Source organism: Anomaloglossus baeobatrachus, chromosome 9 (assembly GCF_048569485.1).
Source record: "Anomaloglossus baeobatrachus isolate aAnoBae1 chromosome 9, aAnoBae1.hap1, whole genome shotgun sequence".
NCBI classification, from domain to species: domain Eukaryota; kingdom Metazoa; phylum Chordata; class Amphibia; order Anura; family Aromobatidae; genus Anomaloglossus; species Anomaloglossus baeobatrachus.
The window spans coordinates 77679917-77752005 of NC_134361.1; positions in this window are offsets into that span (position 1 = coordinate 77679917).

The following is a 72089-nucleotide window of genomic DNA, read 5'->3' on the forward strand; positions in this document are numbered from 1 at the left end:
ACACAGACATGTACACATACATTAGGCAGACATGCACACACACACACACACACACACACACACACATACACAGACATGCACACATACATTAGGCAGACATGCACACACACACACACACACATACACAGACATGCACACATACATTAGGCAGACATGCACACACACACACACACACACACATACACAGACATGTACACATACATTAGGCAGACATGCACACACACACACACATACACAGACATGCACACATACATTAGGCAGACATGCATACACACACATACACAGACATGCACATATACATGCACACATACATTAGGCAGACATGCGCACACACACACATACACAGACATGCGCACATACATTAGGCAAACATGCGCACACACACACACATACAGACATGCACACATACATTAGGCAGACATGCACACACACACACACACACACAGATACACAGACATGCACACATACATTAGGCAGACATGCGCACACACACACACACATACACAGACATGCACACATACATTAGGCAGACATGCACACACACACACACACACACACATACACAGACATGTACACATACATTAGGCAGACATGCACACACACACACACATACACAGACATGTACACATACATTAGGCAGACATGCACACACACACACACATACACAGACATGCACACATACATTAGGCAGACATGCATACACACACACATACACAGACATGCACACATACATTAGGCAGACATGTGCACACACACACATACACAGACATGCACACATAAATTAGGCAGACATGCGCACACACACACATACACAGACATGCACACATACATTAGGCAGACATGCACACACACATACACAGACATGCACACATACATTAGGCAGACATGCACACACACACACACACACACACACACATACACAGACATGCACACATACATTAGGCAGACATGCACACACACACACACACACACACACACATACACAGACATGCACACATACATTAGGCAGACATGCACACACACACACACACACACACACACACATACACAGACATGCACACATACATTAGGCAGACATGCACACGCATACACAAATTAGCTAATCAAATCTAGCCAGGTCAGTAAGAGAAGGGAAAGAATCAGCGGCAGAATCCTGATAAAGGGGTTGAACCAAAAGCAAAGCAGACAAGCTAAGATCAGATCTGGGGGGTCACAGGGACAGATGTAGGAAGGTCAGAAGACAAGGTCAAAAGGTCAGAGGACAGGGTCAAAAACAGGATAGTCTGTCCTGACATTTTGTTTATTGGAATAGGCCCAGTATCCTGTTATTATTCTATGGGTATATTCATGTCCGAATTCACTGAAGAAAATTGCCTGCTCATGTCATCACAAATGAGATATAGTCTATTTCCATGCTTCCCAGGAGATACGCAGTATCAGTATTAGGTTCATTGGCCCACTATAACATCCAGGGCTATAAACAGCTGGATAACCAAGTATAAGCGATCAGACAACCACAAAATAGAATGTATTAAACAGATAAGTTAAACAGTTTGTATATCAGTCGTTTTCTTCAAAGGTTATCTGTCAGCAGGATTTTCCTACTTCATCTGAAATAAGCATGACGTATCTATAGGGATAAGCGGGTCTCCAATGACAAACTTCCCCTTACCACTATACTTAAAAATAACGACAAAGACAACGGCTTTATTGCCGAATGGCCACAGCTTTATTAAACAGTATATATGTACCAAACTCGTGGCTCAACATGCCACCCCATTAACAACTGAACCTGTACATATATACATATTCTCCACAAAATGACACCTGATAGGTCCATCCGAGAGGGCAACCATCATTCCTATCCCCCGGCCGTAACCTCCAACCGGCCCAGGGGACCACCTCGGCCGTGACCAACCGACCCGAGGTGTGAAGTAAGTAATGTTTCATCGTTAATTATCCCTCCCCAGAACCTGCAGGACCTCCGCCCACAAGTTCACATCCAAATCAAAGCCACTCCCCCTGAGTGGCTTCATACCAACCAACCTACGGTCGGTACACCAAACCTCTCTGAACGGACCTATCACCCCGCCACAGACCGGCCAAGTGACCCCTTACTTGGCCCGGGCCCTCCACACCCCCAATGCTTGTTCCAATCCATCCCTCAAACCCAACATCCACAAATCCAAACCTATATCCGTGAGATGGACCCCATCTCGCCTCTAATACTGCTCGGTGGACTCCTCCAACTCCCTATGACGAACCCACAAACCTCCGTTCCACGCTACGAACCTGCCAATCGCTCGATTTAATTTTACCCGGGCCCTGTTGATCCGATCCACCGACCTCGCGAAACGCCACTGCGTACGGGCTATGATATCGGACCACACAATCACGATGCCAGGGAACACCCTCCACAAATGAAGCAAGTCCAACTTAATATCCCTTTTTAATTCTCTTGCCGCCCTCACTCCAAGGTCATTCCCTCCCACATGCAGAATTAGAACATCAGGTTCCCGGTCAATACGGCTATAATACGCGACTTCAGGGCGAACTCTACTCCAAGTCATGCCCCGGATTCCGAGCCATTTCACACGGGCTTCCGACATCGCCACTCCGAGCTGCCGACCGTCCTGAAGAACATCCGCCCGCAAAGCTCCCCAAAACACAAAGGAGTGCCCGAGAATCCACACGAGGCATGGACCTACAAAATATAAAGACCATGAATACAACAACAATTGCACAAGAAAAAACTGCCCACCAAACACTAACTCAATCAAGTAACCCTGTCACCAACCATCACCTAACCAGGTGTGGTCTAATATACAAACGAAACCTGGAAGATTCCCATCTCCCAATCCGCCGGATCCAATCCTCACTCAGCCCCCACCTAGCCGCTTCGGTCGCTGCCCCAATCCTAAAGGAGTGGCACCCGTAATCCCTTGGTTCCTCCCCCGCCCGTACTAAAGCCAACTTCAGCACTGCGATAAACTGGAATCGCGATAAACCGGATCCATCCACATGCCTAAGGAAAACACCGGGGTAGCCACCCCGCACCTTCAAAAACTCCGCCACCTGAACCACTGGGCATAGGTGATGCCATGGCAATTCAAATAATACAACCAGACGTCCGCGACCTATTTGATCCATCTTTGAAAACCGCAGCCGGCACTCAACTCTATCCCTCCCAAGCGTAACATCCTCCAACAACAGTCCGCCTACTGCATGCCTGGCTGGGCTAACCAATTCTCCAATGCGAAAAGCCCCAAAGAATGCCAATACAAAGGCAACCGTAAACAAGGCTCGCTCATAAGCGGACCAGCATATATCCCCCAAACACCCCGCCAAACGAACCAACAAAGGAAACGCTATTGTCCGTCTCCTGTCTCGCGACCGCGCCCCCTTCTGAAAGCCCTTCATCGCCTGCCGCACCAGAAAATCCTTCGTCGCGTTCCGAACCCCTTGCAGTTTAAACAAGAAGGCCAACACTGCCAACTTATAACCTATCACCGAAACAGACCGACCTGCTGAAAAATCCCCGCTAATCAATGTCAAAACCCCCAGCACTCGGCCTGTATAACCAGGCTCCATAAAATCCACTTTCTCCAATTCCTCCCATTCCTGCCACACAGCCTGGTATCGGCACCATGTAGCCTCAGCCACCGATCTCCTGATGCCCTCAAATGCTACACCGACGCCAGGTCCCACAGCCATTCCGGGCATAGTTCTCCATCCTCGTCCGCTCCTGGCACCAGACTCCTGAACCTGCGGAACTGAAACCGAGACAGTGCATCAGCCACCTCATTCTGCACCCCGGGCACATGCCGCGCCACCACACAAATGTTTAGTCCTAAGCAACGCAACACCAAATGTCTCAAATACCCCACTACTGGGGGCGATTTTGCCGACAAGGAATTGATAGAATGCACCACCGCCATGTTATCACAATGCAGGCACAGCTTCTTGCCTGCAAATTCGGGGCCCCACAACTCCACTGCCACTATGATGGGAAAAAGTTCCAGCAGCGCCAAATTCTTTACCAACCTCATTTCCACCCAATGCCGTGGCCATTTGCCCACACACCAGTGCGTCTGAAAGATTGCCTCAAAACCTGAGGCCCCCGCCGCGTCCGTAAACAATTCCAGCTGGCTATTTGACAAAGCCTTGATCATCCATAACGTCCATCCATTGTAACGGTCGAGAAACGCATCCCACACCAGCAAATCTCCTTTCATCACCTTTGTCACTCTGACAAAATGATTCGGAGCTGTCTCCCCCGCCGTTGCGCTCGCCAATCGCCTATTAAATATTCGCCCCATCGGCATAATGCGACAGGCGAAATTCAATTTTCCGAGCACTGACTGCAAATCCCGTAACCGTACCTTCTTAGCCCGGTACAACAACTGCACTGCCGCCTTCAAATCCCGCAGCTTGCCCTCTGGCAATCGGCATTCCATAGCCACCGTGTCAATTTCAATGCCCAGGAAACACAGAGACGTCACCGGCCCTTCAGTTTTTTCCTGAGCCAGCGGAATACCCAGGCTTCCCGCTATCCGCTCTAACGTAAATAACAACAAGGAACAAACCGAGGAGCCCGCCGGGCCAACACAAAAGAAATCATCCAAATAGTGTATCACTGAGTGAACACCCGCCACATCTCTGACTACCCATTCCACAAAAGAACTAAACGCTTCAAAATAAGCGCACGAAATGGAACAACCCATGGGCAGGCACCGATCCACATAGTATTCACCATCCCACATGCACCCTAGAAGATGAAGACTCTCTGGGTGCACAGGAAGTAAACGAAAAGCTGCTTCCACGTCCGCCTTCGCCATCAGGGCCCCTTGTTCAGCTACGCGCACTAACTCTAATGCCTTGTCAAACGATACATAACAGACCGCTGACAACTCAGGTGAGATCCCATCATTCACTGACAACCCTGCTGGATAAGACAAATGATGAATGAGCCGAAATTTATTCGGCTCCTTCTTGGGTACCACCCCCAGTGGTAAAATCCTTAAATTGGAGAACGGCGGGTCCTTAAACGGGCCGGCCATCCTCCCCAACTCTACCTCCTTTTGCAGCTTTTCCCTCACCACCCCTGGATGTTCTTTTGCGGACCTCAAGTTACCAGGGCGAAACACCGGCGCCTCAGATTCAAACGGAATCCGAAAACCCTCAGTAAAACCTTTCGCCAACAGCTCCGCCTCCTGAACATCCGGATATCTATTTAAATAGGGAAGCATCACCTCTACCCTCACTGGCGTCCTCCCTTTTACCAGACCCCTCTCCTGCCTTTCCTTTCCCTTTTTTGAAACACCTGGCGACACGACGCCCCAAACTTACATTGCCCTTCATTAAATTGCCAACAGGCACCTTTTCTCTGGCAAGCCGGGGACCCGCCACTCGCACCCGGGCTCCCGGCACCCCCACGAAAGGGCGGAGCCGGAGCCATCATTAATCGCATCCACAAGGAAATGTCCTTGTGGTCCCACCGGATGCCAGGCCGCAGAGCCTTCCGTTGCCGGAACTGCTCGTCATATCTCAGCCACCCTAAACCACCGTACACTCTGTACGCCTCCCCTATGGAATCCATGTAGCCGAAAAGGGTGGAGCAATGCTCCGGCTCCTTTTCCCCAATCACGCTGGCTAAGATCGCAAACGCCTGTAGCCAGTTAGTAAAAGTTCTTGGTATCAGCCTATACCTCCTCTTCTCCTCATCTTCCTTTTCCTTCTTGGAGTCACTTGGCTTCACTTTGTCCAAGTTAAACTTTTCCAAGGGGAGCAGGGAAAAAATTTCTATATACTCCCCTTTCCATATCTTTTCCCTCACTTCCTTTTTCAAATGGACCCCTAACGGACTTTCAAAACACACATAAACTTCACTCCGTGCCCTATCGTTCAACCGCACAACCTCGTCCTCTTTTTCCTTCTCCTTTTCCACGTCCTTATTCGCCTCCGCCCCAGGCGCTACGCCGTCCGCCTGTCCCACTACAACAGCCGACGCAGCTCCCTGTACTTCCATCTCGCGCGCCGGCACCACCGGCGGAACACCAACCAGGGGGCCCACTCAAGCCCCCGCCGGAGACCCAGGCCCGCTCCGACCTACCCTCTCAGCCGACAACCCCTGCAACACCCTTAACAATTGACCCCAAAATTCCGATCCAGGTAACCCCAACTGCCCGACCGCACTCGCGCCCAGCATACTGCCCCCCGCGGAGGAACTCCCACCCCCGCCCCCACTACCCGCAACATTAAAACTATCAGTCGTCCTCTCACCGAGCTGCCTCTGAACCGAAGCCGGAGCAGCCATACCGCAAACGTCCCTCAGCCGATCAATCCATCCTGCCGCCTCCTCCGGTCCTTCTTCCTCTCCTGAGTCCGAAATGCTGCTGAGGTCCTCAGGGGGGACCAGCGAGGGGACAGCCTGCACCTGGCGGCCGTCAACCCCCACGGTCACCGCACCCTGCGCCTCCGGGCGTCTCCTGCTGGGCCTTCTGCTCTTGCTGCGACGTGGCGTCCTGCCGCCATCCTTCCTGGCCGGTCTCACGCCTGCCTGCTGCGCTGTCATAGTCTCACTTGGTGCTCCTGTGATTAACCCTCCCTGTCGATTGCAGGAAGGCCGTGCCGCTCTCGCCGCATGTAGGGAACTCCCCCCAGCCCGTTCCTCGCTGGGGGGGACCGTAATCACCGACTGCAGCACAGGGCCCTGCGCACTGCCGGACCTTGCCTCCAGTCTCCGATCCCCTCTTGCTGCTGTCCCGCTCTGCGCCGCCGCTCTGTCCGCTCCCTCTCCCCTGCCGCCTGCAGGGAGTCTCCACCTCCGATCTGCGATGCTGGGCACCACCCCCAGCCCGCACTTCACTGGGGGCTGCTGCCGCTCCGGTCCGGGGCCGTGCAGGCCGCAAACCGGAAGTAGGCCTTGCCGATGCTCCGCCCACTTCCGGCCCACGGATCTCCGGCGAGGATTCCTCCCGGCGGCCAGAGACACTCCCGAAGGTGGGTAAGGAGGGCTCCGCTGCCCCGGAGGGTCCCCGAGGGGGCTCCTAGATCTTGTTCTCCCCACGCTGGGGGAGTAGCACTCCGGTGGTCGCGCCCGCCAAGCGCGCGTCACAGGTCCGGGTGTAAGAGCAGGAGCCATAACCGCTCCAGCCCCACAGACTGCCTCCAGCTGTTCACACAGCGCGTCCACTCCGATGGCCTCAGAGGCCCCCCGCACAAGTTCTACCAGTGCAGCTAAGTCAGCCATAACCGGTCAGGGATGCAGCAGCACAGATGGACACGCTGTCTGTAGGACAAAAGGGGCAGTGACCTCTGCACTGACCCCTTTATACCCAGCACAACACCCCTCCCATAACATATCCCTCACCCAATCCCTTTTCCGACTCCCCCACCAATCAGGTAGCCCCCACGTACACCTCTGAACTAAAGGCCCCGTCACACACAGAGATAAATCTTTGGCAGGTCTGTGGTTGCAGTGAAATCATGGACATATTGTTCCATTTGTACACAGCCACAAACCTGGCTCTGATTGTCCCCAATTTCACTGCAACCACAGATCTGCCGCAGATTTATCTCTGTGTGTGACAGGGCCTTAACACTTAACTCTTTCCTACCCTAACCCCCCCGATCGTCATGGGGCCTATTCGCCCCTATGGGGCTCACTGCCCATCTTGATGTAGGAAAAGAGACCCTGAATCCAGAATGTGTCACTTTTATTACTGGGTGAGGCCGTTCTTACACAATCAATGTTTTTTGATTTAGCCATGTAGCAGAGGTGAGAGAGGTGACCCCGACACACCAGGCTCTCAATAGAGATTGTACATTGACAGTGAGGGGCCAATCAGAGGAGTGGGTGTGTCGTAAAATATGGCACGAGCCAGCAATAATAAGATCCTACTGCTAAAACAAACATAGTAAATAAACAACACTACAGACCTTGACAAGAGAGGAATCGCTGAATTCTCTTTGTTAACCCCTACAGCATGCTGTCTTTTGATTGCATAGCTGACAGACTGTCTTTTAGGCCCCCTTCACACGTCCGTGAAAAAACACGCACGTGTGTTACGTCCGTTTTTCGGGTCCGTTTTCCGTTTTTGTGTCCGTTTTTATGGTCCGTGTGGCATCTGTGTGAACTGCGTATGCTAGCCGTGTGTGCGTGTGGAATGGCCGTGTGTGCACGTGAAACTTAACTGACGTGTGTGTGTTGTCCGTGTGAAATGTCCGTGTGTGATGTAAAATGTCGTTGATACATGCCGGCTGACAGCAGACAGAGTCGCGCGCTGAGAATGAACTCGGGTGAACTTCACCCGACTTCATCCTCATACCGCGGCTCTCTCTGTGCCGCGTCCTGATTAGCGGTCACCTGTGACGGACTCACCGGTGACCGCTAATCCCCTGAGTGACTGAATGGAGTACCCCTCTCTCATACTCACCGTTCCCCGATCTCCGGTGTGGCGCTGCACGGCTGTTCTCTAAACTCCGGCGGCTTTTCCTCTTTTGAAAAAGCTGGCTGCTCATTAAACAATCTCGTATTCCCTGCTTTCCCCGCCCACCGGCAAATATGATTGGTTGCAGTGAGACACGCCCACACGCTGAGTGACAGCTGTCTAACTGCAACCAATCACAGCCGCCAGTGGGCGTGTCACTATGGAGCAGAGAAATAAATAAATAAATAATTAAAAAAAACGGCGTGCGGTCCCCCCCAATTTTAATACCAGCCAGATAAAGCCATACGACTGAAGGCTGGTATTCTCAGGATGGGGAGCTCCACGTTATGGGGAGCCCCCCAGCCTAACAATATCAGTCAGCAGCCACCCAGAATTGCCGCATACATTAGATGCGACAGTTCTGGAACTGTACCCGGCTCTTCCCGATTTGCCCTGGTGCGTTGGCAAATCGGGGTAATAAGGAGTTATTGGCAGCCCATAGCTGCCAATAAGTCCTAGATTAATCATGTCAGGCGTCTCCACGAGATACCTTCCATGATTAATCTGTAAATTACAGTAAATAAACACACACACACCTGAAAAAATCATTTATTAGAAATAAAAAACACTAACAAATTCCCTGGTTCAACAATTTAAGAAGCCCCAAAAGCCCCCCATGTCTGGCGTAATTCAGGATGGTCCAGCGTCGCTTCCAGCTCTGCTGCATGGAGGTGACCGGAGCTGCAGAATACACCGCTGCTCCTGTCACCTCTACGCAGCAAATGAGGTGAGTAATGCGATCAGCTGAGCTGTCACTGAGGTTACCTGCGGCCACCGCTGGATCCAGGTAACCTCAGTGACACCTCAGCAGATCGCGCTACTCACCTCAGTTGCTGAGTGGAGCTGTCAGGAGCGGCGGTGTCTGCTGCAGCTCCGGTCACCTCCATGCAGCAGAGCTGGAAGCGACGCTGCAGCATCCTGGATTACGCCGGACATGGAGAGCTTTTTGGGGCTGATTAAATTGTTGAACCAGGGAATTTGTTAGTGTTTTTTATTTCTAATAAATGATTTTTTCAGGTGTGTGTGTTTATTTACTGTAATTTACAGATTAATCATGGAAGGTATCTCGTGGAGACGCCTGACATGATTAATCTAGGACAGGGGTGGGGAACCTCCGGCCCGCGAGCCGTATGCGGCCCGCGACGACTTTTTCTGCGGCCCCCGGGCTGATTCCCGGGGACTGCAGTGCTGGGGCGGCAGCCGCATCTTACTTGCTGCAGGCCCTTTAAAACCCCACACAGCGCGTTCAGTGCTGATTGCTGCATTTCCTATACCTGAAAGACTACGTCCCCACGCTGGCACTGCCTACGTGAGGACATACTTTGTAGGTGGGGTCGGCGTGAGGAGCGCTAAAATCAAAAGGAGAGGATTGACTGCCAATCATCCCCCAGGTCTTACTGTGCCAGGCAGTGCTCTGTGCCCAGCAGCGGCGGCTCCCTGTGCCCGGCGGTTGCGGCAGCGGCTCCCTGTGCCCAGTGGTTGCGGCGGCGGCTCCCTGTGCCCGGCGGTTGCGGCGGCGGCTCCCTGTGCCCGGCGGTTGCGGCGGCGGCTCCGTGCCCGGCGGTGGCTGCTCCTCTCTGTGCCCGGCGGCTCCCTGTGCCCAGCGGTGAAGGCGGCTGCTTCTCTCTGTGCCCGGCGGCAGAGCTCTCCGTGCCCGCAGCCACCTCCAGCGCTCAGTGATCCCAGCCTCCCCCAGTTCTCTAACTACCTCCAAGCTCATCCGGGTCTGCCTGTGCCCCCAGCGCTCTGTACCTCCAGTGCTCTGTGCCCCTCTTTCTCTCCAGTGATCTATGCCCACACAGTCTCCCCAGTGATCTGTGCCCCACAGTCTCCCCAGTGATCTGTGCCCCCCAGTCTCCCCAGTGATCTGTGCCCCCCCAGTGTTCTGTGCCCCCCAGTCTTCCCAGTGATCTGTGCCCCCTAGTCTCCCCAGTGATCTGTGCCCCCCCAGTGTTCTGTGCCCCCCCAGTGTTCTGTGCCCCCCCAATCTCCCCAGTGATTTGTGCCCCCCCAGTGTTCTGTGCCTCCCCCCAGTCTCCCCAGTGATCTGTGCCCCCTCCCAGTGTTCTGTGCCCCCCCAGTCTCCCCAGTGATCTGTGCCCCCCAGTCTCCCCAGTGATCTGTGCCCCCCCAGTGATCTGTGCCCCCCAGTCTCCCCAGTGATCTGTGCTCCCCAGTGATCTGTGCCCCCCCCAGTGATCTGTGCCCCCCAGTCTCCCCAGTAATCTGTGCCCCCCCAGTGTTCTGTGCCTCCCCCCAGTCTCCCCAGTGACCTGTGCCCCCCACTCTCCCCACTGATCTGTGCCCCCCCAGTGTTCTGTGCCCCCCCAGTCTCCCCAGTATTTGTGCCCCCCCAGTGTTCTGTGCCTCCCCCCAGTCTCCCCAGTGATCTGTGCCCCCTCTCAGTGTTCTGTGCCCCCCCAGTCTCCCCAGTGATCTGTGCCCCCCAGTCTCCCCAGTGATCTGTGCTCCCCAGTGATCTGTGCCCCCCCCAGTGATCTGTGCCCCCCAGTCTCCCCAGTGATCTGTGCTCCCCAGTGATCTGTGCCCCCCAGTGATCTGTGCCCCCAGTCTCCCCAGTAATCTGTGCCCCCCCAGTGTTCTGTGCCTCCCCCCCAGTCTCCCCAGTGACCTGTGCCCCCCAGTCTCCCCAGTGATCTGTGCCCCCCCCAGTGTTCTGTGCCCCCCCAGTCTCCCCAGTGATCTATGCCCCCCTAATGATCCGTGCCCCCCTAGTATCCCCAGTAATCTGTGCCCCACAGTCTCCCCAGTGATCTGTGCCCCCCAGTCTCCCCAGTGATCAGTGCCCCCCCAGTGTTCTGTGCCCCCCAGTCTCCCCAGTGATCTGTGCCCCCCAGTGTTCTGTGCCCCCCCCAGTCTCCCCAGTGATTTGTGCCCCCCCAGTGTTCTGTACCTCCCCCCAGTCTCCCCAGTGATCTGTGCCCCCTCCCAGTGTTCTGTGCCCCCCCAGTCTTCCCAGTGATCCGTGCCCCCCAGTCTCCCCAGTGACCTGTGCTCCCCAGTGATCTGTGCCCCCCCCGTGATCTGTGCCCCCCAGTCTCCCCAGTGATCTGTGCTCCCCAGTGATCTGTGGCCCCCCCCAGTGATCTGTGCCCCTCAGTCTCCCCAGTAATCTGTGCCCCCCCAGTGTTCTGTGCCTCCCCCCAGTCTCCCCAGTGACCTGTGCCCCCCAGTCTCGCAAGTGATATGTGCCCCCCCAGTGTTCTGTGCCCCCCCAGTCTCCCCAGTGATCTATGCCCCCCTAATGATCTGTGCCCCCCTAGTCTCCCCAGTGATCTGTGCCCCCCTAGTCTCCCCAGTGATCTGTGCCCCCCCAGTCTCCCCAGTGATATTTGTGCCCGGAGCCTCTCCCAGTTCTGTCTGTGCCTCCAGCCTCTCCCATCATTCTCTGTGCCCCCAGGGCTGTCTGTGTCCCTCCGGCATCCCCCAGGGCTGTTTGCCCCCGGCTATTTATATAACCCCAGCAATGTTTGTGCCCCCCAGCTATGTCTGTGTAACCCAGTGATGTGTATATACCCCCAGTGACGTCTATGCCCTGCTGCTTCCCTAGTGATGTATATTCCGCCCAGCCCTGCCCAGCAATGTTTATGCCCCCCAGCTATATTTGTCTTCACCATCATTGATGTATGTATCCCCCAGTGATGTATGTACCCCCCAGTGATGTCTATGCCCCCAGCCTCCCCAGTGATCTATATTCCTCCCAACCCTCCCCGGTGATGTATATACAGCAGTCCCAGCCAACTCAAACCTAGAAAAGCAGTTGTGAAAAGCAACAAGATCAATATCGCCTAATATTACAGCTGCACCAAAGAGTACAAGCTCCAGCCCCACAGTGAGTTAATTGTTTGACCAAATATATTAGGGTAATTTTCAAGTTGATAATTTTGTGCGGCCCCCGAAGGTTGGTAGAAATTTCCAAAAATGGTTCCCCACCCCTGATCTAGGACTTATTGGCAGCTATGGGCTGCCATTAACTCCTTATTACCCCGATTTGCCAACGCACCAGGGCAAATCGGGAAGAGCCAGGTACAGTTCCAGAACTGTCGCATCTAATGAATGCTGCAATTCTGGGCGGCTGCTGACTGATATTGTTAGGCTGGGGGGCTCCCCATAACGTGGGGCTCCCCATCCTGAGAATACCAGCCTACAGCCGTATGGCTTTATCTGGCTGGTATTAAAATTGGGGGGGACCACACGCCGTTTTTTCTAATTATTTATTTATTTCTCTGCTCCATAGTGACACGCCCACCAGCGGCTGTGATTGGTTGCAGTTAGACAGCTGTCACTCAGCGTGTGGGCGTGTCTCACTGCAACCAATCATATTTGCCGGTGGGCGGGGAAAGCAGGGAATACGAGATTGTTTAATGAGCGGCCGGCTTTTTCAAAAGAGGAAAAGCCACCTGAGTTTAGAGAACAGCCGTGCAGCGCCGCGCTGGAGATCGGGGAACGGTGAGTATTAGAGAGGGGGGGAACTGACCGAAAGACAGCGAGAGGGACAGATAAGACAGAGAGACCGACCGACAGACATAGAGAGAGACCGACCGACCGATGGACTGAGGGAGAGAACGAAACAGAAAAAGAAAAAAGACCGACATCACATGAAAAAAGCAAAAAACTTACAGGGAGCAAACAGAGATGCGTCCGTGTCACTCGGACGTGCGCACAGACCCATTGACTTTCATTGGGTCCGTGCTGCGTGTTGCGTGCTGAAAACGGACATGCATCCGTGCAAAACGGAGACACAAACGTAGCACGCACACGGACCCACGGACCTTAACCCCTTAACGACCGCGGGCCGTAAAATTACGTCCTAAATGACATAATGTTACTGCCCGCGGTCCTCCGGCGGCAGCATGCCGCGATCGGCACACATCTCAGCTGATTTTCACAGCTGAGATGTGTGCCTGCTAGGCACGAGCAGAATCGTTATCTGCTCGTGCCGATTAACCCCTTATATGGCGCTGTCAATACATGACAGCGCCATTATAAACGCGATTGCGGTAATATTTACCTTACCGCCCGATACCGGAAGTCACGTGACGCAATCACGTGACTCCCGATAGTTGTCATGGTAGCACAGGGTCATGTGATGACTCCTGTACTACACCTGACTTGGTTTCACTTTCGCTGTGCCCGGGGCACAGCAAAAGAGAAAGACAGCGTATCTGCTGTTTACAGCCTTCCAGCTGTGATCAGCAGATACTGCAGAGCGATCGGAATGCTGATCGCAATAGCCCCCTAGGGGGACTAGTAAAATAAAAAAAAAAAGTTAAAAAATAAGTTTTAAAAAATTAAAAAAAAACAAAAAAACCTAAAAGTTCAAATCACCCCCCATTCGCCCCATTGAAAATTAAAGGGTTAAAAAAATAAAAAATATACACACATTTGGTATCGCCGCGTTCAGAAACGCCCGATCTATCAAAATATAAAATCAATTAATCTGATCAGTAAACGGCGTAGCGGCAAAAAAATTCCAAATGCCAAAACGACGTTTTTTTGTCGCCACAACTTTTGCGCAAAATGCAATAAGAGGCGATCAAAACGTAGCATCTGCGCAAAAATGGTACCGTTAAAAACGTCAGCTCGAGACGCAAAAAATAAGCCGTCATTGAGCCTAAGATCCCGAAAAATGAGAACGCTACGGGTCACGGAATATGGCGTAAAACGTGCACCACTTTTTTCGGACAAACTTCCGATTTTTTTTAACCCCTTATATAAAAGTAAACCTATACATGTTATGTGTCTACGAACTCGCACTGACCTGAGGCATCACACCCACACATCAGTTTTACCATATAGTGAACACAGTGAATAAAATATCTCAAAAACCATAGTGCTATCGCACTTTTTTTGCAATTTTTCAGCATTTGGAATTTTTTTGCCATTTTCTAGTACACAATATGGTAAAACTGATGGTTTCATTTAAAAGTACAGCTCGTTCCGCAAAAAATGAGCCCTCACATGACCATATTGACTGAAAAATAAAAAAGTTACGTCTCTCAGAAAAAGAATGGCGAAAAAAAAAAACGGAAAGCGAAAAATCGGCCGGTCGTGAAGGGGTTAATGAAAAACGCACATGTGTCCTCAAACATTAAATAACATTGGTGCACGTTTGGCCGTGTCTCCGGTATATACGGAAACGGACCAAACACGCACGTGTATCACGGACGTGTGAAGGGGGCCTAAGGCTGTGTGCGCACGTTGCGTTTTTTCATGCGTTTCCGCAGCATTTTGAACTGCAGCGTTTTAATGCAAAAATGCATGCGTTTTGATTTTCAGGCAAAGTCTGAGGGAAATAGGGATTTCTTGTGCGCACTATGCAGTTAAAAACGCAGCGTTTTAGTTGCGTATAATTTGTCAAAATCTCTGCGTTTAAAGAAGCAGCATGTCAATTGTTTTTGCCATTTTGGCAGCGTTTTGCTATCATTGAAGTCAATGAGAATGATCAAAACGCATCCTAATCAAATATCTAGCGTTTTACATGCATTTTTGACAAAAACCAAAGCATGCGTTTTTGATATTATAATGAGGTCTTGACGTCTCATTTCACACACATATCTAGCCCGACTATAAAAAAATAGTAAAACTAAAATTTAACGTTATTTTATACATAAATATTAAATCACATTAATATTTTTAATAAAATTAGCTATTTTGTGTATGATTTAAAGTATTGAAATGTATAGTTTTTTTTTTTCATTTTTTCCATAGTGTTTGAATGTTTAAACTTTATTTAGCTGTGTATTTGTGTTGAAAACGCATTTGTCTTTAAGCACTGAAAATGCATGTAAAATGCGGCAAAAACGCTATAAAAACAGATGCATAATTCCTGCGTTTTTTATGGTCAAAACCAAATTTGAGATTGACAAATTCTGGCAGAGGATGCGTTTACAACTGCAAGTAACTGATCGCAAAGTGTGCACATGGCCTAAAGGAGTTGTTCACCTTTTGGAAAAACTTATTTTAACCCCTTCAGCCCCCGAGCACTTTCCGTTTTTGCGTTTTTGTTTTTTGCTCCCCTTCTTCCGAAAGCCGTAACTTTTTTATTTTTCCGTCAATCTTGCTATTTGAGGGCTTGTTTTTTGCGGGACAAGTTGTACTTTTAAATGAAACCATACGTTTTACCATATGGTGTACTGGAAAATAGCAAAAAAATTCCAAGTGTGGAAAAACTGCAAAAAAAGTGTGATGGCATAATAGTTTTTGGGATGTTTTATTCATCTTGTTCAATATATGGTAAAACTGATGTGTGCATGTGATGCCTGAGGTCGGTATGAGTTTGTAGACACCAAACATGTATAGGTTTACTTGTATCTAAGGGGTTAAAAAAATTCACAAGCTTGTCCAATAAAAGTGTTGTACGTTTTGCGCCATTTTCCGAAACCCGTAGCGTTCTCATTTTTCGGGATATGAGGCTCAGTGATGGCTTATTTTTTGCGCCTCGAGCTGATGTTTTTAATGGTACCATTTTTGCGCAGATGCTACGTTTTGATCGCCTATTATTGCATTTTGCATAAAACTTGCGGCGACCAAAAAACGTAATTTTGGCATTTGGAATTTTTTTTTCCACTACGCCGTTTACCAATCAGATTGATTGATTTTATATTTTGATAGATCGGGCATTTCTGATCGTGGCGATACCAAATATGTGTATATATATCTTTTTTTTAATCCTTTAATTTTCAATGGGGTGAAAAGGGGGTGATTTGAACTTTTAGGTTTTTTTTTAGTTTCTTTATTTTTTAAAACTTTTTTTTACATTTTTTTTTCTATTTTACTAGTCCCCCTAGGGCAGGGGTCAGGAACCTTTTTGGCTAAGAGAGCCGTAAACGCCACATATTTTGAAATATAATTCCGCGAGAGCCGTACAATATGTTTAAAGGGCCATTGACAGATCAATCGCTCCAATGTTCACTTAGTACAGCAAGGAATGCTCCTCCCTGCTGTATAAAGCCAAGTCTGGCTTCTTCTTTTTCCTGCGCATGACTGGAAGCTGGCATTCTTCCCACCTGATGTTGAGAGAATGCCAGCTTTGAGGCATTCGCAGAAGAAAGAAGCTGGAATATTGGACATGTCACACAACGCATTGTCAATGTCAATGGGAGCCCACAGGACTCGCAGAACCATTTCTGCACTCAAATTGGGCAGTATACACAGCCGATGTTCATCGCGCCAACACTGAAGAATGAAGTACAATTTTCAGTGCTTCATTCTTCAGTGTGAATAGGAGCCTAAGTGTGCCAAAAATCTAGTTTCTCTGAGAATAAGACAGTCTTATATTACTGTCACCCAAAAACGTGGGGTGTCTTTGAAAACACCTGGTGGAAGCGGTGGGCTTCTAACAGTAGAGGACCACCACTGATGTCACAGTCCCATCACTGCTATCCGCTGCCTGTATACCGCTGCCTGGAATAGTGGAGGCTGCAGCGCTGGCTGTGATAGGATGTGACATCTTGCACAATCCTATCACCTCCACCGCAATCCTGGAAAGCACAGGGGTGTCACTGCCTTAAGTGCTGTATACAGGCATCAGTTAGCGGTGATTGGCCTGTGACACTATTAGGCTGCTTTCACACTGCAGATTTTTTTTTAAATATGCGCTGATTTTATCTGCTATCCATAGAAGTCTATGGAGACTTGTGGATTCTGCATCCATGCCACAGTTGCAGAATCTGCTGCGATTCAACCTATTGCAGTGTCCTATATTTGGCGGAACTCCCATAGACTTCTACGGGGCTGCAGATTGCATTCCCGTAAATATAAATAAGCATCAGCATAATGCAGTGAAATCTGCATAGAGAAAATTTTGATTACGGCAGATGTTATCTGCCGCTGATTCAGCGACAGATAAAATCTGTTCTACAGTGTGAACATAGCCATTTCCCCAACTAAAACCTCTCCCTCAGGACTCCCCTAGAATTAAAGGACTTCTGCCACCTATATTTCATGCTTGGGGGCTTTTAGTGATGTGGTGCTCTCACTCCATTCATTATCTATGGAACTACCGGGGACCAGCCAGATGCCGCTGTTTGGACAGGAAGGACCCCTGAGAATAAAGCCGCAGACACACCGCCTGCCCCCCATAGTCATAAAACTAATGGAAGAGACAGGCAGCTGACAGCAACCAATCAGATTCCAGCTCTCATCTCTCAGCGGTCCTTTGGAAGGTGAGAGCTGCATCCTGATTGGTCATTGCGGATAATTCTCATGCACTTGCTCATATCAAGCTGCTGCAATTCATAGCAGCCAGTGCGGATCCCAGCCCCGTGCACCGGCTCCGTTCTGCAGTATGCGCCCATCCTGACAGCGGGGAATAGTTGCTACATGCCAGGCTGAAGCTACGGACAACTCGGGGTAGAAGGGCAGTGATGCGCCCGGGAACGCCGGGATCCCACCCGCCCTGCACCATGCCGCCACTTACAGATGTCATCATCGCACAGCAGAGCAATCTCCATTCCACTGCCGCCTCAGCTCAGCCTCATCCCGCCGGCCGTCCCCGCCAGCCCTTCCCCGGGCAGCCTGTGCCCTCCTGGGGGAAGATGTGCAGTCAGTGCACAGGAGCTGCCGGCCGGTGACGTCACGGGAGGGGCACGGGCGGGGGAGTTATGGGAAATGTAGTCCATGCTCCCCAACTACCAATATCAGCGTGCACCGTGGCCTGATGGAGCGCGGTGCATGCATCCTTCCCATAGACAGGTAGGAGCCCTGTCTGCGAGCCAGATACGGCCATCAAAAGAGCCATATCTGGCTCGCGAGCTATAGGTTCCCGACCCCTGCCCTAGGGGGCTGTAGTGATCAGCAATCCGATCGCTCTGTCCTATCTGCTGATCACACCTATACCGCTGTAAACAGCAGATATGATCACTTCCTGATTCATTCGGCTCCGGGCCGAGTGAAAACGAAAGTGACTCGTCATAGCTACAGGCGTCATCACATGACCCTGTGATACCATGGCAACCACTGAAAGTCACGTGATCACTCACGTGATTTCTGGTGGGGGCGGCGGTAAGTGAAAATCATGGCCGCGCATATATACATCTCGCTGCCAGACTGTGGCAGCGAGATGTAAGGGGTTAATGTTACGGGTGGAATGCGATTCCACTCGTAACATGCAGGCACACATGTCAGCTGTTGAAAACAGCTGATATGTGCGCGGATCGCCGCATCCTGCCAGCGGCAGGGGGCGGGGCTTAACGTCACACGCTCCATGACGGATATATCCGTCAAAGGTCGTGAAGGGGTTTAAATGCATGTATTTTGGGCTAAAAAAAATTTTTTGCAATATAGTTTTATTAAGAATTGTGCACCATTTTGTTCTCACAGGCTCTTTACAGGTCTGTAATTATAAATCAGTTAAATCAGCTGAGAGGAGCTCAAAAAAAGACAGATAAAGGAGTTACAAAATTCCTCCTCAGACTGTCATAGTGGACTGACTGACAGTTTCTTAATTAACGCATTCTGCAGCCAGGAATAGAAGCCGCAACACAAAGGCTATAAAAAGAAATTAGTCTACAAATATTTATAAAATCCAATTCAATTGCAAAAATATATTTTAGCTTCAATTGTTCGTTAGAAAAAAGTCTCAAAAGTTGGACAAATGCTTTACGTTTGCGTGAAAATGAAACATATCAACGGTATAAGGACAAGTCGTATAAGGACAAAGCTCCACCTGATGTGAGTGCTCATTGCAACTTATATTTATGGTAATTGTCCTGCAGTTTACGAGCATTAGGCGATTTGTAATAATACAACTATTGCATTTAATCTTTTGGGTTATTAGAAATGAATGCTGTTGAATAAGAAATGAAAGTAAAGAAACACTGTATTTATTATTCATATACATGGTAAAAGCAAGATACACTATAATATGAGGGTTATGGGCTTCCGAAATGAGTCATGTCCACTGGAAGACCGGGCGCGTTGTTGCAAGGTGCTAATGAGATTGCATCTTTTATATAAATAGGACTACTGGGTAAGAGAGAACATTGTATGATAAATGAGTGTGCTCCAAGATTATGAAAGCCATCATTAGAATGGGAAGGTGCAGCATTTCTTTACCATTGTTTGCTATATACAATAATTGCAATAGCTGCATCTAAGGACATTCCTCCGATGAGCTCTGCTTTATGCTGAACCTGCAATCTACCTTTATGTTGACAATGTTCCACAATATCTTAAAGGGAACCTGTCACCAGGTTTTTTCCATATGAGCTGCAGCCACCACCATTGAGCTCTTATATACAGTATTCTAGAATACTGTATATAAGAGCCCAAGTCGTTGGGTATAATGTAAAAAAACACCTTTATTATACTCACCTAGGGGTGGACTAGTCCAATGGGTGTCACTGGTCTCGGGCCGGCTCCTCCTCTCTGCGGTGATCTCCGTCCTCCTTCTTCTGAGGCCCCTGTCCTACATCATCCACACTAGCCGGCATTGAAGTCCTGCGCATGCGCAATTTGATCTGTCTCGCTCAGGGCAGATCAAAGTATTCCAGTGCACATCTGTGGGCAGTCTTTAACCTTTCCACAGACCTGCGCACTGCAGTGCTTTGATCTGCTCTCAGCAGGCCAGAGAGAACTGCGGCTGCGCAGAAGCACAATGCCGGCCTGTGCTGGATAGTGAGAGGACGGAGACTGCAGCAGAGGGGAGCTGCCGGACTAGAGAGCAGCGACACCCATCAGACTGGACCACCCCTTAGGTGCGTATTATAAAAGTGTTTTTTACGTTATACAGAGCGGCCTGGGCTCTTATATATTAAATCTAGAATCCTGTATATAAGAGCTCACTGGTGGTGGCCGCAGCTTTTAGGGGACAAATCTGCCGACAGGTTCCCTTTAAAGGAGTTTATTGGCTTTAGACAACTCTCACTTATAAAAGAGTCACTTGACAATAAGCAAATGTGTTCCCCAGCAATCACCTGTTAGTAAAGATGAACAAACCTGACCAAAATTGAATTGAGTCAGATTTGCTTAAATTTGACATCAACATTTTCAAATTTGATGTAAAACGAATTGTTGAAAAAAATTGTTTATTGTACTGAGGTCCGTCCAGACCCCAGAAAGTAACAAACAGAAGGGTTAAAAAATGTAAATAATTTATACTGACTTTGGCCATGACTGCCTTCCTCCTTCAAACTCTTCTTCCTCTTGTCTTCAGTCTTCTCCACTCTTTGGTTCCTTTGGTGTTCACTATGCATCATGTGACATAGTTAAATAAGTTGAAAAAAGACCTAGGTCCATCTAGTTCAACCTTCCTCCACCAATTATACATTTTGTCATTAAGTCATATATAACTGACAATGTTGTGTACTGAGGAAATCATCCAGCCCTTTTTTAAAAGCTGTTATAGTATCTGCCATTACTACCTCTTGTGGTAGGGCATTCCACAGTCTGACTGCTCTAACTGTAAAGAACCCTTTCCTATTTAGCTGTCGGAATCACTTTTCTTCCACTCGCAGTGAGTGCCCCCTGGTCCTTAGTATTGTCTTTGGAAGAAATAAGTCATGTGCCAGTCCTTTATATTGACCACACATGTATTTATACATATAAATGAGATCTCCTCTGAGACGTCTTTTTTCTAAGCTAAACAAATCTAACTTTTTCAACCTGTCATCATATGGGAGGCCTCCATTCCTTGTAGTAGTCTAGTTACTTTGAACTGACTCATGACATCACTTGAGGCATAGTCAGCACCAGAGGCACCAAAGAGTAGAAGACTGAAGACTGGAGCAAGACTGAGAACCGGTGTGTTGAGCTGTGGTGCCAGGACAGGTGAAGGGCAAAGTGAATATAAATTATTATTATTATTATTATTATTATTATTATTATTATTTTAAACCCTTTCCTGGCTGTAACAAAAACACTCAAATTGTTGGCCAACATGCCGTCATTTTTGCTTGATTTGAACAAACTGAATTGCAAAAAATTGTCACTAACTAAACTTATGGGGACATTCAAAGCCATTTGATTCGCCTTAAATTGATTCTCTCCTCCTATACTTGTTCGCCTTAGTGAAGGTAACAGTTAGTGTATGGTTTCCCAGCAGGGCCAATACAGGAGAAATAAAGAATTACAGTGTGCTCATTCATATGAATATGTTATCTGTGCAATGCAGGACAGGACAGGTCCTCCAGAGTAATGTCATATTCACTCGTCCATGTGTCACAGTAGGATGCGTACGAGTACAGGTCGTGATTCATGGTCCCCTGACCACAACGTGACCTGTAGTCAGTCAATGAATCATGGTTCGTAGTCGGCATATCGGACAGTCTTTGTACAGTAATTGCTCTCTACTGTATAAAAAAGTAAAGATGAGCAGACCTCCTATAATACGTTTTGAAGAGATTTGCTTGAATCAAATGGCAGGTTCATTTTCATCAGAATAAAATCAGTCTGGATCAAATTGGGACAAAAAGACTGCACACATCAGAGCTTAAAGCCGTTACAGCTCCCTCTCCGGTGCTCCGCACACTTTAGACTGGTCCTTGGCTTAGTCTTTTCTGTAGTCCAGATCTTCTGGAGCTAACTAGACCACACATCTCTGTTTTCAATTATGTGCATTGCATCTTATTTGATGGTGAGAATACAAAATATTTTTCTATATGCTTTTTACTGTGAGAAATATATATATGTAATATATATATATATACGGTATATATATATATATATATATATATATATATATATATATATATATATATATATATATATATATACAGTCATACGAAAAAGTTTGGGCACCCCTATTAATGTTAACCTTTTTTCTTCATAACAATTTGGGTTTTTGCAACAGCTATTTCAGTTTCATATATCTAATAACTGATGGACTGAGTAATATTTCTGGATTGAAATGAGGTTTATTATACTAACAGAAAATGTGCAATCCGCATTTAAACAAAATTTGACCGGTGCAAAAGTATGGGCACCTCAACATAAAAGTGATATTAATATTTTGTAGATCCTCCTTTTGCAAAAATAACATCTGTAGTCACTTCCTGTAGCTTTTAATGAGTTCCTGGATCCTGGATGAAGGTATATTTGACCATTCCTGTTTACAAAACAATTCCAGTTCAGTTAAGTTTGATGGTCGCCGAGCATGGACAGCCCGCTTCAAATCATCCCACAGATTTTCAATGATATTCAGGTCTGCGGACTGGGATGGCCAATCCAGAACATTGTAATTGTTCCTCTGTATGAATGCCTGAGTAGATTTGGAGCTGTGTTTTGGATCATTGTCTTGCTGAAATATCCATTCCCTGCGTAACTTCAACTTTGTCACTGATTCTTGCACATTATTGTCAAGAATCTGCTGATACTGAGTTGAATCCATGCGACCCTCAACTTTAACAAGATTTCCAGAGCCGGCATTAGCCACACAGCCCCAAAGCATGATGGAACCTCCACCAAATTTTACTGTGGGTAGCAAGTGCTTTTCTTGGAATGCCGTGGTTTTTTGCCTCCATCTATAACGCCTTTTTGTGTGACCAAACAACTCAACCTTTGTTTCATCAGTCCACAGGACCTTTTTCCAAAATGTAACTGGCTTGTCCAAATGTGCTTTTGCATACCTCAGGCGACTCTGTTTGTGGCGTGCTTGCAGAAACGGCTTCTTTCTCATCACTCTCCCATACAGCTTCTCCTTGTGCAAAGTGCGCTGTATTGTTGACCGATGCACATTGACACCATCTGCGGCAAGATGATGCTGCAGGTCTTTGGAGGTGGTCTGTGGATTGTCCTTGACTGTTCTCACCATTCTTCTTCTCTGCCTTTCTGATATTTTTCTTGACCTGCCACTTCTGGGCTTAACAAAAACTGTACCTGTGTTCTTCCATTTCCTTACTATGTTCCTCACAGTGGAAACTGACAGTTTAAATCTCTGAGACAACTTTTTGTATCCTTCCCCTGAACAACTATTGTAATACTATTGTATGTACTGAGGATTTCGATTGCGTTAGGGCAATGACAACCAGAGACGAGTTCTTGGTGCAAAAGACGTTTTATAATATGTAACCGCAATATGTACACAGAACAGAATATACACAATAATATGTACCCGCAATATGTACACAGAACAGAATATACACAATAATATGTAACCGCAATATGTGCACAGAACAGAATATACACAGTGGAACATAAACACAGTAAATACCTGCCGGGTTCTGAGCAAAGGGGAATTCCCGGGGCCGCGCACTGGACTCCCCCAGGGAGACCGCCAGAAGCGAACCTCTATACAGGGGCTGTCCGGCAATCACCCCAGAAGGCCCAAATGCACAGCAGCCGGGACACGAAAGGGCAACAGGTATAGTCCAAAAAATGTCCGTACGTGATGTGAGTCCTAGGGTGGATATGAACGGAAGGGACCGGGCAGAAGTGCCGACCAGAGACGGCAGACAGAGTCCGAGCACAGTTGGATGAGATGTGAAGTCCAGAGCTGGTGTCGGGTGTTTCAACCGGATCCAAACAGCAATCAGGAGATGAGAGCAGCAGGGCAGGAGTAGACAGGAAGCAGTATATTCAGGCAACTAGACTAAGCTTAGGGGCGGGCTTTTAAACAGATGAACAGGAAGTAGGGCAACAGAACAGAAAACTCCATGTTAACAAAGGGCAAGATCCTTCAGAAGAAAACTGGAAATCCCGGAACTCTGACAACTATGTTGAATAATCTTTGTTTTCAGATCATTTGAGAGTTGTTTTGAGGAGCCCATGATGCCACTCTTCATAGGAGATTCAAATAGGAGAACAACTTGCAAGTGGCCACCTTAAATACCTTTTCTCATGATTGGATACACCTGCCTATGAAGTTCAAAGCTCAATGAGGTTACAAAACCAATTCAGTGCTTTAGTAAGTCAGTGAAAAGTAGTTAGGAGTGTTCAAATCAAGAAATTGATAAGGGTGCCCATACTTTTGGACTGGTCAAATTTTGTTTAAATGCGGGTTGCACATTTTCTGTTAGTACAATAAACCTCATTTCAATCCAGAAATATTACTCAGTCCATCAGTTATTAGATATATGAAACTGAAATAGCTGTTGCAAAAACCCAAATTGTTATGAAGAAAAAAAGGTTAACATTAACCCCTTCAGCCCCAAGCCTATTTTGACCCTAAAGACCAGGACATTTTTGACCAGTGTCACTTTATGAGGTTATAATTCTGAATTACTTCAACGGATCCCTGTGATTCTGAGATTGTTTTTTCGTGACATATTGGGCTTCATGTTAGTGGTAAATTTAGGCCGATATTTGTTGCGTTTCTTTGTGAAAAAAACGTAAATTTCGCGAAAATGTTGAAAATTTTGTAATTTTCAAACTTTTAATTTTTATGCTCTAAAACCAACGAGACATATGACACAAAATAAATTAATAAATAACATTTCCCACATGTTTACTTTACAACAGAACAATTTTGGGGAAAAGAAAAAATGTAAGGAAGTTATAGGGGTTCAAAGTTTATGAGCAATTTCTCATTTTTACAACAAAATTTACAAAGCCACTTTTTTTAGGGACCACATCACATTTGAAGCGATTTTAAAAGGTCTACGTGAGACAAAACACCCAAAAGTGACACCATTCCAAAAACGGCACCCCTCAGGCTACTCAAAACCACATTCAAGAAGGTTATTAACCCTTCAGGTGCTTCACAGGAACTAAAGCAATGTGGAAGGAAAAAATGAACATTTTACTTTTTGCAACAAAAATGTTAATTTAGCCTCAAATATTGCATATTTACAATGGTAGCAGGAATAAATGAACCCCCAAAATTTGTTGGGCAATTTCTTCTGAACACGCAGATACCTCATATGTGGCAAAAAAACAATGTTTGGGCGCACGGCAGGTCTCGGAAGGGAAGGAGCATCATTTGACTTTTTGAACGGAAAATTAGCTGGAAACGTTAGCCGCACCATGTTGCGTTTGGAGACCCCCTGAGGTGCCGAAACAGTGGAGCTCCCCCAAATGTGACCCCATTTTGGAAACCAGACCCCCATGGCATAGAAAAAAAAATCAGGGCGCACGCATGGATGTTCTGCAAAAAGGGGAGGGGGACTAGGTGGGATGGAAAAAAGAAGTCCTGTCCAAAGTCGAGTATGACTGCAGGACGATTGATGATCAGGTACCTAATTGTTCAAGTTTTGTCTTTTTTTTATTTGGGGTGCACAAAAAAAAGCAAAAACTAGAGCAACAATTACGTACCTGATCAGCCAATCACATAGCTGATCAGCACTTGGCGGCAAGCAGGTGGGGGAGGAGGGAGAGGGAGATGCGATTGGGGATAGTTAGAAAAGAGTCACGAACAATACTTACAGGATGGATCAGAATAGCGGCAGATGGGGGGGCACATAAAGGGAGCATCTGTGAATGTGAGACGGCGGCGGCTGGGATATGGTGGGGGCGGATGGGAGAGGGCGCAGTGGATGCAGGAGCGGCAGAGGATGGGGGAAGGGGGGATAGGGGGAATGGGGGGGATGGGAGGGAAGGGGAGTGGGAGGTGAGATTGGGGATAGTTACCTTACAGGATGGATCTAGGCAGCAGGATCACAGGAGATGAAGGAGCTAGCAGATCGGGGAGGGTTAGAGGTTCGAGAGGGAGCGGAGATCACGGGGGAGACAGGTGAGCAGAGCACAGATCACGGGGGTGAGAGGTGGAGGAAGAGCGGACAGCAGATCATGGGGGTGACAGGTGAGGGAGCACAGATCACGGGGTTACAGGTGAGGGAGCACACATCACGGGGTTGACAGGTGAGAGAGCACAGATTACGGGGGTGACAGCTGAGGGAGCACAGATCACCGGGGTGACAGGTGAGGGAGCACAGATCACGGGGGTGACAGGTGAGGGAGCACAGATCACGGGGGTGACAGGTGAGGGAGCACAGATCACGGGGGTGACAGGTGAGGGAGCACAGATCACGGGGGTGAGAGGTGGAGGAAGAGCGGACAGCAGATCATGGGGGTGACAGGTGAGGGAGCACAGATCACGGGGTTACAGGTGAGGGAGCACACATCACGGGGTTGACAGGTGAGAGAGCACAGATTACGGGGGTGACAGCTGAGGGAGCACAGATCACCGGGGTGACAGGTGAGGGAGCACAGATCACGGGGGTGACAGGTGAGGGAGCACAGATCACGGGGGTGACAGGTGAGGGAGCACAGATCACGGGGGTGACAGGTGAGGGAGCACAGATCACGGGGGTGACAGGTGAGGGAGCACAGATCGCGGGGGTGACACGTGATGGAGCACAGATCACGGGGGTGACAGGTGAGGGAGCACAGATCACGGGGGTGACAGGTGAGGGAGCACAGATCACGGGGGTGACAGGTGAGGGAGCACAGATCACGGGGGTGACAGGTGATGGAGCACAGATCACGGGGGTGACAGGTGAGGGAGCACAGATCACGGGGGTGACAGGTGAGGGAGCACAGATCACGGGGGTGACAGGTGAGGGAGCACAGATCACGGGGGTGACAGGTGAGGGAGCACAGATCACGGCGGTGACAGGTGAGGGAGCACATATCACGGGGGTGAAAGGTGAGGTAGCGCACATCACAGGGGTGAAAGACGAGGGAGCGCACATCCCCTGGGTGACAGGTGAGGGAGCGCACATCACGGTGGTGACAGGGGAGGGAGCGCACATCACGGGGGTGACAGGTGAGGGAGCGCACAACACGGGGGTGAAAGGGGAGGGAGCGCACATCACGGGGGTGACGGGAGGGAGCGCACATCACGGGGGGTGACAGGGGAGGGAGCGCACATCACGGGGGTGCCAGGGGAGGGAGCGCACATCACGGGGGTGACAGGGGAGGGAGTGCACATCACGGGAGTGACAAGGGAGGGAGCGCACATCACGGGGGTGACAGGTGAGGGAGCGCACATCGCGGGGGTGAAAGGGGAGGGAGCGCACATCACGGGGGTGACAGGTGAGGGAGCACAGATCATGGGGGTGACAGGTGAGGGAGCACAGACCACGGGGGTGACAGGTGAGGTAGCACAGATCACGGGGGTGACAGGTGAGGGAGCACAGATCACAGGGGTGACAGGTGAGGGAGCACAGATCACGGGGGTGACAGGTGAGGGAGCACAGATCACGGGGGTGAAAGGCGAGGGAGCGCACATCACGGGGGTGAAAGGGGAGGGAGCGCACATCACGGGGGTGACAGGTGAGGGAGCGCACATCACGGAGGTGACAGGGGAGGGAGCGCACATCATGGGGGTGGCAGGGGAGGGAGCGCACATCACGGGGGTGACAGGGGAGGGAGCGCACATCACGGGGGTGACAGGGGAGGGAGCGCACATCACGGGGGTGGCAGGTGAGGGAGCACACATCACGGGGGTGACAGGGGAGGGAGCACACATCACGGGAGTGACAAGGGAGGGGGCGGGTAGCAGATCATGGGGGTGAGAGGTGGGGGGGAGTGGGCAGCCCATGACGGAGGGTACTGGCGGCCAGCCGATCACGAGGGAAAGGGGCGGGCAGCACATAACGGAGGAGAGGGGGCAGGCAGCACATAAGAGAGGAGAGGGGGCGGGCAGCACATAACGGAGGAGAGGGGGCGGGCAGCACATAACAGAGGGGAGGGGGCGGGCTGCACATTACGGAGGGGAGGGGGCTTTACGCACATAACGGAGGGGAGAGGGCGACCAGCCGATCACGAAGGGGAGGGGCGGGCAGCAGATCGGGGAGAGCGGTGGCACTGTGACAGATGGAGGAGGGCGGCGGCGGCGGATCGGGAGGCTTTTCGCTGGTTTCATACAGTACAATGGCAGCGGAGCAACTTCCGGGTCCCATGCTCCGGTCACATAACAGCATGGGACCGGAGCTTGTCGCCCTGCCATTGTACTGTATACACTCACTGTGCTGGCGTGCTCAGGACCGACAAGTGAAGGTGATGGGGGCGGTCACTGGCCCCAGGTCCACGGTGATTGGAGAGATCAGTCACAAGGCCGGTTTCTCCAATCATAGCTGCTGGAGCTGGGGGAGGGTGATCCAGTGAGGTCACCCAGCTCCAGCCAATGGCCAGTGCTACAGCTGCACTGACCATGGCTGGATTTCAATGTTTCAGCCACTTTCAATGGCTGACACATTACAGTGGCTGTGATTGACTGAGCGACGTTCGTCAGCCAATCACAGCCTCCGTAGGTCCAGGGAGGAGGCACCACCCCTCCTGAGGTCAGGTACAGGTCCCCTCCTTCCCGAACTTGCGGTTTGTGTTAATCGATCGCAGTCACCGGGGGCTCCGGTGCCGCGATTCCGCCATGACGGAAAGATCCGTCATTGGTCTTTAAGTACCAGGGCACAATGACGGATCTTTCCGTCCATGGTCGTGAAGGGGTTAATAGGGGTGCCAAACTTTTTCATATGACTGTATATATATATATATATGCAAAACAGGACTGCTGCGGAAACACCATCACATGTCTCAACGCTGGCAGGAAACTAGCCAGGTCTTTCACCGGGAAAGAACAACCACGGGAAGGGCAGTCTCCAGTCAAGGAAACCGCCTATGCCAAAACATGATATTCATCCACAGACGGCTGTTTCGGGGTATTTTTGTAAAATTTATTACAAATTGATTCACTTTCTAGAAATCCATTAATGCAGTGTCTAATTCCATATGACACAGGCCTATGTCTATTTCCTAGTGACTCATTTGTGTTTGATTTAAAACAGAATTGTAGTTTTAACAAACTTTCCTTAAATCAGTAGTATAGGCGAATATAAGAAACTTAGCAATATGCTTTACCAAGTTACCAATGGAGAGGGGCAAATAAGTGCTTGGGCAAATAAGCAAGTATCAGTTGCTATACATTCAATCTTTCATTTCTTTTCTTGATGTTTTAGTATTTCAGTATAATTAAGACAGTCTTCTTTGGGGAATCGCGGTAGCCCTTATTAATTAGTCTTTTTTCTTTTGATTGGCAAAAGCACAGTCCCAATTTACTACCAGCAGCTCCCTTGACTTTTACCAGTAGGGAAGCGCTAGAGACTCCATTTTTATATAGAATTGTGTATTCATTGAAGACATATTTGCATTACTGAGATGGGAGATGACAGTTGGTATTGATGACATTCTATGGAGAGAGGATGGAGGAGCTAGAGGTAAAGCTTCTCTCTCCTCCTACCCCCTCACTGCTACATAGAATCTTATTAATAGCAACTGTCATCTTAGTTCTTAGTAATGTAAAAATCTGTCTTCACTGAATACAAATTTAGCCTGTGAATTGAGAATTTTCAGATTGAAAGATCAGTTCAGGAGGAGAAAGAAGCATATTTGTCTGATAAGATATATTACAAACTGGCTTAATTTCAGATGTACTATTGATTTATGAAATAAAAATTAAAACGACGATTACACTTTAACCCCTTCACCCCTAGCCGATTTTTTGGTTTTCGTTTTTTTTTTTGCTACCCTTCTTCTGAGAGCTATAACTTTTTTATTCTTCCGTCAATATTGCCATATGAGGGCTTGTTTTTTAGGAAGACAAGTTGTACTATTAAATTAACCCATAAGTTTTACTATATAGTGTACTGGAAAACAGTAAAAAAAAATTCCATCAAAAATTGCAAAAAAAAGTGCAATTGCATGAATGCTTTTGGGATATCTTATTCACCATGTTCACTATATAGTAAAAAGGATGTGTCGGTGTGATGCCTCAGCTCAGTGCGAGTTTGTAGACACCAAACATCTAAGCGGTTAAAAAAATCAGATGTTTGTCCAAAAAAGTGGCGTTCTTTTGCGCCATTTTCCACGACTGGTAGAGTTCTTATTTTACAGGATCTTTGGCTCAGTGAAGGCTTATTTTTTGCATGCATGACACGTTCTACGTCAAGCACACAGGCTGGCATTGAGGTACTGAAGGGCAAATCAAAGTATTGTAGTGCGCATGAGTGGGACCTCAATGCCGGTATGTGTGTATGACGTAGGACGCGTCATATACCCAGGCTTCAGAAGAAGGAGGACTAAGATGGCCGAAAGAGGAGGCGCTGCACCCGGACAACGGAGACACCCATCTGACCCATCTGCACCAAACCGACCGTTTAGGGTAAGTATTATAAAGTGATTTTTACGTTGTACACAGCGGCCTGGGCTCTTATATACAGCATGTTAGAATTCTGTATATAAGAGCCCACCGGTGGTGGCCGCAGCTTATAGGCCCCAAATCTGGTGACAGGTTCCTTTTAACTGTAGACTCTAAAATTACTTGACAAAACATCTCAGCAAGTAAAATTTCAACTTAATTATTACCATCTTTTCAGTTAGCCATTAAAAGGTATCAACCACTGAGGACTCTCAGTTCTTTTAAACAATTTTTTTTATCTCTACTGTCTAACACGGTACAAAGATATATTTTACTTGTAACTTAATTCCAGTTTCTTAATTTCAGAAATCCTCCAAATACAAATCGTTGCCTATTTATTTAATTATTTGCATATATTATTATGGCAAAAGCAATTAGATATGACAAAAGATCGAATGGATGTACCATGTAAAACAGACAGATTTGCTCGCAAACTCAATAATCCATTTTCTGCTTTCTCCAAATCAATCATTAACTGTGATGTGACAAACTTTTCCCTAATAGCTAAAATGCACTTAGTGTACTATCACGGCTTCATGAAAGCATGTCCTTGTGTTAAGATAGAATGCTAATGTAAACGATCAAAATTAATCACAAACTGGCACGCAAACATTAGAAGGAATGCTGCGAAAATAATTTCATCATTATAGATGAACTATTGCGTTTATATGACCTAATCATCACTCATTGTTTATTGCCTACATATAGTAAAACGCACAGTAGCTGCTTTTTATTGTATGCGCAGACTTATCAAAAAAAGTCCAAGTCATGGTGTTGTCGGCTGAATTCTCTCAAGGGTAGGAAGGCTAAAGTTCTTTAGAATATTTAAAAGGCCATTGACTGATGGAAAACATTATAAATCATGTTTATTTTCTGAAATCTGTTCCAAAAACAATTAAGTTGTTCTCATTAATTATGGGAACGTGTCTGTGCCAGAATATTTTAGGGCATTGGAATTTGTATTTAATTCCTTTAGTTTGTATAAAATAAAGAACTTGAATATTCTCTATATCTTTCATGAGGAATCAGTCACTAATATTTAAAGGGAATGTGTCACCAGGATTTTTCCATCCAATTTGTAAGTAGCATAATGTTGTGAGAGGATGGGTATTATTCAGGACCAGTTACATTAACAATTTTTTTTCATAGCTGATGTTATGTTTCATTAATGATTTTTTCATAGCCACTTTTATGTTTCCATCATAATGTATATGGCATTGTACTGCTTGAGCATTGAGAACACCATTGCATGCAGTGCTAACCACCAGCCACTCAAATCAGAGAGGAGAGACAACACCAGATCCTTTGTAGACAGAAATTTGTGCCATGGTGTCTGTTCTGCTGATTTAGACTGCATTTTGATAGCACCAGATGGACTCCATGCAGGGGGTGGTGCCAGAATCTAGAAGAAGAGCCTGACGGGAACTGTGTGCATGGCCATCTTGTGATATGAGAAAGTCTGAGCTGGAAGAGATTGAATGGGAGGGATATTCATCCCGGTCTATCCATGGAGACTGTGTGTCCTGGTGAGATGAAAACCGCTCCATTTAACAGAGGATACTGTCCCGATTTAGTTCCACTGGAAACGGAGAAGGTTGCCTTATCGACATTGACAGTAGGGATCAGAGTTGAAATCCCCTGGAGACGGTATCAGTGACGCATCTGGAGAGCCCTCCCACAACTCGGCGGTGCTACCACTCATCAGTTGGTGATAAGCTACTTCCCCCCTGACCATACAGTTGTCGGCCGGATGGACACAACTTCATGTCATTACAATGACCAGACCCAGGTTGTTAAGCCCTGAGCTCAAACCCCACCACAGTTGTTAGGTTGGGAGCGCAAACATAGTTAGTTTGGTGCCAAACTTAATTAGCAGAAACAGGCACTAGACAGTACCCAACAGACTGAGCTAACAGTATTTGAAAGGGACTAAAGCTGTAGAAAAATGAACATGCCACCACATCGACCATTTCTTAGGTCAATTACCTTCTGGGAGGGAGGAAAAGGAGAATTAGAGTTTTTGTTAAATTTGCGAGCTCCTGCGCTGCACCACCAATAGGCCATCCTTAACATCCATTTGATTATTTATGTATACTAGATAAACTTCTCAGCTACCGCACTAGGCAGGTGCACTATTAGGCAAATTATAGTATCATAGTGACTACATCCGGGCCTGCTGAGCTGTGCAGCACAGTGGTCCTTTTCAGCCTGGACTGTATGAATCTGAATCTATTTGGATTTTTTCTTTTGTTATTGGAAAAGCATTTTACCTAAATTCTTTAGTAAAGACATTCTTTGGCAAGTTTGGTGTTGGATGTTTTCCTTGTTCACGGATTCACTGTTTCCTGGAGACCACACCCTGGTAAGTAGACTAGTAAAATAAATAAAAAATCATGCGCAGTGTGCCCTCTGAAGATGGCACAAGTACACTCAGCTTGTGGCTGGAACAAGTGAGATTTCCAGGAGCTTGCATTGAAGCCAGCTCTTGAAAATCATGTTATCATGCCCACAGGGGCGTGATAACATGGAGAAAGGGACGACTAGTCTTGGGAACCTTATGCCCCTGCAACTAATCACAGGCATAATTTGAATAAGAAAAACTGATGTAATAAATGCCTTTTTTAAAGTTTTATTTTAGAGAATGATGATATACAGGGCTGGTTAAGATCTTAGAAATGGAATTTGGACATGCAAATGGAAATGCTGCTGGCTTGGAGAGCAAAAGGGAGTGGGCAGGTTCCCTTTAAATAAGCAGTATGATTATGGCTGTAACCATGCTTAGATTCGTAAAAGTGATTAAAGGGGTGATTCACCTCTTTTCATTACTGGCCACATTGATATGTTGAGAGACAAGGTTTCTCACAAATACTTTGTGTTGCCAATTGTGCCTGTGAGTGGCGCTATTGTGTTCTATTCAGCCCCTTTGCATGACCTCTGGCTCTGTGACCTCTAATGTTCGATGATGTCACATCAATGGCAGTCTTCCTGAGTGATCGGGCTATGGGTAGTGTTTCACCACTCAACACAGCGCAGCATCTTCCTACTCTCTCCTTCAGTGCAGAGTGCCGAAAGCAGCAGTGATGCTGGGCTGTGATGAGCTTGAAACTCAACCCACAGCCCAGTCACTCACGGAGACTGGGGCCGGCCGTGGTGATGACAGGTCAACAGGAAGTTGACGCAACATCACCAGATCCCAGAGATCACGGAACCCGGGGGTCACGCGAAGGGGGTGAGCAGCCCACAATAGCACCGCTTACGTGCATTATTGGCAACACAAGGTATTTTAGAGAAACTTTATTTCTCAACAGAATATCGATGTGGCTAGTAATGAAAAGAGGTCAACCAGCTCTTTAAGTTTTCTATCTGTTCTCTGTTCTCCTCTCTTGCTGTTTTAACAGTTTTAACTGTGTTTTTTTTTACCATATTTGATACAGTATCACAGAATAAAGATAACTATTTTTGTAGTATTTTTGTATTTATTACTACTGTGGGCTTATTACCATTTTTTCTCTACTCTACATCTGTGCTTGGTTTTTTACTAGTTCATGGTCATACTCTTAATGGAAATGTTTGGAGTACAGAGCAAAGCAGTAACTTTGATGAAAATGTTGCCATTATATACAGTTTTTCTCGAAGAAGACATAAAAGTCATTTGAAAAGATGGCGGGATATCACAATCTCGAGCCATGGTGACTTGATGGATGAATGCTTTGTAGGAATATCAATCTTGTGCAGCCTAGATAGGTCCACCAGGGTCTTTGCCTTGTTCTTTTTATTCTTCCAACCATGATGTCCTTCTCCAGTGATTGCTTTACAGTAAAATGAATAGTGTCATTCAAAAATGAATCTCGTCCTGCAAAAAACAAGCCCTCGTATGGCTATGTGGACAGGAAAATAAAAATGTTATGGCTCTGGGGCGAAGAGGAGGAAAAAAGTGAAAATACAAAAACAAAAACTGGTGTTAGTATAAAAGAAGCAGCTGACCTGGTCTGGGCCCTTTCCATTTGGAGGCCCCATAGCAACATAATCTGCCATCATGGTGTGTAAGGCCTTGTTTTTGTGTTACCCTTTTCTGTGCTTTGACCAGGCTCTGATAATTCGTTATCACCAAGCTGTCCTAGAAAATAAAAAAGGCAGCATAGATTGTGTGTTATTGATGCACAGCACAGCAGTGTTGTCATTTAACGCACACGTCGAATATATTGTACGGGTAGGCCACATGCCAAGGCCTGCGTATTGCAAATAACTGAAAATTGGTATGTCATTATAGATGTCATGTTCATCAATACTTACAAGTCATTCTGCTCAAACTAAAGATCCTTAGATTTATCGATATCGTAAATTATAAGCTTTGTCATAATCTTTTAACCCTTTCTAGCCCTCTGTAGTCCTACAAATTACATGAAGTGCCCCATTAGCAACCAATGACTTTTGGTGGCATCACAGTAAAGTGCTTGCTTGTCAGAGACTATTGAGTGGAAAGAGAGGGCTATTGAGCAGTTTATCATCAAGAAAATAACTTTGAATTTATGCTTTAAGAGACACAAATGGTTCATGATTAGCCTTTATGTACGTATGTGCAGCTATTCATGTGGTCACGAAAGGATGACTGTATTCCCGTGAAAACAATTTGCATTTCAGCATAAAAACACATTTCTATTAGTGATATCTATTTGTATTATTTTTTGCCCTGACACATCTTTTCCTTTCAGCTGTAATAAATAATAGTGAAAAATTATCAGAAGTAATCAATAGTAGATGGTTGGGTGTCCAATAACCCCCAACTGTTATCTGCCCCAGTGCTGTCCAGGTGTGAATACCTTGTTGTGGTCATTCTTAAAGAGGTTGTCCACTACTTTTACATTGGTGGCCTGTTCTTAGTATAGGTCATCAATGTCTTATTAATTGGGGTCCGACACCCTGCCCCCTGCCAATCAGCTGTTCTCTGTGTCGGCGGCAGCAACAGCAGGCGGATGGAAATGCTCAGTTCCAGAGCTGCTCCATCTTACAATAGGTGATCAATTTCTGATCATTCAGGATCCGACACCCTGCAATCCCACCAATCAGCTGTTCTTGGTTCAAAGCAGCAACAGGCAGACAGAAATGCTCAGTTCCGGAGCTGCTCCATCTTACAATAGGTGATCAATGTCTCATTTGGTTATATTTTATGCCCAATTCCAACCTTTGTACTGTGAAATCAATGTCTCATGGTCTGGGATCCAACACCCGGCACCCCCGCTGTTCAGCTGTTTTTTGTGCCGGCAGCGGTGGCAACAGCAGGCAGATGGAAATGCTCATTTTCGGAGCTGCTCCATCTGCTGATAGTGGTCACAGCTGGGTACTGCACATCCACCTCATATCAATTTTAATGGGAGGTGGATGTGCTGCACCAGGCCATGGCCACTATCAGAAGACAGAGCAGCTCCGGAACTGAACATTTCCGACCGCCTGCTGCCATTGCCGGCACCAAGAACAGCTGATCGGTGGGTGTGCCGAATGTTGGACCATGAATGATGAGACATTGATAACTTGTCAAAAGGAGTGGAACGATGCCAAAAAATGATGAAGCTGTTGGAGGGTGAGTATAAAACCGGTGGCAGGGGACTTAAGCATTTAAAGCACGACTCCAGCACTGATAAAAGAAAATGCTAGAATAGTGCTTTAATAGAAAGCTATGGATAAATGTTTACTAATCAGTGTGTGATAAAAGGATATGTGCATGCATAAAAATAAAACCCTTTCATATGTTTGTAATAAGATTAGAAAAAAAGTGTCAGACCAATGTAGCTAAAGTTGCGATTAGCATTAATAGTTATCTGGGATATTTTCTAGCCTATCTTTGGTCTTGTGAAGTTCTTGCTGCACTTGGTCTTTGAATTGTAGGACTCTGGGATTGTGGTACTCGAGTGGTGTACAGGGTTACACAGCTGTTCTGTCTTGGTTTTCAAAGTAAGTACATAAGCACCATCGGGTTTAAGGTTTCCCTTTCATATTGTATAAAGTTTGTATTGTGAAATCTGGTGACAGATCTGCTTTAAATAAATTAGTGCTCTAAAATATATAAGACAAAGAGGAGGTCAACACCCAAAGAGGGACAAGAGGAAGGCAGAAGGAAAGTACTCTATTTTGTAGGGCAGACCAAATTTTAAAGCCATAACTTAAGGTACCTTGTTAATCAGTGGCCCCCTAAGGCCCCCTTTGCACGTCAGTGATTCTGGTACATGTGTTGCTGTTTTTATATGTACTGGAATCACAGACATAGGCAGACCCATTAAAATCAATGGGTCTGCGCACACATCTTTGATTTCTCACTGGCCGGTTCCCATGCGGCGCACACTCGGGTCCATGATTTCTGCACAGAAACAAGTGCGTTTTTCTCTGGCATCACTGATGTTACATGGACCACACAGTGATGTGATCCGTGGGACACATACCAGAGAAAACAAGTATCTTTGAAATAAAATGGTTTTTATACTCACCTGTCTCCAGCGACGCTGTCTTTAGCCACTGCTGTCTCCTGCTTCCAGGCTAATTATGCTCATGAATATTCACTGCACCGCGGACCCGGAAGTAACAGCTGAGGGGAGACAGCGTCAGACGGAGACAGGAGAGCCAGAGACATCAGCACCACGAAGAGCAGCCCCGGAGACAGGTGAATATAGGAGTGCCTGATCTCCGTGTGCTATCACGGATAGCACATAAAGAACACATGTGTGCCAAAATCATGGCACATGGAGGGCCAAATGCATCTTTAACATGTCAGTGAAAAACATGTGTGTTTTTGACTCACGTGTAAAAGAGGACTTAAGCTGGCTTTACACACTACAATATATCATATGATGTGTCGGCGGGGTCACGTCGTAAGTGACGCACATTCGGCATTGTAAGGTGCATTGTAGTGTGTGACAGGTACGTGCGATTGCGATTGAACTAAAATCCGTTCATCGCATACACGTCGTTCATTCCTCATGAATTGAACATGTGGTTGTGCAATGTTCCCGAGGCAGCACACATCGCAGTGTGTGACACCCCGGGAACATTGAACAGATCTTACCTGCGTCCCGCGGCTCCAGCCGCCAATGCGGAAGGAAAGAGGTGGGCGGGATGTTTACGTCCCGCTCATCTCCACCCCTCCGCTTCTATTGGTAGGCTGCCGCGTGACGTCGAACGTCCCTCCCACTCCAGGAAGTGGACGTTCGCCGCCCACAGTGAGGTCGTATGGACGGGTAAGTACGTGTGACGGGGGTTAATTGTTTGTGTGGCACGTTCAACAAATTGAACGTGCCACACATACGATGGGGGCGTTACAAATCGCATACGATATCGCATGCGAAATTGCAATGTGTAAAGCTGGCTTTAGGCAGCAGACTGCCTACAAGCTCTTGAGATAAATCCAGTCTTGTGTGTGTGAACAACAAAAAGTATGGATAGGAAGGATTCAGGTTAAAAAGGAGAGCACCTGATCAAAAAGATAATTTGCTGGGGTGACTCTGTCCCATTTTAACAGCAGAAGTGACACCTTTATTCTGTTAATGGAGAAAGGAGAGTGGTTATTATGGTGCCCACAGGATACATCTGCAGCCTTACTCCCTTCTAATGGACAAAATAAAGGTATAATTTCCTCTGTGTCATAAAGGAGGGCAGTGGATATGATTTTCCTATTTTCTATGACCAGAATCACTTTTGCTCTTAGAGAGCAATTTAGGGAATAGATAATGCAATTACCGTACATAACATGAGAGAGAACATTCCCCAAATTCTCTGAGCTATAAAAATCACCTAAAAAATGCAACTCAAAACTTGTGCACAACTGATCAGGTCTGATAGCATTCATGTGAACGAGAAATACACAATGTAAGGGATCAGTCACATCTGCACATAAAATCTGTAAGTGCAATGCAATAAAAAAATGTCATTGCCCTCACACCAATGTTAAACAACAGAGCAGAGCACATCTGCTAGTTTTCCCTCTGCAAAATTCGGCATGCCTGCCTCGAAAATACAAGTCAATGGGTAAAAAACAAGCGGCACATGGACAGCACACAGGCATGCATTTTTAAAATGGAATTTAATACTGTCAAAAGCTAGATATGGATAGATGAATGGATAGATAGATGTGTAACACATATACAATGTCCCACCCCCCTGCATAGTGTAAGCTTGCACTGTTTAGTGCCTTTCACTAAAGGGTTTTTAGCCTTGTTTTTAGCCCCAAATTCAGTAATTATAAAAAAAACCAAACCCTTATGTTAGTAGCCAGCTAAGGTAAAGCAGACAGCTGCAGCATGCAGGCCGTAACTGGCAGCTTTACCTTGGCTGGTAATCCAAAACAGAGGTTACCCCACGCTGTTCTTTTAAATTATTTATTTAAAAATAAATATATAGTGGAAGAAAAAGGCGGGGATCACTAGTCAAGGTGAAGTTGACAGCTGGAGTCTGGTATTCTCGGGTTGGGGACGCCCATGGTTATTGTTCCCTCCCCAACCTAAAAATAGCAGCAGCCACCTCCGAAGTTGCGCATCCATTATTCCTTCCAAAGACAATACTAAGGGGCAGGGGGCACTTACTGTGAGTGGAGCAAAGGCGACAATATAACAGCTTTTAAAAAAGGGCTGGATGATTTCCTCAGTACACACAACATTGTCGATTATAAATGATTTAGTGCCAAAATGTATAATTGGTGGAGGAAGACCTAGATGGCTTTTTTCAACCTATGTAACTATTAGATGCGCCAATCCTGGCACTTCGCATCAGCTCATCCTGTTGCCCTGGTGCGATGGCAAGCTGGGTAATATATAGGGTTGAATCCAGCTGTTAATTGGGTGGGCGTCTAACAGACATACCCATTACTAATCCAGTATTTGTAAATGGAAAAAAATGCAAGAATTTTTCCCCCTGACAGCAGCCATCATTCACCAATTTATTAGGAAAAAAAGTCCTTTCAGGTCCACTAAAATCCACAAGGAGGTGCCACGATGTTCTTCTAAAGACATAAAAACAGAGAAAAATATTATAGAAAAAAGACAAGAGACACCCTCATTCACCAATTTATTACCTATCAAAACCCTAATCCAGGTCTGTCGTAATCCATATGGAGATCCAACGTCATTCCCAGACTTAAGGCCCCGTCACACACAGAGATAAATCTTTGGCAGATCTATGGTTGCGGTGAAATCATGGACATATTGTTCCATTTGTACACAGCCACAAACCTGGCACTGATTGTCCACAATTTCACTGCAACCACAGATCTGCCGCAGATTTATCTCTGTGTGTGACAGGGCCTTTACTGTCACAGCCTATTAAGAACAGAATGTTCCGCATACAGCAGCCACTGCAGCCCCCTTACTGTACTGTGTGCGAACCCCAGTAGTGAATTGCGGTGAGCTCATGAGGTTACCGCAAGTCACAGACTGTGGCTCACACAGTAGTATGTGACCTGCCGCAGGCAGTAATGAGCGATGATGTCATGAGTTCACCGGAGGTCAATGACTGCAGCGGTTCTCAGACAAATTAGTGCAAGAGTGGGTAGCTGTGACGTGCGGTAACGTCATGAGTTCACCGATGATCTGTTCAGGGGCCTCACGTCCTTATTTTTTTCAAATTATTTAATTTGGGGCTATAAACAAGGCTAAACACCCTTTAGTGCCGCATGAAAGGCACAAAAGGGTGCAAGCTTACACTATGCAGTGGGTGGGATATTATATCTGCGTTGAACATCTATCTATCTATCCAGTCAACTTTCTATATCTAGATTATAACAGTATGCAAAACTCCATGTTAAAAATGCATGTCCGTGTGCTGTCCGTGTGACGCTCAATTTTCTCACACCCATTGACTTGTATTAGCGAAGCATGCTGCAATTTGCCCCACATGCAGACTTCTGCTCTGCTCTAAAGTTTAACATTGGTGCGAGTACAATGCAATTCTTTATTGCATTGCACTCGCAGATTTTATACGCAGATGTAACTGAACCCTTAGGCCATGTGCGCACGTTGCGTTTTTTCATGCGTTTCCACAGCATTTTGAGCTGCAGCGTTTTAATGCAAAATTGCATGCGTTTTGATTTCCAGGCAAAGTCTATGGAAAATAGGGATTTCTTGTGCGCACGATGCTTTTATAAACGCAGCATTTTTGGTGTCAAAAATTTGTCAAAATCTCTGCGTTTGAAGAAGCAACATGTCAATTGTTTTTGCCATTTTTGCAGCGTTTTGCTAACATTGAAGTCAATGAGAATTATCAAAACGCTTCCTAATTGTTTTTTACCATTTTACATGCTTTTTTAATGCTAAACGCATGCTTTTTTTGTCAAAATCAAAGCATGCATTTTTGGCATTATATTGAGGTCAAGAGGTTTCCATTTGCCCTCACATCCATTCCGACTTTAAAAAAGGAGTCAATCAATACTTTTACTTTATTTTGAACATAATTATTAAATCTCATTAATCATTTTCGGAAAATTATCATTATAGTGTTTGATTTATAGTTCATAATTTATTTATTTTTTTTCATTTTTTTACTACCGTTTGTTCAAAACGGTATGTTCAAACTTTATTTAGCTGTGTATTTGTATTGAAAACGCATCTCAATTTAAGCACTGAAAATGCATGTAAAATGCGGTCAAAACACGGCAAAAATGCTATAAAAACGCATGCGTTTTTATGTGGTCAAAACCAAATTTGACAATGACAAATTCTGCCAGAGAATGCGTTCATTTCTGCAAGTTACTGAACGCAACGTGAGCACATGGCCTTAGAAACAAACCAGAACAGACTTTTAATTTCCATACCCCCATTATTTATGGGTAAAATGTTAAAAAGAAAAACAAAAAAAGATGTTCCATCTGAAAAAATTGTCTGGCCAAAAACTTCACTGTAAAACCACAGTTATTTGTAGTAAATCACATAATGGTTTTTCTTGCGGTAATTTGACATATGGCAGTTCTGCTTCTGTTAACACAGTCTCAGGCAGGTCATCATGGCCATTTCAATTGTGCAATAACAGAAAATTCTGAAAATATGACCCAATGGCAGCGAAAAGAGTGATCCTGCTACATGTAGGACTATACTGATGTACATCTAAAGGCCTCTTTACACGCTGCGATATCGTGACCGATATCGCTAGTGTGCGTACTCGCCCCCATCGGTTGTGTGACACGGGCAAATCTCTGCCCGTGGCGCACAACATCGCGCGGACCCGTCACACTACTTACCTGCCTAGCGACGACGCTGTGACCGGCGAACCGCCTTCTTTCTAAGGGGGCGGTTCGTTCAGCGTTACTGAACCGCCGCCCAATAGAAGCGGAGGGTCGGATATGAGCGGGACGTAACATCCCGCCCACCTCCTTCCTTCCGCATTGCGGGTGGACGCAGTTAAGGTGAGGTTCCTCGTTCCTGCGGTGTCACATATAGCGATGTGTGCTGCCGGAGGAACACGAACTACATCGTACACGCAGCAGCATCGATAATCGAGCATAGGGGGTGATGTCACCAATGAGCGATTTTGAACGTTTTTGTGACGATTCAAAATCGCTCATAGGTGTCACACACAACGACATCGCTAAAGTGACCGGATGTGCATCACAAATTCCGTGACCCCAACGAGATCGCTTGAGCGATGTCACAGCGTGTAAAGCGGCCTTAAGGTATGTGCCCTCAATTAATTTTTAGAGAGTTTTTCACACCGCGTGAAGAACACAACATCTTACAGTTCCCTGCGGTGCGTATTTCAAATCCACAACATGTCAATTTCTTTTGGGGTTATGCTGTCTTTTATGTGCAGATTGTTCTCATAGACTTGCATTAGATGCAGAAAATCCGCAGATAAAAACACACAGTGCATTTCCCCATCGTCAAAAATGTGATTAAAACGTATGTAAAAGAAGCACACAAAAAAATGCAAGTAACTTAATTTACCTAATAGGTGCAGAAAAACTGCAACATCAAAAACTCACCAAAAGCTTGTCGTGGGAATGTAGTCTATAGGCCACCTTCCCATGCTGAGCATTTGGTGACTTTTTGATATTGCTGATTTTCTGCACCTATTAGGTAAATTGTAAATTAGTAAATACCAATAAGAAAGTGAACTGGCACCAAATATGGAGGGAAATATGCTATAAACCAAAATTAATAATATCAGAGACAACAAGGCAAGAGGGTATAAAGTAGGTACCAAAACCCCATAATATTGCTGAAAATCAATTTATGTAAGAAAATCAATCATATTTTGTACAAACAAAGTGAAAAACATATAAAAATCAAAATATATGACGAGGAATTTGCAAGATAATGCATGGGAAGATTCTATCTTAATCAACAATAATAGAGAGTAATGAAAAATGGGTCAAAAAGACCTAAGGCTATGAGCCTACGTGGCTTTTTTTTTGCAGCTTTTCATACGTTTTTCCTTGCTTTTTTTAATCAATAAAAGCAAGGAAAAACATCCCAGCAAAGTGTAGGAGAATCCTGACTTGCTGTGCACACGCTGCTTCTTTTATCTTGCAGAGTTTGTTGCTGAAAAAAGAACCAACATGTCAATTGTTTCTGAGTTTATTTTCTGCGTTTCTATAATCCCCTGCAATGCTTTATCACTACAGTGCATTAAAGCGCAGCACTTTGCCTCACACACTGTGCATACAGCATGGTGTGTGAGGCTCTCTGCAACACAGTAACCTGGGTTCATGATGGTGACGACCCACGGATACTATGGCAGCAATTGGGTCCCTGTGATCGCATTCCAGGGACCCGATCGCTAGGGAGAGGTAAGCGATTCCTCTCCCTGCCTTCTGAATGCATCATTGCATCATCACTGCTGGGAGTGGGACAGGCACTGCTCCGAGCAGAGAGAGCCAGGTCCCATCTTTAGTGAGTATTTTAGATGCTTTTTGTATCCAAAAAAGGCGTATGGCTTTGTGGGAAAGGGGAAATAATTAACCAACGTTAGCAAAAATGTTGATGCTAAAAGTGGTTTAAAGTCAGCAAACCAAGAGGTGGAATAAAGTTATATTAAAATTGCTAAATTATTGATCCAACATGAACTACTTTGATAAATTTGGCACAACAATAACTATATGTTTCCATGCTAACAGACTAAAAACAAGGCTGGTGTCATCTATCCCAGAAGTCACACTCCCTTCCATCTGTCTTTTGCTTTTTACTAACATAGTGTGTATACAATACAGTATTAATGGGCTTCTGGGTCTTTACCACTAATGATCTATCCTTAGCATAGTAACAAAAAGGAGACAATTGCAGTCTGTTGTGCTAGGATTTGTGTAATAATGAATATGGGAAGATAAATATGCATTACTGCGATGGAAAACATGTAAAAATTGAGATACTTAGCACACAAAAATGGCCGGTTTTATGTCATCCCGACAGCAAACAGCAAGGCGATCTGTTTTTGTTGGGTTCCTATCAAACTAATGTCTCTAATTGGGTTAAAAAACCTCACAAATTATGGGCGGACAGGAACCTGCAAATGAAGATCAAAAACGGAAGAAGCAGCATTGATAAATTGGGCCTACATCCTTTGAGTATTGGTCTGATAACGTACCAAGGGTTGGCACAGGCAGTTTGAGATGGTAAAAGGGCCTGTATTCACTCTTTGACCTTGTTTGACTGTAAGAATTGTAAAATGTAAATATTGAGATGCACACAAAATGGCCAGTATTATGTGAGCCCAACAGCCAACGGCAAAGCGACCGTTATTTTTGTTGAGTCTCTATCAAACTGATGCCTCTCTTTGGCTTAAAAACGTACAATTTATAGATGGACAGGAATCTGTAAATAAAGATTAAAATAGCCTAAAGGCCGCTTTACATGCTGCAATTAATCGTGCATTTGCGATCGCACCCGCCCCCATGGTTTGTGCAGCACGGGCAATATGTTGCCCGTGTCGCACAATGTTGTAACCCCCTGTCACGCGCACTTACCTCCCGAACAACCTCGATGTGGGCGGCAAACATCCTTTTCCTGAAGGGAGTGGGACGTTCGGCGTCACAGCGACGTCACACAGCGGCTGGCCAATAGAAGCGGAGGGGCGAAGATGAGCGGGACATAAACATCCTGTCCACCTCCTTCCTTCAGCATTGCCGGTGGGACGCAGGTAAGCTGCAGTTCATCGTTCCCGGGGTGTCACAAGGAGCAACGTGTGCTGCCTCGGGAACAATGAACAACCGGTGCGCAGAAGGACGTTCGATATTTTGAAAATGAGCGACGTGTCAACGAGCAACGATAAGGTGAGTATTTTTGCTCATTCACACTCACTCGTAGCTGTCACATGCTACGATATGTCAAATGATGCCGGATGTGCGTCACTTATGACGTGACCCTGACAACATATCGTATGTTTAACATAGCGTGTAAAGCCCGCTTTAGGCTTGAGGATAGGACATCAGTTTCTGATCGGTGGTTGTGTGACACCCGGTACCAGCATGATCAGCTGCTATTCATGCTGCAGGTGCTGGCTGGAACTTCTCAACTGCAGAACTGCACAGTACAGCACCATCATCTGCATGGTAGCCACATCTGGGAACTGCACTCCCACATTCATATTAGTATGAGGCAGATGTGCAGTACCCTATCGCGGCCACTATTACATTGACGGAGCTGTGGTGTGCAGTTGCACAACTGAATATTCTGGCCGATAAGACCGGGAGGAGCTGATCGGTCAGAATGATCGTCACCAGTCAGACATTGATGACCCATCCTAATAGGTCATCAACGTTAATGTCCGGAACAATCTATTTAATATGCAGAGGTTTACTTTTCTGGATACATTTTATGACAAGCTTATCAATACAGAATTGCAGGCATTGTTATAATCATACATAACTTAACATGATTGTTCTGTTTCCCAAATCATTTATTAAAACATCATATTATAATTGATTTCGATCAGGCAAATCCACAGAGGTGAGATAATGTGATTCCTGCAGATAGAAAAGGACCATCAATTACACAAGCTCTTCAGCGTCCTTGTCTCTTAAAGGAGGAGCACATTTATTTTCTTTATCACAGCCAAAGGTATTAGGTATGAGGTATTCAGCCAAAATTCAGCACTAGTTAAACACATTATCCACTCCAGCGCAGTTTATCTGAGCTTATGTATCCACTTTAAAGAAGAGCCTTATCCCCAGGAGAGCTAGAATTAGTCATTTTATCTTTTCATTGCACGGTACAGTGTTTCTACATAGGATCAAAAAAAGTGATTTGTAAAATAAGTAAATAAGTTTTATATCAGTAAGTCACAGGTAAAATATTTAATACCTTAGAGGCAGTTTGTTATATTATATACAGTACAGACCAAATGTTTGGACACACCTTCTCATTCAAAGAGTTTTCTTTATTTTCATGACTCTGAAAATTGTAGATTCACATTGAAGGCATCAAAACTATGAATTAAAACATGTGGAATGAAATACTTAAAAAAGTGTGAAACAACTGATAATATGTCTTATATTCTAGGTTCTTCAAAGTAGCCACCTTTTGCTTTGATTACTGCTTTGTACACTCTTGGCATTCTCTTGATGAGCTTCAAGAAGTAGTCACCAGAAATGGTTTTCCAACAGCCTTGAAGGAGTTCCCAGAGATGCTTAGCACTTATTGGCCCTTTTGCCTTCACTCTGCGGTCCAGCTCACCCCAAACCATCTCGATTGGGTTCAGGTCTGGTGACTGTGGAGGCCAGGTCATCAGGCGTAACACCCCATCACTCTCCTTCTTAGTCAAATAGCCCTTACACAGCCTGGAGGTGTGTTTGAGGTCATTGTCCTGTTGAAAAATAAATGATGGTCCAACTAAACGCAAACCGGATGGAATAGCATGCTGCTGCAAGATGCTGTGGTAGGCATGCTGGTTCAGTATGCCTTCAATTTTGAATAAATCCCCAACAGTGTCACCAGCAAAGCACCCCCACACCATCACACCTCCTCCTCCATGCTTCACGGTGGGAACCAGGCATGTAGAGTCCATCCGTTCACCTTTTCTACAAAGACACGGTGGTTGGATCCAAAGATCTCAAATTTGGACTCATCAGTCCAAAGCACAGATTTCCACTGGTCTAATGTCCATTCCTTGTGTTCTTTAGCCCAAACAAGTCTCTTCTGCTTGTTGCCTGTCCTTAGCAGTGGTTTCATAGCAGCTATTTTACCATGAAGGCTGCTGCACAAAGTCTCCTCTTAATAGTTATTCTAGAGATGAGAAGGTGTGTCCAAACTTTTGGTCAGTACTGTATGTCTGTTTTTACTACAATACTTTTTTGACAACAAAAATAGGCATTATTGTGTAGAGTCAACAACATATTACGAAGCAAACTTGGATCTATATAAAGCAATATGTATTTATTTTTATTGTTTTCAATGTGGCTTTAAAACTATTTACCGTATTTTTCGTTTTATAAGACGAACCAAATTATAAGACGCTCCCCAAATTTAGAGGTAAAAAAAGTAAAAAAAATGGGGTCTGTCTTATATTCTGGTGGTGTCTTACCGGAGGTGGGGCGGCAGTGGTGGTGGAACAGGGTGACAGGAGACAGGGGCAGTGCTTGAGCAGGGCGATGCTGCAGGGGCAATAGGGCCTGTAATGGCTGCAGTGTGGGCTGTGGTGGCTGCCAGAGCCATGCTGGCTGTGTGGAGCAGAGCGGTGAAGGATGCTCTGTCGTCGGTGTGAGCTTCAAAGAAATGGCGCCCGGAGTCAGTGCGTGCACAGATTGAGCTCTCAGCTTAATGACAAGCTGACATCTCATCTGCTACCTGTGACGCCCCGGACAAGCCAGGTAGTCACAGATAGAGCCCCGCACAACACCAGTCCCCTCACTAGGTAACACCCGCCAGGGGGCGGCGCCAGGTGGTTGGCACGCCCACCGAGGAGTTCAGAGAGCCTGAGGCAGGAAAAAGAAAACAGTTGAGTCTGGGAGTCTGTTAGGGAAGGAAGCAGGCCTGTGTAACAGGTCTGCAGCTAATTGACGGGTGCCAGGGTAGGAGCCCGGGCACCTTTGGCTAGGAGGCATACAGAGGCCTCTGTCTGCAGGAGCCGGGAAGACGGCTCGGTGGAACCGTGGTGGACCGGGACAGGGTAGTGGCCCACCGGTACCGACCCGGGGAACCGACTCGGAAACCGGAGCACAAGAGGGGGTACTCAGACCCTGAAACAAGGTCTAGAAATTACTGGACTGAGTTAATTAACTGATTGTGGTCTGGCCTTTAGGTCCTTTCCCACCCAAAGGGCTCCGACCACCATCATCTTGGTTTACCAGAGACTCAAGTGTTTCATTCTAACAGTGAGTACACCAGTGCCCTCTGGCCGCTCATCCCCCTGCACCGTCAAAGCACCCCCAACGGGTCCTGGGGCCACCATCCCTGCCCACGGAGGGGTTAACAACTTGCTGCATACCATCTCCCCCCCGGGTGCCCCGTAACTGCAGCGGTGGTGTCCACCTTCACCACATCCCGTGGGTGGCATCACAAACTTAAAACACAGCTCCGGCGGTACACCTACGTCCCCAAAGCGCCAACCCCCCTTTTAGATCGGAGTGACCCACCACCACCTCCTCCGGGCGCCATTTTCCTTAAGTCAACTGCTGGGAGATCAATGAGCCAGAAGTGGCTAGTGCACAGATGATATATTGAGCCGAGAGCTCCATCTGTGCAGGTGCCGACTCTGGGCACCATTATTTGAAGCCCACACCCCTGACAGATCATCTCACCCACTGCACCACAATGCTCCACACAGCCCTCACCACAGCCAACCCAGCCCCCACAGCAGCCCCCACCACAGCAAGCACAGTGCCCATTCTCCACCTCCCGATCAGCCAAATTAGCATTGTAAGACGCACCCCTCATTTTCCTTCCAAATTTTTGGGAGGAAAAGTGTGTCTTATAATCTGAAAAATATGGTATGTAGCCTCAAATATACATGAAATTTTAATCATCATGTTAGGTCAATTAAAAAATACATGTGAGCAGTTGTGTCTATGTACGGTGCCTTGTGAAAGTATTCAGCCCATGACTTTTTACCTATTTTGTTACATTATAGATTGTGTTTAAATATTTTTGTAATCTGATTTGTTTGTGATGCATCAGTACTGATGATGAGGGAATATACTCAGCACTATTCGTTGCTCGCACAAATAGTTAAGTATTTGCGATATCTGTTACTCGTCGAGTATTTTGGTATTCTCCTTGTCAGATTTGAGTCCCCTTCCTCGCATGTTTGGAGCCTGATTTTTGGCCACTAAAATGCTGGGATTGCTTGCCAATCATAGTAATACCGTATCCATCTTTGCTACCGGCTTTACTGTGATTGGAAGGTGCAGTGAAAAAAGAAAAGACTTCCGGTCATTAAAGCAGGTTACCCAGTTTCCCTGTCACACTACTTCCTGGTCCTCTCATTAACCCTTATGAACATGCACTGCTTCCCCCACACAAACACTGTGCCGGCGTCTGTGATTGGTTGACCTCCTGCTTCCCCCGCCCACCCTCTTTGCCAGCATCTGTGACTGATGAAGTATAAAAATAAATAATTAGAAAAAATGATGTAGGATCCCCCATATTTTGATACCCAGCACAGATAAAAAATGGATGGATACAAACTGTAGCACCCAGCTTTGCATGTTATCTTGGCTGTGTATCAAAATACGACGGACCTCATGCAAATTTTTTAAAATTATTTAAATAAATAATTTTTAAAAAACGGCGTGCGTTCCCCTCAATTTTGTTACCCAGCCTTGATAAAGCAGAGAGCTGGAGGCTGGTATTCTCAGGCTGGAGAAACCCATGGTTATTGGCCTCCCGAACCTAAAAAAAGCAGCCCACAGTCAACTCGGAATCATTGCATTCATTGGATGCAACAATTCCGGCTGTTTAATAAGCTCATCCCAATTGCCCTGGTGCAGTTGCAAATGGGGTAATATAAAGGGTTAATGACAGCTGTGATTTGTCACAAAATCGCAGCTACCATCAAGCCCTTGATTAGTAATGGGGAGGGGTCTATGAGACCCCCCCATTCCTACCCCAGTAAGTAAAAAGGAATAAACACAAACACACAAAAATCATTTATTTTAAAAATAGAAACAAAACATACCCTCTTTTACCAATTTATTAATCCCCAAAACACCTCAGCAGGTCTAACATAATCCACATGAGATCCCACAATAATCCCACAATAATAATTGGTGGCCTGACTACAGAATTGCCGGATGAGGCTATGTGCACACACTTAGTATTTGGTTGTAGACATTTCTGTACCAAATCTACATCTTCTGCCAAAAAAACGCACAAAAACCACATTTGTTCACATACCCTGAGTCTCTGTGCAAACCCTATAGATGCCCTGACTAGTGAGAGGTGGGTGAGGTTCACTAAACCCACCACTACACTAAAGAGACAAGTGGGTAGGGAAGACAAACAGGGAATAAAGAACAAATAAACAATAGGATTCGATTTTAGGAAGATCCACAGCAGCTCCTTCCACCAAGGCGGCTTTCATACAAATGGCTTTGTATAGTCAGCAAAGAGTGCTGGGAGACCTAGCTTTTTAAGAACAAGGGGGTGTGTCTACAAAGCAGGTGCAGCTGACCTCAACTACAGCAGAGCTGCAAACAGAAAAACTGGCATTAACTACTTCAGAACCAAAGGAGATGCAATAATGTTTAAATGCAGAGTCCCAGATAGGGATAAGGGGCTCCAGTCCTCAAGCTCCACTAGTCTCCAAAATCAAGGCGACGACAATGACAACAATGCATCTAATTCTATCAGAGGCACATACCAGAAGTGGCTCGCACCCACAAATGTACTCCAATCAAAAAGTGTAGTACATATTTGGAGTCAGTTATGTCACTAAAGTGAAAGAACGTTTCATGAATTTTACAGACAGGCTTAGTAACGCCATATCTCACCCATTCTCGCCCTTGCTACCCTTATATTGGCGTAGCTGACCATTACTGGCATGTAAAAACAAAATGTATATTTTTGTTCTGAGTTGAACTCTGGCATAAACTCCTTAATGAATTGACCCCATGGGGTATTCATTTTAAAGGCAGAACTTCTATTGATTGCTAAAATGAAAACAAAATGTATAGTACAAAGCAGTGGGCGAGAATAAACTGATAAAAATAACATGTATTAGTGTGACTGTAATGGTTTGTTAAACTATTTTAGGGTTATTGTGAGTAGAGCACAAGAATAGATTATATAAATAAAATTACAGTTAAATAACTTGCTCTGACTGTGACAAAAAGTGTGTTACTTTTTCTAAACTCTCCACTATAGGACATATTTTCAACAAAATGTATCACCAAAATGTTATACTGATAAAGTAATGTAAGGTTAGACCATCTGTGGGCATTTATAATTTGATTCCATGCTGACTTTTTAAAGAATCTGCTAATAAAACTGTTCAATTGAGTTGTTCAAGTGATTCCAAAAATTACCACTAATTATGCTCCTAGAGGACACGACTGAATTTTGCCTGTTTCATCTTAACTTTATGACTCTGTGTGAATGGAGATTTACTAATTCCTGTATAAAAAAAGCTCTGCTATTATTCTACTTAGCATTTAATTCTTTAAGTGCAAGAACATGAATTAGTTTTGTTCAAGTAAGTAATTGCTTACACTTTTATATTGTACTTCTGGTTACCAATTGCTTTAATAACATGGAAAAAAGTGACCCAAGAGATCAGGCAATTTAGGAAGTATATTTTCTATTGCTTCATATACGGCCTGGTATGATGCATCTATGCAGAATTTATATAATTATACATGTATAGGCAGGATTAGTTAAATTGGTTTGCCAATAATTCACATTTAAGACGTAAATTGGACAAATCCAAAGGACCACATCAGTGGGGGTTGGAGATGCTAAGAGTGGTGACTACAAACATGGAACTATGGTGTCATGGAACGCCAGATAAATAGAGTGGGGGAAATACCGCATTTTTCGTTTTGTAAGAGGAACCGGATAAGATGCACCCCAAATTTAGAGATAAAAAAGGTATAAAAAAATATGAGGTCCGTTTTTTAATCCGGTGGTGTCTTACCGGGGAGGTGGGGCGGTAGCGGTGGTAGAGCGGGGTCACAGGAGGCAAGGGTGGTGCTGGAGTAATGTGATGCTGCGGGAGGTGCAGAGGCGGCCCAGTTACTGCGGGCTGCGGCTCTGTTCTGAGCCAGTCATCGCTGCTCTGTGCTGGACCAGCCAGTGCTGCTCTGTGCTGGTGCTCGCTGCGGGCGGTGAGGCACTGGTCATTCTGAAGATGTCAGAAGTGCGGGCTTGAAAGAAATGGCGGCTAGAGTCGGCATGTGCACAGATGAGAACTTGAACTGAGAGCTCCATCTAAGCGGCATTATTTGAATCCCTTACCGCCAACAGCTTCAGAATGGCTCATGCCTTGCCGCCCGCCGCACAGAGCCCTGCCACACAGAGCAGCGCTCCCCGCCACACAGAGCCCACTGCATAGAGCAGTGCCCCCCGCTGCACAGAGCAGCACCACCCGCTGCACAGAGCCATACAGAGCAGCACTGCAGAGAGCAGCGCATTGCACATCATTGCCCTGCCTCCTGTGACCCCTCTGCACCACCCCTGGCCAAGTTTTTGGGAGGAAAAGTGCGTTTTATAATCCGAAAAATACGATAAGTATTTTATACACGGACCAATTTGAAAAGTTTTCCCCCTACAAAAAATGGAGAGGTCTGTCATTTTTATCGTAGGTACACTTCAACTGTGACAGACAGAATCCCCCCAAAAAATCCTGAAAATGACATTGCATGATTTTTAAATAATTAATTTGCATTTTATTGCATGAAATAAGTATTTGATACCAAACAGCAAGAATTTTTTGTCTAGTTGACATGGCATCAGTTTCCCAAGACTTGTCAGCCCTCTCTGCATGTTATCACGCTCTTGTGTATGTGGTACCATAATTTGCAAGAACGTCTTTCATTGCCAGCTCCTTTTAAACCTCACGCATGAGTACGGCTCTATTCGGCAGTGTCATTGCGCCTCTGAAGCCGGGTGTACGCTTCTTGACTTCAGAGGTGCGCTGTGCATGACCGGAGGTGCAAATGATGGATCACATACACAAAGGAGCCAAAGAACAGCCATCTTCTGCGCTTATGGACATGGCAGTGTACCTCTAAAACTGGAAACTTGACTTCAGACGTGCAGTGAATTGAGTGAATAAAGCCACGAGCATTCACAAGATTTGCAGAGAGCTAGTCAGGACTCTGGCTATTGCAAATCATGTTATTATATAAGCTAGTTTTATAGATTGCAACTTTATCTAAAAAAAAAGCTGCACAAAAAGTTGCAAACTCACTCCAAGATGGGAAGTTGGAGTGAAAAGTTGAAAATATTTCTAGACAGGTTTTATGTTTAAACATATGCCAAATTTTTAAAAAAAAATCCACATTTTTCTAAAGCACTGAGGAAATTCTAAAGGGCACTTTACATGCAGTGACATCACTAGCGATGTTGCTGCCGATCACACCCGCCCCCGTCGGTTGTGCATCACGGGCGACATCGCTGCCCGTGGCACACAACATCGCTTACACCCGTCACACATACTTACCTGCCTAGCGACGTCGCTGTGGCCAGCGAACTGCCTCCTTTCTAATAGGGCGGTTCGTGCGGCGTCACAACAGCATCACTAAGCAGCCTCCCAATAGAAGCGGAGGGGCGGAGATGAGCAGCCGTAACAGCCTGCCCACCTCCTTCCTTCCTCATTGGCGGCAGCCGTAGGTACGATGTCGTTCCTCGTTTCTGCGGTGTCACACATAGCGATATGTGCTGCCGCAGGAACGACGAACAATATTGTACCTGCAACAGCGACGATATTTCATATTTGAACGACTGGTTAACGATCAACGATATGGTGAGTATTTTCGATCGTTAACCAGTCGTTCCTGCGTTTCACACGCAACAACAACGCTAACGAAGCCGCATGTGCGTCACGGATTCCGTGACCCCAACGACATCTCGTTAGCGATGTCGTCGCGTGTAAAGCCCGCTTAAGGTGGAGTCAACACAATGAAGGCGTATTGCATTTTTTTTGCTGCAATCATTACAAAAACACATTGTTTTGTCATAATTTAAAAAAAAGTAAAAAAAAATTGTACTTCTACAAGTTTTAAAATGTTTCCGTATCACAACTTCTAATTCTTTGACCATTTCTTGATCGCATCATTTCTTCTTTTATCTTTCCATCATTAGACATAGTACTTACAACTTTAATTAACTTGTAATGGACATCCAGTGAGTGTTTGTTGTAGTTATAAAAAGCTTATAAATAATTATATTTTTTAGGAAATTGTACAATTTTAAACACATGAAAACAAGAATGCAATGATTTGGAAATCTCTTATAGCCATATTTTATTCATAAAGTCTGCTTTACACCTTACGATATCACATACGATATCGTATGCGAACGTACCCGCCCCCATCGTATGTGCGGCACGTTCAATTTGTTGACCGTGTCGCACAAACGATTATTTCCCGTCATACGTACTTACCCTTCCATACGACCTCGATGTGAGCGGCGAACATCCACTTCCTGGAGTGGGAGGGATGTTCGACGTCACGTCGACGTCACGCGGCAGCCGGGCAATAGAAGCGGAGGGGCGGAGATGAGCGGGACGTAAACATCCCGCCCACCTCCTTCCTTGCGCATTGCTGGCAGGAGCCGTGGGACGCAGGTAAGATCTGTTCATCGTTCCCGGGGTGTCACACACTGTGATGTGTGGTACATCGGGAACATTGAACAACCCGACGTGCAATTTTAAGGAAATAAACGACGTGTATGCAATGAATGGTTTTACGTTCAATCGCAATCACAAGTAGCTGTCACACGCTACAACAACATTAATGATGCCGGATGTGCGTCACTTACGACGTGACCCTGCCGACACATTGTTAGATTTGTTGTAGCGTGTAAAACCCGCTTAACACAACATAGAACACAATTCAGAAGATAAAAGTTAGACATTTCTCCATTTTATTTGAAAAACAATGAATGCACTTAGAAGCTGATGACAGTAGTACATCTATAATAAGTTGTGATAAAAATAAGAAAAGGTTGGATACATAAGAGCTACTAATGAAAAACAGCTGAAGGGTGTAGAAAAAGAGCATGTTAGAAAGTCAGAGTCTCTCAGAAGCAAAGATGGTCAGAAGTTCACCAATTTGTGAGCAACTGCATCTACAAATTGTGGAAAAATGTAAGAAAAATGTTCCTGAATGTAAAATTTCAAAGGTTTTGCGTTACCCTCTCACCGCCTGGGATAAAAGCGGCGGCAAGTGAGGGTGTAGAAAAGAGGACCCACTGGACCACAGAAAGAACCTGAGCTTACCTTTTGGAGGGAGAGGCTTGACTAAGCACCACCCATGAGGCAGAACGCCAGGTGCCACTACCAGGGCAGCGACCGGGACTATGGCAACTGAGCGGGACAGGGTGATAGCAGAACTGGGGGAAACGGCAACTCAGAGCAGCACAAGGGGCATAGTCCTGAAGAGGAATGGGCAGAACAGGTACAGAGCACGCCAGGCGCAGGTAGTCAGGCACGGATCATCAGCTGGCACAGGTAATCAAGTGGCACCGGACATCAGCCATGGATCATCAGATGACACAGATCATCAGACAGACACAAGTCATCAGCAGGCAGAGAGCATATGGCACAGGTCCAGGAGCCCAGGAGTTCAAGCATGAACCACAGAAAGATGACACCGGCACAGCAGGTACTTCCAGACGTCAGGTTGAAGGATACAGCAGGATAAGGGTACATAACATGGTAGGATAACAGGAAACATGACTGAACTTCAAATACAAAACACACAGACAAGGCTGGGGTCTAAGAACATGCTAGTGACTGAATATGCCAGTCCCTGAATACCTGAGTAGGCCAGATCCATGGTTAACCGAAATACAAACAGGTAACCAGGCTCAGACAGGTGACCGGACTCAGGCAGTACACCGAGCTACAGCAGCAGCAGATTCTAGACCTATGGCAGCACAGATTGCACAGACATAAATATCAACCACGTGAAATGCTATGCAATACAATTTGATGCTCTGGCTCCTCCTATCAGGTTTTTTGTATATAAGCTAAAGCCAGTGCTATATGTCGCAGGCGGAGGGAACGCACTCGCCACGTTCGGGTCCGGGGCCTCTGCTGCTCGGTGGCTCGAGTGGTGGATCGGACCCGGGGACTCGAGCAGCGCTCCTTGTCCACAAGTGAAAAGGGGGTGGTTTGTTTAGGGAGATAGTTCGTGACGCCACCCACTGGTCGTGGTGATAAAGGGCACCACCGCTGCTGGTGACAGGGATCCCGGGAGCGATGGTAGGGAGCAGCTAGGATGTTGTCCCCTCCGTGGGTAGGGGTTGGTGGTCCCGGGGCCCGTTAAAGTAACGGGGAGGCTGGTTTGCTGGGATGCAGGGTTGCAGGAGCAGCGCGGCGCGGTGCCGGATGGCACTGGTGTACTCACTCAGGCAGTCAATGACTGAGTCTCTGGTAAACCAAACGGCTGGATGGACGGGTCCCGCAGCTGGCTGCAGCGATTGTGCTCTCCCCGGACAGTGTGATGGTGGCTGTCTTTCCCTGCACCTGTTAGAATGTTCTGACTCCTGTGGTTGCCCACCGGTAGTCCGCTCCCCGGTGTATAGGTAATGAAGGAGCCCGTTTTGCCCGCAAGCGCTGGCCCTTGGATCTCTAGCCTATGGCGGGGGCTGTATATCCTCACGGTGTGGACTGTTGCCTTCGTTCGGGTCTTGGTTGTTGGGAAACCCCTGGGGTTCCAGTCACACTCGGATTTGACTGTTGTCGGCGGCTCCAAGCCTAGTCGGGGTCCGATGGCCCTGCCTGTGTGCTTAGCTTCACTCCACTCCCCGGTTCGGTACCGGCGGGCCACCGCCCGACCCCGGTCCTACGGTTTTGCAGAGATCCACTAACTCCTGCAGACGGCCACCACCGTCTGCCAACCTTGCTGTCAGTGCCTGGGCTCCGACCCAGACACTTGCAGTTTCTACTCCTCACACTTTCACCTCCAGACTGAACTCTCACTGCTTTTCCCGCCTCCAGACCTGTGAACTCCTCGGTGGGTGGGGCCAACCGCCTGGCTCCGTCCCACCTGGTGTGGACATCAGACCCTGGAGGGAGGAAACAAGGGTTTTTGTTTGACTGTTGTGACTGTCTAGGGAATGGGGTGTGTGTGTTGTTATGTCTGTGACTACCTGGCTAGTCCAGGGCATCACATATACTGGCACTATCAGGCTGATTCTATACATACCTTTAGTGGTCAGCTCGGATGTTTAGGTTTTGAAATCCAAAAAAGTAAAGTTTATAAAATTAGCAGCTTCTTGAGTGACAGCAGCTGAGGATCAGATAATATCTGTGGGGGTTATTCATAGTTATTCCCTCCCCTGTTAGAATTAGTATAAGTATTATACAAACGAATCACTTTGTCTCTTGCAAGACCTGTGTGAGGTCATACCCATGTGACCAGAAGGGTAGGGTTTCAGCCAACAAAGCTGAGATCAGGTCACAAGCAGCTAATTTTATAAACTTTACTTTTTTGGATTTCAAAACCTAAACATCTGAGCTGACCACTACAGGTATGTATAGAATCAGCCTGATAGTGCCAGAATAGCACTGGCTTTAGCTTATATACGAAAATCCTGGTGATTGGTTCCCTTTAAAGAATATTTTTTTCTGTTGAATTATCTTACAGCATAGACACTTCGGATGGTCACAACAATATACTCTGGAAGTCAGAAGTTATGTCTCAGGTTCTGAATGTAAGTCCATGAGAACCAGAATGAGGCTCTCATAGGGATGTATTGAGCTGTGACCTCCAACGCAGTCCAGCAAAAATTGAAGCTGCCAGCTAGTCACAAATTGACGCAGACTGACCAGCGCAGCATTGATAGCTGAAGATAGTGGCAGGTAAGTGTAAGATAGGGGACAGGACTTAGATTTAAAGCACCACTTGGTGAATACAATGCTGGAGTGGTGCTGTAAGGCCTAAGCCACATGGCATGAAATTCGGTGCGAGTGAAGTGCGATAAAAAAATCGCATTCCACTCGGACCTGTGTGTCAGTACCCATGAGCGATTATTTTATCGTCCCTAATCGGACCGAGAAAACAATCGCAGCATGCTGCGACTGTAATGCGATCCTGTTTTCTCTCGCACCCATTCAAGTCTATGGGGCGAGAGAAAAATCGCACTGCACTCGCGGGACACCGGTGTACTGCGAGTGCAGGGCGAGAATGGCAATAGCCGGCTACAGAGGAGAGAGGGAGATAAATCCCTCCCTCTCCTTCTCAATGCCTGCCCGCCCCCCGCAGCTGAGGTCCGCTCACTCGATTGGACCACAGTCGTAGGGATACTCGCATGACACTCGGCTCTGCTGTACTGCCAGCGTGAGCCAAGTGTCATGTGAGGGGATCGCAGTAATCCCCATGTGGCCCCAGCCTAAAATTACTGTCTCAGTGTTGATAATGAAATGTACAGGTATGTTGATATGCTAGATATATAGTGCCAAAAATAATATATATGTGTATATAGAATAATAGTGAAGAAGTAACACAAGTATGGGATGAACAGTTAACAAACATAAAAATCTAGGTGGATTTTCATCTCAGTAGATATAATGTAAAAATCAGATGTTTTGAGCATTCTCTGCTAAATACTGTTGAATAAAATGTGAAATCCAGATTGTTCTTCGTTGCTGAGTTCCAAAATTTAAAAGATGTCAGGAAATAATTTCAATGCGATAGTTCCATTTATGTTTATATCTGGCAAGGGACAGCGTAGTTCTTTTGAAATTGAAATGAGTCAGTTGAAAAAGTTCCCTTATGCCTATTAGCAACTAAAGAAGATGCCAAGATCCAGCATATGACGGAAGACAGTTTTTCATTGTTTAAAGGTTATAAGACCATCAAAGAGCAATAGAATTTGACAGGTCATAAATACTTGAACAAAATATAAGAGGTACATTATAAAAAAGTAACAGATTATAATTGATGGACATACGTAGAGATGAGTGAATCAATATGATATGATTCAAATTTGAGTCAAACTGTGATGATGAGAACCCGGGTGTAATAAGACACCAAACCACTAGGTGTCACCAGGCACCCTAGTGGAGTGGATCTGCCGCGTTTCTACAATAGGTGTCGCTAGACACACCTAGTGAGGGGCAGTCAAACAAACCAGGGGTCAAAAGCCAGGATATAACGCAAATGACAAAAGAAGCGAGCAGAGCTGGAGTCAGGGGATGAGGTGAGTCAGTAAACAGACAGGTCACGTAAGTACAAGGGAGCAAGCAGAGCTGGAGTCAGGGGATGAGCCAAGGTCAGGGAGTCAGGGAATCAAGTCAGTAGGTAAGGAGACGGGAGGGGAACAGCAGAACTAGGTAGCGGGACAAGATCAGGTCAGACACTTACGGGAACTATCATAGGCAGCATTCCGGGTGAAACAGCTCCCAGATAAAGTGGAGCAATCACTCGGAATGAGGCTCAAAAGAACAGACCCCTTTCACACTACACAAGACTCGACCGGGAACCGTGGAAACATATGAAGCCCAGCATAGGCTCTAAAGGAGAGCAGAGCACCGCTGAGCAGAATCATGACACAAACTTTATGAAATTCACAGGTCCTAGAAACCTTAAATAATGTGCAATTCAATATGCATGAGTTGCCAAAACATTACCTGGCCTTTATTTACACTCTGCAAAAGATTACATCAGTCACAAAAGGTTCTCATAACCTCATGCACAACCGCACTTTCTTCACTATAATGCCTTGCAACTATTACATTTCATGGTATAGAGCAATCAATGAAGAGGAGCTTTCATAACCTTTATAAAAGCTGAGGCAGGAAATGCAGCAGCTATTTTAGTATAATATATGAGGATAGTGAGAGTATGTCGGAGCTCATAACTCAATAATAGAGATATGAAGAAAAAGCTCTAAATGAATGGACAAATACTTTTCACATTCGTCTCCTTGCTGTCTTGAGACTAGCGACAGCCTTAGGACTGGAGCCTCCCATCTCTATCTAGACAAGGTTTCCTTTTCTTTGGTGTCTCATGAGTTAATTTCAGTTTTGTTGCCAGCATCTTTGAGCAGAGCAGGTCAGCTGTTGTTCCTTTGGGCCCATGCCCATTTAGGTTAAATACTGGAGCTTTCCTAGCAGACTTTCCTGCTGTTAGAATCCATTTCTACTTTGGCCAGCCTGGTGGAAGGAACTGCTGAGGTTTTCTCCTGTGCCCATCCACCTGCTTCTATGAAGTCCGTCTGCTACGTTGAAGTTTAGTGTTTTGTATTCTTCTGTTTATTACTCCATCTGTCTTTCCTTTCCCTTCATGTTTATTAGTTGAGTGGCGAGTCTACTGTACTCAACAGCCTACTCACTAGACAGGGTAAGTATAGGGCCAGCTCAGGGACGCAGGTATCCTGCTAGCCGACAGGTTGAAAGAACCTGTATAGGGACGCTAGGGAGCTCAGAAGTCAGTTTGAGATGAGTACAGAAGGTGCCCCCTCACCCCTCTCCCTAGTGGCAGGGACCTCCATTGTATTGTTTCCCCCTTCTTGTGGTGTTTTTTTACTAGTGCGTCAGACGCCTGTTGATCTGATTGCGTGTGTCACGCGTTATATACGGATATAATCTACTCCGTGAGTGACAATACTTCAACCAGTAATGTGTTATACAACTGCAGCACTGAAGAATTCATGAGTAATACATTGGGAATAATAAAGAGATTCAATTAATAGGGGGATTATGGGAGCTGCCAGCAGCAATGACAGATTTAGTGTAATTATGTAATTTTGTTTGTTTATAATCTACGAGAAAGCAAAAGCCACACAGCACTATAGTTTTTTAGAGAAATCATTGTCAGACAGAGACAATGTGTTTATTAGGCAGACTGCACATCTTTCATCACATGATTTGAATGGAGTCTGTTAGTACACATAATAATACACCACCAACAATGCTGGAGAGATGAAATAAAAATGTGCAAACTTACCTATGGTGGTCTTTGTAGTAGTAGTACTAGTAATCTTATACAATGTTGGCAAATGTCTGCTGGATACAGCCAAGCCATGGAAGTCGTGTATTGTCAGTGATCCATTCCCCACCCTCAGGGCTAGATTTCCCTTAAGGCCAGCCTAAAGGCCGCTTTACACGCTGTGACATCGCTCAAGTGATCTCGTTGGGGTCATGGAATTTGTGACGCACATCTGGTCACTTTAGCGATGTCTTTGCGTGTAACACCTAAGAGCGATTTTGAATCGTCACAAAAACGGTCAAAATCGCTCATCGGTGACATGCCCCCCTATTCTCGATTATCGCTGCTGCTCGGTGTACAAAGTAGTTTGTCGCTCCTGCGGCAGCACACATCGCTATGTGTGACACCGCAGGAACGAGGAACCTCATCTTACCTGCGGCCAGCCGCAATGAGGAAGGAAGGAGGTGGGCGGGATGTTACGTCCCGCTCATCTCCGCCCCTCCGCTTCTATTGGGCGGCGGTTCGGTGACGCTGCTGTGACGTCGCTGTGACGCTGAACAAGCCGCCCCCTTAGAAAGGAAGTGGTTCGCCGGTCACAGCGACATCTCTAGGCAGGTAAGTAGTGTGACAAGTCCGCGCGATGTTGTGCGCCACGAGCAGCGATTTGCCCGTGCCGCACAACTGACGGGGGCGGGTAAGCACGCTAGCGATATCGTTCACGATATCGCAGCATGTAAAGCAGCCTTAAGCCATGGCCTAGGGCGCAGCAGTCATGGAGGGCATATATACAGGAGAAATAATATAAATATATACACATTTTTCAGTATTATTTTGAAATAGCCATAAAAAGTGATGTTTTTTTAAATTTGCATCCATACACATGAAATAAATTGAGCGGTACAATTATGTTGCTCATCTGTACCGCCAGTGCTGTCTTGCTCAGTCACGGGGGGCAGCGCTGCAGTTACTTACTACAGTTTCTTGCATTGCTCCCCATTCTGCAAGTTGTTAGAGGTGTGGGATAGGTGAGTGCAATGCTGGCTTTCTGCTTTTATCTCCACCATCGCCAGCACCACCGCCTGTGACAGAAGACATCAAAAGGTGCTGAGTCAGTAGCAGTGAGTGACACCAGCAAAAGGAGAGTGATTTGATCTTTTGTGTTTATTTTTTTTAAACATTTTTCCCAACTTTCATTATTGTTTTTACTAGTCCTCTTAGGAGATTTGAACCTGTGATCATCCGATCACTTGTGCTGTGCAGAGCAGTGCATCAGCACCGCTTGGTACAGCAAAAATGATGACTTCCTATGAATGCCGGCATTTATGGAAAGTTCATTAGGAACACAGGGGTCATCAGCTGTCCCCGGCTGTCATGATAACCCATCGGCGCCTGGCGATCACATCACGGAGCTGCCGAAGGTAGCGGGAGAGATTTAAAGGGATCCTGTTATCAGATTTGGCGACTATAAGCTGTGGCCACCACAAATGGGCTCTTATATACAACATTCCAAAATACTGTACATAAGACCTCAGACTGCTGTGTAGAACGTAAAAATGACTTTATAATACTCACCTAAAGGGCGGTGCGGTGTAGACTGTTCAGATGGGTGTCTCCATTCGCCGGTACCGGCGCCGCCATCTTTGTCCTTCTTCTTCTGAAGCCTGGGTGCATTATGCATCCTACATTATCCACACAAGCCGACACTGGGGTCCTGCACAGGCGCACTATGATCTGCCCTGAGCAGTGCAGATCAAAGTATTGTAGTTCACCTGCTCAGGACCTCAATGCCGGCTGACTTGGATGAGTAGTGTGGATGACATAGGATGCATCATGCACCCAGGCTTCAGAAGAAGGAGGACAAAGATGGCCGAAAGAGAAGGCGCCGGTACCGGAGAATAGAGAGACCCATCCAACCAGGCTGCACCGCAACACCGCTTAGGTGAGTAGTATAAAGTCATTTTTACTTTCTACACAATGGCCTGGGCTCTTATATACAGTATTCTAGAATGTTGTATATGTAAGGTCCTGGTGGTGTAAACTCTGGACCGTGCACCGGACTCCTCCAGTGGAGCAACCCGGAGCTAACCCCTATACAGGGACTGTACGGTCACCCCGCCAGAGGGCCTTCATGCACGGTAGCTGAAGCACTAGCTGTACAGGCACAGTCCGTTCCGGAAAGAGGAAGGAAGATGTCCCTGAGGTCACAGGGTTCCAGATGTTAGTCCCGTTAACAAGGCTCTGGTTCAGGTGCCGGGTGGAGATGACAGGTGGAACCGGATCCAGCTGGACGAGAGGGCGGAGGTCACCAAGTGGAGCTGGGGATCGGAGCTGGGTCCAGGCTGAAGAAGATGGTGGGGTCCTCAGCCAACCGTCACCAACAGGAGTTAAGCAGCAGTCGTGGTTAGGACCGGTTGGCGTGGCAGGACGGGCTCTGCGAGACAGACAAGGGTTAATACTGGACAAGGCAAAAGGGGACCTGAACTCCTAGCTTACTAAACACGTAGAACAGGCCCCGCCCACCTGGAAGAAGAATCCTCTTATACCCTGTACCTGCAAGCCAATATCCTGTTTCTGGACGCTGGCCCTTTAAGAGAGGGTCAATGACCGTGCGCGCGCCCTAATGCGCATGCGCGAGGCCCGAGTGCCTGAGACCAGGAAAGGAAGCGGCGCCGAAGAAGGAGTGCCAGGCAGAGTGTCCTGCGATGCAGAGGGGCGCCTGGAGCGGGGACGCATGGAGGACACCGGCGAGGGAGAGGGAGCAGGAGGACCGTGGAAAGGAAGACCGGGGACAGGAGTGGTGAGCGGGGAGTGCCGCCGGGAACCGGGGAACGTGCCACGGGGACCGGGGAGCGTGCCACGGGGACGGGGGAGCGCGCCACGGGGACCGGGGAGCGCGACACGGGGACCGGGGAGCGTGACACGGGGACCGGGGAACGTGACAGTATATAAGAGCCCACTGGTGATGGCTGCAGCTTATAGTCACCAAATCTGGTGACAGGTTCCCTTTAACTAGTTAGCCACAGGCGGATCTACGATCTACTTCCAGCTGGTACAGACAGATCAGATGACATGTGCAGGGAAAAATGCAGGCTCAGCATGTGAGCCCGCATCAAAGGCAGGTAGACGACCAAGGACGTACCAGTACATCCGATGTTGGTAAGTGGTTAAAATATTTGTTGCTAATGTCTTTGCAAGAGTAGTTTGTTTTTGTGCTTGTTAGAACAAACAGTATCATCCAGTCTGTTAGGACTCAATCTGTAAACTAATAAACATTTGCTTTTGATGACATCTAAAAAGGATGTACCTTGGCACTTTCAGTTTTTGATTGACCTTGGTTTTATATAAACAGTCGCAGTCAGACAACAGCTGCAATTATGTAAGATAATAAACACTGATAAATATATATTTTCTCCTGCAGAGGGATTTGGCCTGTGGTCAAACATGTGGGAGAGGAGAATTATCAGAGATTAGCTTAAGTTTGTGTACTCAGAGACTGAATAAGACACATATTTATCTACTGGTTCATGTTTTCTGAAAGCCATCATTATATGGTGCTTATCCAAGATACGAAAAACCGTAGCAGGAGCTTTTCCTGCTAATGTATTCACGCATTTTAGGAGCTCAAAATTCTGTACCATGAAGTAGAACAAAGATGACCAAGAGATAAAAAAAACTTCATAAAATTGACTATCTACAAAAAATCTTTTTATATTTTGTCCCATAACATAAGAGTAACCATCGTTTTAATTTTTATGTCATAAATCAATAGTACACATGAAAATAAGCAACTTTGTAATATATCTTATTAGAGAAATTTGCTTTTTTTCTGCAAGGACTGATCTTTTTTTATGGGTAAAATCTGAATTCAGTGAAAACAGATTTTTGCATTATTGAGATCGGCCCCTAGAAAGAAGTGCTTTTTTTGTTGCGGAACGCGCCGGTGCGGCGTACCGGAAAATCTGAAGAGCGCCTCTGGCTCTGTCCATATGGCTAATTTGTAAACTATGCAAATTAGCCATGTGGAGCGGACGCACAAGCCAGAGGCGTCTCTAGGGAGAAGCTGGCGGCATGCTGTCGGGCTGCCTGATGCGGAGGTGTGGAAGTCTGCCGGGGTGGGAGCCGCTATTCTCTGAGCGTGGCTGTCATGCTGGCAGCCGCACTCATAGAAAGTGCAACGCGCGGCTCCCACTGCTCAATTGTCCTTGTATCTGTCAGACGCGAGGACAATTGAAGCGGTGATCCCTGGCACTGACTTCCGGGTCAGAGCGCCGGCTGTCATGTGATCAGGTCAGCTGATAATACTGCTGACCCGGAAGCCAGCGCCGCAGCGTGGAGGCAGCAGAGAAACGCTGATAAGTGCACCAATGTGGAGCTGAAGAAGACACGGAGGAGGAACATTATGGGGTGAGAGGTGAATATTTATGAAACAGTATGGGGGAGGGAACTATCTGTGGACACACTATGGGGTGGGACAGAGAGTGGGGAATGGGAACCATCTGTGGACACACTTTGGGGGGACAGAGGGTGGGGAGGGGGCAATATATATATTCACAGTAGGGGGGGGAACTATCTGTGGACAGAGTATGGTGGGAAGAGATGATGGGGAGGGGGAAGTATCTTTGGACACAGTATGAGGAGAGAGAGGATGAGCTTTCATACATGGGAGAGAGAGGATGGGGTTTCATGCATGGGGACAGAGAGGATGAGGTTTCATGCATGGGGACAGAGAAGATCAGGGGTGATGTATGGGGACAGAGAGGATGAGGGGTAATGCATGTGGTACCACCACAGCGATTATTCTCTAGGTAATGTTTATTGTTGCTGGCCTATTGTTTCCAGTGCTTCTTGCTGTTATCTTGTACCACTCTATAATAATTTCTATGTATGCAGTTTTATCCATGGCACTCCGGTGCCGTATGTGCTGCACTTTGATTATTTGAATCCTCTGCATGGGCATGTAGTGATAGGTGCCTTTGTCCGTTCTCTGATCGCATTGACCTGCTGGAACACTAATTAGATATTTGTTGTATTCTCTCAGTGGAAAAATTATGTGACAGTTTCATCTCCACTGTTATATATAGATATCTCTTATATGTGTTCCATCATGTATTATGTTGGTCTGTGTAACGAGCATGGGCACATGTTATAATATTCTCCATGTTGGATCCTCCTGCCCATGGGGTAATTGATAATCTACGATATAGGTGTGTTTGTGCTGCACTTTGATTATTTGAATCCTTTACATGGGCATGTAGTGATAGGTGCCTCTGTCCGTTTTCTGGTCGCATTGACCTGCTGGAGCACTAATTTGATACTTGTATTCTTTCAGTGGAAAAATTATGTGATAGTTTCATTTCCACTGTTATATATACAGTTAGGTCCAGAAATATTTGGACAGTGACACAATTTTCGCGAGTTGAGCTCTGCATGCCACCACATTGGATTTGAAATGAAACCTCTACAACAGAATTCAAGTGCAGATTGTAACGTTTAATTTGAAGGTTTGAACAAAAATATCTGATAGAAATTGTAGGAATTGTACACATTTCTTTACAAACACTCCACATTTTAGGAGGTCAAAAGTAATTGGACAAATAAACCAAACCCAAACAAAATATTTTTATTTTCAATATTTTGTTGCAAATCCTTTGGAGGCAATCACTGCCTTAATTCTGGAACCCATGGACATCACCAAACGCTGGGTTTCCTCCTTCTTAATGCTTTGCCAGGCCTTTACAGCCGCAGCCTTCAGGTCTTGCTTGTTTGTGGGTCTTTCCGTCTTAAGTCTGGATTTGAGCAAGTGAAATGCATGCTCAATTGGGTTAAGATCTGGTGATTGACTTGGCCATTGCAGAATGTTCCACTTTTTAGCACTCATGAACTCCTGGGTAGCTTTGGCTGTATGCTTGGGGTCATTGTCCATCTGTACTATAAAGCGCCGTCCGATCAACTTTGCGGCATTTGGCTGAATCTGGGCTGAAAGTATATCCCGGTACACTTCAGAATTCATCCGGCTACTCTTGTCTGCTGTTATGTCATCAATAAACACAAGTGACCCAGTGCCATTGAAAGCCATGTATGCCCATGCCATCACGTTGCCTCCACCATGTTTTACAGAGGATGTGGTGTGCCTTGGATCATGTGCCGTTCCCTTTCTTCTCCAAACTTTTTTCTTCCCATCATTCTGGTACAGGTTGATCTTTGTCTCATCTGTCCATAGAATACTTTTCCAGAACTGAGCTGGCTTCATGAGGTGTTTTTCAGCAAATTTAACTCTGGCCTGTCTATTTTTGGAATTGATGAATGGTTTGCATCTAGATGTGAACCCTTTGTATTTACTTTCATGGAGTCTTCTCTTTACTGTTGACTTAGAGACAGATACACCTACTTTACTGAGAGTGTTCTGGACTTCAGTTGATGTTGTGAACGGGTTCTTCTTCACCAAAGAAAGTATGCGGCGATCATCCACCACTGTTGTCATCTGTGGACGCCCAGGCCTTTTTGAGTTCCCAAGCTCACCAGTCAATTCCTTTTTTCTCAGAATGTACCCGACTGTTGATTTTGCTACTCCAAGCATGTCTGCTATCTCTCTGATGGATTTTTTCTTTTTTTTCAGCCTCAGGATGTTCTGCTTCACCTCAATTGAGAGTTCCTTAGACCGCATGTTGTCTGGTCACAGCAACAGCTTCCAAATGCAAAACCACACACCTGTAATCAACCCCAGACCTTTTAACTACTTCATTGATTACAGGTTAACAAGGGAGACGCCTTCAGAGTTAATTGCAGCCCTTAGAGTCCCTTGTCCAATTACTTTTGGTCCCTTGAAAAAGAGGAGGCTATGCATTACAGAGCTATGATTCCTAAACCCTTTTTCCGATTTGGATGTGAAAACTCTCATATTGCAGCTGGGAGTGTGCACTTTCAGCCCATATTATATATATATAATTGTATTTCTGAACATGTTTTTGTAAACAGCTAAAATAACAAAACTTGTGTCACTGTCCAAATATTTCTGGCCCTGACTGTAGATATCTCTCATGGGTGCTCCATCATGTGCTGTGTCGATCTGTGTAATGAGCATAGGTACATGTTATAATATTCCTCATGTTTGATCCTCCTGCCCATAAGACAATAGATAATCTATGACATAGGTGTGTTTGTGCTGATCTGTGTAACAAACATAGGCACATGTGCTAATATTTTTCATGTTTGAACCTTTTGCCTACTAGGTAATGGACAATCTATGATATGTATGTGTCTGTGGTGTTAACTGTATGTGTTACTGATATATCCGCATTTTGTAAATATAGATATTTTTATATATATATTTTTTTCGGATGTTCCACACAGTAATATATGTGTAATTTCTACATCTTTGATGCACTGTTGTGCCAGTTGCTGTTTGTACATTCAAATATATATATATATTTTTACCTCACGACTGTGGTGATGTAATCCGCTTTTTTGCCTCAACCCTCCTACCTTTTTGCAATAATTAATAATAAAAATACTTTTTGAACCAATTGATCACCTTCCTTTTCTTTGTTTGATATATCAGAAGACGGAGCAGATCCAGAACTGAGCACTTCCAGCCACCTGCCACCACCGACACCTAGAGTAGGGAATTGGTGGGGTTGCCAGGTGCCGGACCCCAACCAGTCAGACATTGGTGACCTATCCTAAGGAAAGGTCATTAATGTTAAAGTAGTGGACAATCTCTTTAATAAAGTCTTGTGCCGTCTGACGAGTTAAGGGTTACTTTGTTTTTATTTATGTTGTTAGGAGCATTAAAGGGGTTGTCCAAATTTGTGATGTGTCTGCAGTCACTCCTTGTGTCACTCTGTGACTGCAGCCTTCTGAATTCTCACAGTGTGCACACTGCACACTGTGAGGATTCTCTGGTGCTGGCGGTGAGAGTGGGAGGTTATCAAGCTGCAAGTATGCGATTTACATAGATGTGGTCATGTGCTGAACAGACATGCTCAATGAAAATGAATTGACTGAGGTCGGACACATCAAATCAGAATATGGCCAGAAGTATACGAATCTCATACTCGTGCTCACATGACCGCCCACTCTCTCCACTGGCACTGGCACCGGCACCCCCGTCCCCAGTCCTCAATCTCGGCCGGCAGCAAAAAAAGCACTGCTACAAATAGTAAAAAGTAATAGTGGTCCAGTGTGCCCATTTCACAATGACAACACACTGAGTGCCCCTTTAACGATAATGCTTCCAAAGAGCTCACTTAACATTTAATAATGTCCCCTTTGTGGCGCCATATATGGTTTAACTCTAGACACCCCACAGCTTCTAGAGACACTGCATTATAGATAAAGAGCTCTCTATACACAGCATGACGGGCCCCACAGTGGCCTCCAGTATATTGGCCCTCAGTAGCCCCACTCGTACTCTATGATGTCCCTCAATATTTTCCCCACACTGTAATATGACCTCTATTATTTTCTCACATTGTATCATGGCCTGCAGGATTTCCCCCACAGTAAATTATGGCCCCCAGAATTCTACCACAGCGTAATATGACCTCCAGTGTTTTCCCTACACTGTAATATGACCCAAAGTATCTTCCCCATACTGTAATATGACACTTAGTATTTCCCCCTCACTATATCATTGCCTACAGTACTCCCCACACTTTATTAAGGCCCATAGTATTTTCCCTGCACTGTAATATGACCCCCAGAATTTCCCTCATGCTGTATCATGGCCCCCAGTATTTCCTCCACACTGTAATATGGACCAATACCCATACACTGTATTATTTATGGGCCACAGTTTTTCCCCCACACTATATCATGGCTGCCAGTATTTCCCCCACAAGATAAAATATCCCCCTGTATTCCCCCCTACACTATAATATGGCCCCAATAATTCCCCCCACACTGTATCATGGCCATCAGTATCTTCCTGACATTGTAAGGCTACATTCACACTTGCGTTATTTTGCATCAGTCACAATCTGTTGCCTTGAAAAATTACGGTATCCTGCAAAATATTTTGCAGGAATCCGTTTTTTCCCCATAGACTTGTATTAACGACGGATTGTGACTGATGGGCGTGTGTTGCATCCACCGCGTGACAGATTAGTCGTTTGCTGTGTAATGACCAGAGGTCCTATTAAGATCCAGTGAGTCACAGACCGAGACTGAGGCAGAAATGAACAACAGTATTTTACTGAAATGGGGATCAAATTACGGTGAAATGTAGAATATAATAAACTCAAAATCCCCTTAAAAACATTACCATTAATAATTTCACACACTAAGCGCTAGCCGAAAATCAATGCACCGATCTCAGAGATCCCAGGATATGTAAATCACATTTGGGGCCCGGAACAAATTTACCTACACGTTAAACTTATCAAACTGGAAAGACGATGTAAATTAGGTGAGGGTGGTCTGATGAAACCTCTGAGATGGCGCACTGAGTATAACTTATCACAGATAATAATACAATACACTAAATTAATGATGACTATACACTTATCACAGGGATACCCGGGTATCTCACAACCTATGGTACCATTAAACTCCAATGTAACTTTACACCGGTGTTTTTCGCGTGGGCTGCAGCAAGTCCAGAAAAATAAAAATAAAAATAAAACTTTGGCGCCAAAAATAAGTACTTATTGCAAAAGAAAAAAAAACAAAGTTTGGCAGCTATCAGCCAATGCCAGAGTCACCTGTCAAGCACTTTAATTCTGTAGCCTCAGGACGCAGTCTGGGGATCACTCCTTTCCAGGGCTTGTCAGAATCCTTCCAATTGGGATGACACCGGACGCCGTCTCTCTTATCGCAGTCACTCACGGCCTTACTGGACATCAATCACTTGCTCTGTCAGGAAACATCTCCTCAGCTTCTCCTCAGATGCTCTTTCAGTTGGACCCAGGTCCGCACAACTGGATCGCCTATCACACAGTGATGTGGTATTGTCTTCGCAATTTCTGTTTCCCTTCACTCTCCTCAGATGCTGTCACTGGCTCTGTTCACCAACAAGTCTCTTGTCACCAACCGGGGCTTACAACCAGCTTATTTTAAGGCCCATATTGCTTCACCTACTACGTTTTCAAAACCCGTTGCCATGGACACCAAACTCCCTCCTCGCATTTCCTGGATCTCCACAACTACTTCCTGTTTATCGCTCAGACAGACAGGCAGACTCTGCAGGGTCCTAATGCTCGCCCTGTATTGTCATAGTTCACTCTCTTACATGCCACCCCACTAGAGGTTGGCGTCCTCGACATACCTCCCCACTCAAAATCATCCTGTGCGTAGCGCTGAGGGGGTATTCCTGCCGTAGGTCGAGTGGTTCTCCGAAGGTCCTTCCCAACGGATTCTGTCCCCGAAGGGGCAGGAGTCCCTTCAGAAGTGTCATCAGAGGAAAGGCGTGACGCTGCCCCCTCTTGAAGTGCAACACCCCGTGACCCATTATTCATGTCAGGTGGCTGACTCAAACCCTCACCCTCGGAAGGACATACCACCGGCTCAACACTCTTTCCACACAGGTGCAGATCATTCACAGGGGGCAGATAAACAGGCGCAGAGGAGGGCTCATCATCAAACTCAAAAACATCAGGAGTACCTGACCCTTGGGACACAGCCTCTGGTTCCGTAGAAACGGGAGCCACGTCCTCAAACCAGCACCGTTGTAGCATGTTACGGTGAAGATTACGAGTGAGCCCCCCTGCCCCCACGGGCTCGACCTCATAAACTGGAATCTCAGGGTTCACTCGTCTCTTTATCAGGTATGGGGTCGCCTCCCATCGATCGGCCAGTTTCCCTGTCGGTCGTTTGACCCTCACCAACACTCTATCCCCTGGGGAGAAAGGTTCCGTCTGCACAGGCCTCGTGTCCCTATGAGACACCTGATTGAGTCTATTACCCACCACCTGATGCACCACTCTCAGTCGCCGCTGGTGTTCCCGAACCCATTCAGATGCAGTCTGAGGGGAATCAGAGGAGGGATCTGGCACGTTCAAATCTTCAATATCCCTCCCGGGTCTCCCAAACATCAACATGTGTGGCGAATAGCCCGTAGTGCTGTGCAATCGATTGTTGTAGGCCCACATTAGTTCAGGGAGGTACTCAGGCCAGTGGCCCTGCTGCCCTTCCTCTAATGTTCTCATCATCTGTATCAAGGTACAATTGAAACGCTCACAGGCCCCATTTCCTTGGGGATGGTAAGGTGTCGTTCTTGAATGTGCTATGCCATACAGCCGGCGCAGCTCTTCCATTAGTGTCCCCTGGAAACATGCCCCCTGATCTGAGTGTATCCTTTGCGGACACCCAAACACTTGGAGAAAATGACGACACACAGCCTTAGCCGCCGACTCCGCTGTCTGATCTCTTGTCGGCACTGCCACAGCATATTTAGTGAAGTGGTCTGTCATTACCAAGCAATAGGAGCACCCAGACGTCGAGTATCCTATCAGAACATAATCAATCATGAGCAATTCCAAGGGGGCAGACGTTTTAATGGTTTGAG